This window comes from Festucalex cinctus, chromosome 2 (genome assembly GCF_051991245.1).
Source record: "Festucalex cinctus isolate MCC-2025b chromosome 2, RoL_Fcin_1.0, whole genome shotgun sequence".
In the NCBI taxonomy this organism is placed as follows: Eukaryota; Metazoa; Chordata; class Actinopteri; order Syngnathiformes; family Syngnathidae; genus Festucalex; species Festucalex cinctus.
Genome location: NC_135412.1, coordinates 26,708,635 through 26,780,723, shown reverse-complemented (window position 1 = coordinate 26,780,723; position 72,089 = coordinate 26,708,635). Strand labels below are relative to the sequence as shown.

At 39.3% G+C, this 72,089-nt stretch overlaps 1 protein-coding gene across 3 annotated transcripts; it reads left to right on the top strand.

Moving 5' to 3' along the window:
• The first annotated feature begins 19,781 nt into the window (after positions 1–19,781).
• Positions 19,782–31,594, top strand: LOC144015048 (neuropeptides B/W receptor type 2-like). 3 transcript variants are annotated; one of them, XM_077515364.1, is made up of 2 exons: positions 19,782–19,865; positions 27,652–31,594. In XM_077515364.1, exon 2 carries the CDS (start codon positions 28,007–28,009, stop codon positions 29,024–29,026), a length of 1,020 nt encoding a protein of 339 aa, XP_077371490.1. In that variant the 5' UTR covers positions 19,782–19,865; positions 27,652–28,006; the 3' UTR covers positions 29,027–31,594. The 3 variants fall into 3 exon arrangements, with proteins under 3 accessions (XP_077371490.1, XP_077371489.1, XP_077371488.1); XM_077515363.1 differs by lacking the exon at positions 19,782–19,865 and adding an exon at positions 22,060–22,153; XM_077515362.1 differs by lacking the exon at positions 19,782–19,865 and adding an exon at positions 26,567–27,570.
• The last annotated feature ends 40,495 nt before the right edge of the window (positions 31,595–72,089 follow it).

Sequence of the window (72,089 nt, the reverse complement as noted above, 5' to 3'; positions counted from 1 at the left end):
AATACTTTTCGTTTACTAGGTTAATTGATTTAGGAATGATTTCACATTACATGGGCTCGGAGTTGCCCTGGATGCGTGACTTTGCCAAGCTTAAGCTAACATGCTACGCTAACAGTTTAATGCTAGCGCGGTGTAAAAGCCACGTTGCGACCAAGCATCGACCTAAATAAATTTATATACAAAGATGTGCATGAGGCAATTCTGTCTTACCTTCGTGTGTTAGCAAGGCTGTTGGCAATGAATCCTCGCACACTGCCGTGTCCTTGCACATTGCTTCCAGCATGGTGATTGCAGAGTCCTCCTTTGTACTATTGGTGGTACAACCCATCCGGTGGCCGAGAATGTCGTCCAGTCTTTCATACATTTATTAATTTTGCGGTCATTTCCACTGTGGTTGTTGTGGTCCTTGAGTTTCCTTTAGTCCTGTTGGAGTTTCTTTAGTTTTTCCCTCACCTGCTTTTGTGTGTGTAATGTTAACTCTGCTAGCTTCGCGGTTATTATCGTTTCTTGTTGGACTTTCGAAGTGCCGTTGGGTCTCCTCGTCCCATGTTTGCTCAGGAGAGCCTGTACTTCCTCGTCCGTCCACCTCTCGGTTTTTTAATCCTTCCATTGCCGAAATGTTTGAAGAAAAAGTCGTAGCGCCCGATAGAGTATAGTAAAGAAGAAATGGCGGCTTTACCGCGGGAAAAAAAAAATCATCTAACCAAAACGACACACCTCCTCACCCAGTCAACCAATCATAACACACTAGACAACACGCCCCCACCTTGTGTAGTTCAGGGTACACCCAAATACCCTCCTCAGGCCTAGGAACTTAGGTAGTACCGTTTCGACCCCCCCAGACCCGGAACTGGTTTTGTGTGTGAACGCAAACTTTGGACAAACTCCCCCGGAACATAGGGAAGTTCCTTCATAAGTTCCTGCGGTGTGAAAGCGCCTATATATATATATATATATATATATATATATATATATATATATATATATATATATATATATATATATATATATATATATTTTTTTTTTTTATTATTATTATTTTTTTTTTGCATGCAATTCTGTGATGGTGAATGGACACTTTGGTATTTGTATAAAATTGAGGGATAATCAGATCAATCAATTATAAACAAAAATCATCTTTTCTATTTGGGTTGTTGCAAGATGCATAAAATCTGTAGACATTTTAGAATATATCAGTCCCACTGAGGGGAGGGATATAATCCAGCCCGTGAGGTCATTTTGCCAAGTTAAAAAAAAAAAAAAAAAAGTAATGTCAGACCAATTAATCAGCCGTCCAGAATCAAAACACATAAATTCCTAATTTCACAAGCAATCCTCAGATGAGCAATAAAACTTGTACATGGAATTGCTCTGGGTGTCATTATTTTACACACAACTTAGAGTGACGGTTTGTTCAAAAAACAAAACAAAACCAAAAAACAAAAAACAAAAAAACATTTAAAAACATAGAGCAACATTAATCAATGTATCCTGCCAACAATATATTTACAGTTGTGCCACGCAAATTAGGTCTGGCCCGCGTAGCATAAATCTGCGTATAATTGACAGCAATTGTTTTTAAGTTATATACCGTGATTTTACCAATCCGGCCCACTTAATATAATTGTAATTGTAATGTAATATATTTTCCTCCATATGGCCCCTGAGCTAATATGAATTTGACACCCCTGTTCTAGAACTAGTTGTAATTAATAACTTTTCTTTATTGAGGTGAAGTTGATTAGCAGGAAATGCAGGAAGTGTGATTTATTACTGTATTCAAACCTGATTTATCTCACTTGCTGTAGTAGAAACTGTTCTTTTTGACATGATGTTGTCTAGTTGTTCTTTTGCCTCATGTCAATGGTTTCTAAGCAGATGAGTCAGATTCATCTCATATACGTCTGTAAAATTTTATTTTGATTATTTTCCCATAAATGTTTCCTCAATTCCCTTTTCTAAGTTGTGTTCTTGATTTATATTGTAATAAGAGTATGATGTGAATCTCCCTGTGCTTACTTCGGGGATATGGTTGGGGAGTTGCTGAGATGCACAAAGTCTAGTGGTGAGACTTTTTTTTTTCTTTTCTTTTTTTTTCTTCCTGCTGTTTTCTTTGATTCTTTCAATTTTGATTTGTTTGGACTTTGTTGGCAATATCCTCAATTATTTGCTGCATTTGCAGTCTACAAGAAATTCCCAAAACAATAGTGTTACTAAACAGAAACCATCACATAAATTAATCTGCACCAAATGTTTTATATTTTATTAACTAACCGGTACCAAAAATGCACTCAGTCACAACATAGATAGCAACAATTATACATATAACAAGGACATGACCTGTACAACTAATTATACTTCATGAGTACCACTTCATAGTTATTTGTAATAAAATACAAATACAATTCTCCTTGATTAGTATGTTATTCCAGCAGTGGTCATCAAGTGTGGCTGCCTGTGGGCCATCTTGGTTTCCGAGGACATTTACTTATCGTTGCACAAACCAAACACTTAATTAAATTCAATGGATGAAAGCAGCAGAGAGCATTCTAAACCCTGATATTCAATTCCACCATAGGAATCAGTGCCTTTCGAAGAAAATGGTGTTTAAACAGATGTCCACTGTAGTAGCTGCCATGCACCAGATGGCGAAGGAAGCAAAGTCTGCAGGTTGCTTGAAAGTGAAATGATACATTCACTCAATGGACTAAGTGCAAAAAGAAACTGTGCACTGTGCATTAAAACATTAAATACAAGAGGGAAATTTCTGCATGGGAAGCCACATCAGAAAAAGACTATTGCATATATATTTTGCACTTTTTTAATTAAAATGGTCAACTTATGGTTGCTTTAACCATAATGCAGTGAACAGCTGGAACAGACTTATCCAATTCTGTGGTTATTATACCATTTATTGCCTCTGGTACCCTTCTGTGGTGGCATCACAGAAACACAAAAATATCTTTAAAAAACTGATTAATGTCAATCCAAATGCTCAATAATTGGCAATGTTCGAATATGTAGTTTACCGTATTTTTCGGATTATAAATCGCAGTTTTTTTTTCATAGTTTGGCCGGGGGTGCGACTTATACTCTGGTGCGACTTATGTGTGAAATTAACACATTATTATATTATTTCACATGTTATTTTCACACTAAACCGCAAGAGGGCGCTCTAGGCCTGTGTTGATAAGTTCAACATTGCTGGTAGAAGAGGAAGCGGCGCATCGTCTACCTCCCGAGTTGGGGGAGTTGTTTAAAAGTGACACCGAGGATGAAGATTTCATTGGATTTAATGATTTGGAGTGAAACTGATAGTTTGGTAAACTTGTTAGCATGTTCTTTATGCTAGAGTTATATGAATAACTAGTAGTGATGGGAACATAATTCACCCACGGAACGTTGGGACGGAGGGAGAGTTCCGGGTGGAAAGGTTTTGTTATGTGGAAAAGGGGAGTTAGCCTGTTAGCTTCCAGCTGAGTGGGGAGTTGCTGTTAAGACTTCAGAAGCTGATGTCAATAAAACGCCAGCCTTTGGCTCCGCTCTTCAACACTCCGCTTCCGACTCCCGTCACTGCTCACTACAAACTCTTAATATGTTACATCGTTACTGACATTACCAGGCATGTCATTCATGTAACGTTAGTATACCGTACACTTATTCAGCCTTTTGTTCTCTCTTTTATTTTTATTTTAAATTGCCTTTCAAGATGACATGCATGTTTTTGGTGTTGGATTTTATCAAATAAGTTTCCCCCAAAAATGCGACTTATACTCCAGTGTGAAATATATGTTTTTTCCTTCTTAATTATGCATTTCAAAAATGCATGTCAAAAATAAAACACTAATTGAATAAGCGGTCAAGAAAATGGATGGATGGATGGATGGACTTAATTTATGAGACCACCAAATAGTGACAAGGTGATCGATACACTCATTTATTTATTTATTTTTCTTTTTCTAAAAAGAGCTCACTATTGTTCATTCAGTAGTCTTACCGATTCAACGTCTTATCATCATTGCTCTTTTTGTGTGTGTGTGTGTGTGTGTGTATGTGTGCGTGCGTTTGCGTGTGTGCGTTTGCGTGCGTGTGCGTGCAAATACGTCTAAATTTATACTCATTAATTCACCTAAAACCTTATAAATATCCCATTACCCTTCGCCTTAACCAGGTACTTCAGAATCTTGCTAGAGTCGTGAGGTTCAAATGGTCAGGAGACCAGAGAAAAGGTCAGAAAAAAAATAAAGAGAAAAGAAAGATAAATCAAAGTGAAATCCAGCACCGACCAAACACTTCCTGCCTTCCCCATGATTACAAAATCAAAGTCTTACGCCAACCCCGGAAGCCTCTAAATTCCAGCAAATTTAGCGAGATCTCAAGAGACCAGAGGAAAAACTAAAGAGAGGAAGGAGGGAAGGATCGATGAGGCAGAGTGAGATCCATAGAAGCCAGTACATCCAATCCATCAAAGTGAAATCCAGCACCAACCAAACCCCTCCTGCGTGGTTACAAAACCAGAGTCTTATGCCAACCCCAGAAACCTCAAACTTCCAATAAATTGAGATCTCAAGTGACCAGAGGAAAAACTAAAGAGAGGAAGGAGGGAAGGATAGATAAAGCAAAGTGAGATCCACAGACACCAGCACCCACTGATTCAAGGGGCTGTGGGAGGGAGAGGCAAATTCTGTTTGAGTTTCAGTAGATGCTGGTGCGATGGATCTGGCATGCATAAGGACCACCACCAAAGAAAGAAGCCGTCGACCGCGGTCCAGCAAAGCGAGCACCGCCCCCCCCCAGGTTCCTGACTATATAAAAATAAAAACAATCAGATACAAAATACCAAATACAGAAGCAGCGAAAACAGAAGTTGTAACGATGTGGTGGCTCTCGTTAACAGGCAGAATCTAGGCAGGATTAAGTTGCCAAATTAAGATTAAAATATAGGCGATAATTGCCTGTGCTTGTGCGCGTGGATTGTATAGGACATACAAGCCTGCTGGCTGCAAACATGACTCCTGCGAGAGCCCGAGATACACTCATTTGACTTCAACTATTGCATCATTTATCAGCCACGATCATCATCAGTATCAAGCTCAAGAATGGACTTGTTTCCTCTTCTGGGCTTCGGCCCCGTCCTCGCCGCATGCGTTGACATTGCGATATTGCGAAGTGACAATAAAAGTAAAGTGTTGTTGTGGGAGCAGAGGCAGGGGGTGTCATTGCTGAAACAACCGCGAGACTCCCGTCAGGCAGCAGATGTTCGATGGACTTGTCGTCTCAGTGGATTGGTGAGCTACTAGCACTTTAAAGTAAGAATGTGCATGTCGTGCCTCTACAAAGTAAAGTATGCTTTATGTACAGTATAAAGCCAGTCTAATGAAAACCATGTATGTCAAATTATCATTTTCTTCTCTCCAATGTAGGATAATAACGACTTCCTAGATTAAAGTGATACTTACAGGATGAGTTGTTTTTATTCCCTGTCAGTTTGTGTAGCAAGGCACGGTCATAAAAATTGCATTTATGTTGAAATCAATATGATCCACATGTATTAATAAAAATAAACTGCATCTTGTTGTAAATCACCTGCTCAAAACATTTTACTCATCATCCAATGGGATTTTCACTTTGTTCAGAGAACAAAGAATACATGCACATTTGAAGGCAAATTTTTTTTGGTGTGAGGTATGTCATTGGTTGTTTAGCTACATACTTTTAACAGTACAATACATGCAAGAATAATGGACAATCCTGAAGCTAAAATATCAAAATCAAGCTGAGAGTATTCTCAGAAATGAACTTTACACACCCACAAAAAAGATTTGCCACATGGCACAGGCAAAAAAAAATATATATATATATATATATATATATACAGTGGCATGAAAAAGTATCTGAACCTTTTGGAATTTCTCACATTTCTGCCTAAAATCACCATCAAACGTGATCTGATCTTTGTCAAAATCACACAGATGAAACAACAGTGTCTGCTTTAACTAAAACCACCCAAACATTTACAGGTTTTCATATTTTAACAAGGATAGCATGCAAACAATGACAGAAGGGGGGAAGAATAAGTAACTGAACCATCACATTTAATATTTTGTGGCCCCCCTTTGGCAGCAATAACTTCAACCGGACGCTTCCTGTAGCTGCAGATCAGTCTGGCACATCGATCAGGACTGATCTTGGCCCATTCTTCTTTACAAAACTGCTGTAGTTCAGTCAGATTCCTGGGATGTCTGGCATGAATCGCTGTCTTGAGGTCATGCCACAGCATCTCAATGGGGTTCAAGTCTGGACTTTGACTTGGCCACTCCAGAACGTGTATTTTGTTCTTCTGAAACCATTTTGAAGTCGATTTGCTTCTGTGTTTTGGATCATTGTCTTGTTGCAGCATCCATCCTCTTTTTAGCTTCAACTGTCTGACAGACGGCCTCAGGTTTTCCTGCAAAACATCCTGATAAACTTTTGAATTCATTTTTCCATGAATGATTTCAAGTTGTCCAGGCCCTGAGGAAGCAAAACAGCCCCAAACCATGATGCACCCTCCACCATGCTTCGCGGTGGGGATGAGGTGTTGATGTTGGTGAGCTGTTCCATTTTTCCTCCACACATGACGTTGTGTGTTCCTCCCAAACAATTCAACTTTGGCTTCATCAGTCCACAAAATATTTTGCCAAAACTTCTGTAGAGTGCCCAAGTGCCTTTTTGCGAACATTAAACGAGCCACAATGTTTTTTTTAGACAGCAGTGGCTTCCTCCGTGGAGTCCTCCCATGAACACCATTCTTGGCCAATGTTTTACATATAGTTGATGCATGCACAGAGATATTGGACTGTGCCAGTGATCTCTGTAAGTCTTTAGCAGACACTCTAGGGTTATTTTTTACCTCTTTGAGTGGTCTGCGCTGAACTCTTGGCGTCATCTTTGGTGGGCGGCCACTCCTTGGGAGAGAAGTAACAGTGCCAAACTCTCTCCATTTGTACACAACTTCGCTGACTGTTGATTGATGAACATCCAGACTTTTAGAGATGGTTTTGTATCCTTTGCCAGTTTTATACAAACCAACAATTCTTGATAGCAGGTCTTCCGACAGCTCTTTTGAGCGAGTCATGGTGCACATCAGACAATGCTTCTCATCAAGACAATTCTAACCAGGTGTGTGTTTTATAGTGGGCAGGGAAGCTTTAAGCCACTCATCAGTGATTGGGCACACACCTGACTTAAATTGTTTGGTAAAAATTGGTTTCAATTGCTCTTTAAGTATCCTTAGGCAGAGGGTTCAATTACTTATTCCTCCCCCTTCTGTCATTGTTTGCATGCTATCCTTGTTAAAATATGAAAACCTGTAAATGTTTGGGTGGTTTTAGTTAAAGCAGACACTGTTGTTTCATCTGTGTGATTTTGACAAAGATCAGATCACGTTTGATGGTGATTTTAGGCAGAAATGTGAGAAATTCCAAAAGGTTCAGATACTTTTTCATGCCACTGTATATATATATATATATATATATATATATATATATATATATATATATATATATATATATATATATATATATATACACATATATATATATATATATATATATATATATATATATATATAAATGTACTTCTTTTCACCTTTGCTTTTTTTTCAATAATTCTTTCATGTTTTTCTTTTACTCATTCTCTATTGATTTCATGATAACTTTTTCTTGTAAACAACTTAGCAACTGTGTTGGAGTAATTGCTACATAAATAAAGTTTATTACTGTACTACTGTTATCGATTTTGAGCTATGTGACCGAAGGAGATGGTAGTCAAAACGATGTGATCTCGGGTTTTCTGAGTCAAAGCATATGAGCCAATATATTTTTAAATAGTATCAAACCAAAATGATATTAGTAATTGCGTTCCTCTCTTAACCACCATGATAAGGTGGATCAGGTATCCAAGGATCTTTTGTTTCTCCGTCTTCCGTGTGGATCATCTTAACAATTGGTTCTCGATCCCGTCAATCAATCTGCTGTAATGACATCGTGCATGCTCGTTCTTAGCTAAGCATGCGCACCCGCCCCCGGCCCCACCCCCGCGGACGAGCAGGAGAGCTGATAGGATGTCTGTCATGCACATTTTTTAAAAAGTGACAAACGGATGTTTGGCTTCTACTTTTTGAGAAGATCCTTGAATACACCTTTAACCCTCGTATGGTGTTCAGGTTAAAACTCCCCTTTATCTCCACCCGCAGTAACACGGTTGAAAGCAAGGAGTTAACGGGAATTCTCCAAGATGGTTTCAAGAAGGATTCGTTTAGGTTCTCAACGCTCCGTTTTAGAGCGTCAGTCCGGTCTTGCTTTAGATAAACCCTTATTGAGTAACCAATTTGAAACAAGGACGAAATTTGAACACGCTCTTTTTACAGCGTAAACTACAGAAACCGGATGCCTTGTTCCTTTTACTACTTGCTTAATTTGCTTAAATGTAATAGTAATAATAATAGTACTGATGTTTGAGTGTATCTAATACTACACCCACAAGAGAATTGTAATAATCATGTTTCAAATAAATTTACCAGATGAGAAAAAAATGTACGTATTGTTTCAAAACGGTCTAAAATAGGAAAAAAAAGTCCTGTCTTTGAAAGTTTATATGATGTAGAGCAGGGGTGTCAAACTCATATTAGCTCAGGGGCCACATGGAGAAAAATATATTCGCAAGTGGGCCGGATCGGTAAAATTGTACATAATTTTTAAAACATTGCCGTCAATTACATGCAGAGTTTTGCTATTTGTGGGCCAGCCCTAAATTGCGGGGCGCATCTGTACAAATATTGTCCCAAATTTTTTTTTGCATAAACCTGTATATTGTTCACTGATTGTGTGCCGGGTGCCGTTAATGAAGTTATAAGGACGTTAATCCTTATCTAATGTGTAGTTGAATGTGTGTCTTATTCAGCAAGTTAGTGTTTGATTCATGTTTTTATTTTTTAAACAAACTAACTTTAAATTGTGCTTAAAATAACGACATTCAGAGCAATTCCATGTTTAAGTTGCATTGCTCAACTGAGACTTACTTGTGTAATTATGACTTTATAAGCTTTGATTGTGGCCGGCTGATTAATTGGGCTGACATTACTTATTTTTTTATTTTTTTTATATTTTTTTTAACTTTACAAAACCATCTCGCGGGCCGGATTAAACCCCATTGCGGGCCTGATCCGGCCCCCGGGCCTTATGTTTGACACCCCTGATGTAGAGTTTAAATCTATCAAAAAGCAATAAACTCAAACTAACACTAAGAAAAGTATCAAAATGTACATAAAATTCTTAATTAAAAGCAAAAATTGAGATTTTACCAACAAACCTGCTCAACAATACAGACCGCCCACTTTTTTTTTTTTTTTAAACTTTTATTAACAGTTGCAGTTTTTGGTTCTGAATGGTGATAATGTGATGTGACTGTATTTAATTTCATGATGTTTTAGTTAAAAGAAGTTTCAAGGCTTCAAGTTCATTTTTTTAAATATCCTTTGTGCTGCATGATTTTTCTTTTGAAGCAAGAGAAAATAGTAAAGCCGTTTCAAAGTGTGGGATGCTGCCCTTTAAAGGACACCCTTTCACACAAATAGACACACTTTGTCGAAATTTATTTATTTTTTTACCACCTGCTGTGACATAAACACAAAAATTGCACCGTTAAAACTCACCACTGAAGTTCAAGGGTCAGCCTGTCACTGTCCTGGTAGTGTGTGCATCCAACATCCTTAAGCACCAACCATTCCAAACCCTAAACTCGTTTTCCATTATGTCCAACATTCCTAAGTTACGTCACAGGTCTCAAATGCAGCTCGAGGATCACCGTCCTGCATGCATGTTTTAGAGGTGTCCCTCCTCCAACACACCTGAATCAAATGATCATACAGGAACATTATCAGGTTTCTGCAGAGCTTGCTGATAAGCTGATCCTTTGAATCAGGTGTGTTGGAGGAGGGCTCCAGGTGGAGAAGTGGAACCGTCACTTGCCGTGGGTTCGCTTCCCCGCCTGGGAGACCAAGTAAGTTTGTGTACGTGTTTGTGTGAATGATTGGAAAAAAAAAAAAAAAAAGTGTGTTGGAGGAAGCTCTAAAACCTGCAGGATTCAAGGATCAGAGTTTGAGACCTATGACTTACGTGCTCCAATTGTCTAGATGTATTATTATTATTTTTAAATCTATTCTTTGATTCAATATCCACTCGTCCAGAAAACTGCAAACAAGTCCCTTCTCCAACTGTTTTTCTCTTCCCCTGTGGGTTCTCAATGAGAGTCTTGTCGGTGGTGCGAGATTTGATGATGGATAGTTTCCTCAACGACCGGACGTTCTTTAACGAGATTAAGTTCTTCAATGGCTTTTACATTTCAAGACATGACATCTTGCTCAGTGTGTCTCCTCAATTGCTCATTTGATTTGTTCTCCATATGCACATTTGTAGTTGTATTTATTTATTTATTTCTCTCTTATTCACATTGGGGTTTTTTGTCCTCGGTCTTGCCTTGCATCTACTTTCTTTTGATTATGAGTTTCTGCAAAAGCGAGATCATCTAGTTGTGTTTGCAGTGTCCGTTAAATCCCGTGTCTTTGTCGTGGTAGACCAGTCTTCACATTGAAGTTAATTGAGAGTTGACCAGCAACCTTGCATGAAATTTCACCTCCCAGTATGTCAAAGGCTTTTTCATACTCCAGGAGATCGATAAAGGTAGGCGCTCCACTCTCGATTGTTTTATTATGAGGAAGTAAAGGGTGACACCGGATCAATGCATGATGAATGGGTTAAAGGATCTTGCAGAGCACCGTGGCAAGATTCCTGTGAAGTCATTACAGTTTCAAAGGTCTCCTCTCTTGATCTTGAGCTCGATAAGTTTCCATCTTTCCGTGAGAATTTATACAGCAGGAGTAATAAAGTTAATCTGTGTGCCTGCCAGTTGGTCTGTGTGACAGTCTATTTTAATCGATAAATATTTATATATTTTTTAAATTGTTATTCGTGCTATTTGAGGTTGGTATAGTGACCTAGAAGTCTCCCTTTCAGGTTGCACAAACCGTTGTTTGGTTACAACCAAAAGTTCAGTTGAGCAGAAGACCGAAACAAGCACTTTTCCTTGGAGTTGCATTAAATCAAATCGAATGTGTTTTACGTGGACATTCGTGTCACGCAAAGCCTAATGTGTCAAATGAATTGTTCTACATGACTGCAAGCAATGGAAAGCAGAAAAGCTCAGTGAGACTTTGATAAGGAAGGAATCTCTTCGCACCACTGTAGCAGTGAGGATTTTTTAATTAGTCCCAAGCCTATGCTTCATTTTCATGAACGTCTTTCTCTCGCGTTCAAGTCGAGAAGTTAAAAAAAAAAAAAAAAAAAAAAAAAAAAAAAAAAAAGTTGGAAAACTGTCAGAGACAAGAAGACACATTTGCATACGTAATCCAATTCTGCCAAATCTGCCGATTCTGCCAATACAGAATCAAACAAACCCACACAGAGGTGGCCAACTTCCTGGATCTCATTTTGAAGATGTCACGATTCAGCCCGAAGGACAGCAGACAGGTGGCATTGCCACAGCACATTTAATATTTGCTCGATCAATAATTAAAGACCCCAAATCCTGTGCTACAGTCCAGTACACAGCTGACAGACGGCAATATAGAGACTAGTTCAAAAAAGAAAAGTAGTAAAACATGTTTTCTTTTCATGGGTTTGACATGTTTTCTTTTCATGGCTTTGATAAACACGCACACACATCTTTCCACGCTCTTCAGCCTTGCATCGTCTTGAATATTTCATGGCGGGGGAGAGGGAGAGGTAAAAAAAACCTCCCTGGTGTATCAGTAGAGTGTTTAGAAGAAACTTCTGGTCAAAATTCAGTTTGAGCCAGTTCCAGTTCACATTGTGGACCCCTAAAAAAATCGATTCGGCAATATATCGCGATACTACAGCTCGCAATTCTCGAATCGATTCAATAGGCAGCCGAATCGATTTTTAAACATCCAATTTTGATGGAAAAATATTCAACAAAACGTCTTACTTAGGGTTAGGATTCACACCTTTAGCATGGAAGAATGTTATATTAATGGAGCATTAAGCCTTAATATTTAATTTCAATGCTGTTCAAACATGAAACAGATTACAACATGTTTGTTAAATACAGTGGCTCACAATTTATAAGACTGAAGTTTCAGATAAATAAATGATACCTTTTCATACAAATCTTACAGTATACATGCACAAGATAACTGAATAGTATTTTCTAAAAGAAATCACAACAATCGACTTAAAAATTCGTATCGGGATTAATCGGTATCGAATTGAATCATAAACTATGACTCGTGATACGAATCGAATCGAATGGCACTAGGCAATTCACACCCCTAATATATATATATATATATATATATATATATATATATATATATATATATATATATATATATATATATATATATTTTATTTTATTTTTATTTTTTTTTTCTCGGCAGCAGCTTGTTAATGGATAATGATTGAATTGCGTCCAAACTATCCAGCATTTAAAATCCCTGATGTTGATGGTAAATGTTGCACGAAGTGTTGCTACTTCAAACAATTTTCTCCATTTATGTGTAGCTTGCCATTATGGCGGTAATGAAATTTCCTGTACAAGATTGAAGGCAAACAGTAGTTTTAGACCAGATTTGTTTTGCCTACAACCTTTTATAACCCAGTTAAATATTTATTTTTAAGTAATGCCAGCCACATGCGTAGCCTTGGGCAAACTTATATTAAGCTTATTTAGCGTGGGGACTAAGAGTAGGAGACAGCAGGGAAATATAACTAGCTTGATGAAGGTGTTATTGCAGCCGGTGAGCTGCTTTTACCTTTGTCGTTCCACATTCTGTTTCAACTCCTCTTCGTTTTGAAGTAGTGTTCCAACTCTACAAAAGTTACTAACTATCCAAGTTCAGAAATCTTGAGCAAAGAACTGAAGTAAGTTCAGCTTTACAGTTAGTGAGCTAACAAATGATTTCCATAAAGCAAGACCTCATCAAATTCTAGTGCAAATCATACAGAGAGACAATGTTCTTAGTTTCCCTTTACTTTTACTTTAATAGGACAAAAACAAGTATCCGTCATCAATGACTCTCTCTCTCTCTCTGAGCGAATCACAAATAATTAATATTTGCAATTTGTGTTCAACTCATGTGAAAAGGTTTGACACTTGAAGTCATCTAGCATCCGCCCACTTCAGCAAACTGGTTTCCCTCAGGTAAATCCCTAATAAAAGTCCTAGGCTGAGGAGGAGCAGATTCCATTGAACCAGAAACAGAGATGACTCTGGCTGCAAAGTAATTTTGCTTAATAGCTGCTTGGTGCCTATTTCACCTCAGGGAAGAGGAGTGTTTGTTTCCTGCTGAAGTTGTCTCCTGTCCTGTGAAAAGCTGACAGCTGGTGCAACATAAAATCTCGAAAACTATCATAAACAACAGCCCTAATTCAACAAAAAGCATACCATGCACTCCGGGCGGATGATCCAAGATGAAACAATGCTAACAATGTTTATGTTTTCAATTCTGGGACAGGGATGGCCTGTTATAAACAGAGTTGCTAAAAATTAATTGAATTTGAATTCATTTGGACAGGCTACTTCCTGGTTCATGGAGAATGGACAAAATGGTTGGACTAAAAAGCGGCATCTCACCATGTGCGCTGTCGGACGAAGATGAGATAGTTCCAGTGTGACTCAACAACAAATAAAAGAAAATTAGGACTTTTATCTATGTTTTTAATTCAGCTTCACAACCTGTAAATGAGTTCCTGAATGTAACATGTCACCTGTCACCCACAAGTGGGCGTGTCAATAAATTTTAACGATCCCTCAGTCATCAACGGCCAGGACACCCGCCTGTCATTATCAATTTGTCGTTATTTCAAGCCGAACCAAACTAATTGTCAATCAGTCATCGTTATTTTAACCGTGCTTTCGTTATCGCTAAATTACAGCCGCTATTTTAGGACTGTGAGTGAATTTCACCGGTCCGTCACGCTGTCATCATTAATATCGTGATGAATTGGTGAATACAACTACACAAACTTTATTAAAGTGACGTGACCAGCTCAAATTAAGTATTAAAAATGAGGTTTGTTTACCTTTCGCTGTTCTGGAGGAATTCTTCTTCTTTTTCTTCTTCTTCTTTTTCTTCTCTTCTTCTTCTTCTTCTTCTTCTTCTTCTTCTTCTTCTTCTTCTTCTTCTTCTTCTTCTTCTTCTTCTCTCTCTTCTTCTTCTTCTTCTTCTTCTTCTTCTTCTTCTTCTTCTTCTTCTTCTTCTTCTTCTTCTTCTTCTTCTTCTCTCTCTTCTTCTTCTTCTACTTATTCTCTTAGTTTATCTGCGGATGTTGGCAGTCCAGGTTGTTATTGCAGCAGTGCATAATTCATCAAGCCAAGTGGGCAAGCTAGCAAGAAACTCTTTAATTAGAACACAGAAATGACTGCTGTCAGCCCTAACCACGCCAAGACAACAACCATGCTAACCAGTGCATAGTTTACAATCTGTCTCCTCTTCCCTCACCACCGCCCTACAACTTCCTCCCCGGTGTCTTCATGACCACTCTGGACCATAGGAAACTACAGAACTTTTGAACCATATACAACGTTGCTACACTATGTCCACATAGGTTACAAATTCTTGTAGGTACACGGTGCGGAACATGTGGGCAATGTGGGTGCTGCGCAGAGAGGTGTTGTTGCTGATATGACGTAATTTTGCCGCGTTTAGTTGTGCGGACCTCACGTGTGCGTCTCCCTGCCCAATTAGGCATAATGGGGGTCCAGTAGTGTATATGGAGTGGGTTTTTGTAAACTTGTTGCTAATTCCCTTCTTTGTTGCATTTGTAATGTGTGAAGTTAAGTGCTATATAAATGAAAATTGGATTTGATTATGATTTGAAACAGAAACCTCCCTGATGTCATTAATAATCAATCAGTTATGGATGTGATTTTGAGTTTCATCTACTAACCTGACTGGAAAATAATCTCCATTTGCACATGTGGCATCCACAGCTGCCGCCGCCCCCAGACTTGTCACCCTGGTGGCTATCAAATTGAGTGATGTTGTTCCGCATTCTGTTTTCTCAACTTGGGAGAGGTGTCATCACATTTTTTCGTTTGCAACCGGCCCGCACATTCACAACAGATCCTGAGAGGTTGTTATGGTGGTGCACTTTGGCTCAGACACGCTGACGAAAGTGTTTGAAGTGTTGGGTCGCAGATTTGACCTAAGGGGGGGCTGTGAACAGATGATCACAGAGACAAAAAAAAAGAGGAAAAAAAGCCCTTGTTGCATCGAGGAAGAAAAATCCTGCTTGTCTTAAATGCTGGAACAGATAAGTGATGTGTAATCAGCTTTGTTTGAACCAAGCAATCAAATTAAAAGTGTAAATAAAACATCACAGGATTATTTGTCGCCATGGACTGATTCATGCCATTCTATCTCAGATCCTTCTTTTCACACCTGCAATCTCTTGTTTAATATTTGATTTGTGATAGTGGGCTTCCAATCCCTGCTTGCTAACCGTTACAAATATTAAATATGAATATGATCCAAGTCAAGTAAAACCGTGACCTCGGTGAGAGATATTTCCAGGTACCAAGCTGCAACACCTGTTATTTATTTATTTTTTCTTCTGAGGGGGAAATATGGGCACAACTTTGTAGTAAGGCAACTATTGGATGCCAAAAATGCTAAACATTTTAGCACAGTGTCCATCTCAGCAAAGTTTACAATTTGTGTCAATTTGGCATGTACAGTTTTTTTTTTTTTTTTTTTTTTTTTTTAATGTTATTTTTGTTATAATGACACACGACAATGCTGCCTTCCTGTCAAATTTGTAATTCAGAGGCCTAACAATCGAGCTGGCATTTGTAGATGTAGCTTTCAAAAGTGCGGATTCAAACAGATGTTGCGGCTTTGCAAATTCAGATAATTAGATGCTGGGATGACAACATTTGATTGGAACTCTTGTTACACCTCTGATGGCTCCCTCTGGGAAATTTATATGTCCAGCAGCATGAGAACAGATAATAACATAAAAAATAATTCAATCAATCAGTAACTAAAGTTATTACATCAGAGATTGAATTAATAATAATAATAACTCTGACAATACGGTTGGTTGGAAGCCGACCAATTTGCGCACATGAGGCACCCCAAACGTGACTAATGGTCAGCTTTGATGGCCATTGGGAAAGGCCGCCATAACTGGATGGCAGACATGGTCACGCCTACAACCCACAGATGGATATATGATGGACTCATCCTGCCGACTGAAAAGTGGACTCAACGATTTCTCAGAAAGTAGAAGCCAAATGTCCGTTTGTCACTGAAAAATGCGAATGCGGAAGACCATCCTACCAGCTCTCCTGCTCGTCCGTGGAAAACGCCTATCAAATGTCGGGAACGTGCGGGCCCATCATCATCTTTATCAGTCTCTGCAGCCGGCCTCACTTTATAGATGGATGTCCTCTTGCGGCTCTTCATTCATCCATCCATCCATCTTCTTGAACGCTTATTCCTTACAAGGGTCGTGCTGGAGCCTATCTCAGCTGGCTCTGGGCAGTAGGCAGGGTACACCCTGGACTGGTTGCCAGCCAATCGCAGGGCACACAGAGACGAACAAAGATCCACACTCACAAGCACACCTAGGGACAATTCGGAGCGCCCAATTAACCTGCAATGCATGTCTTTGGAATGTGGGAGGAGACCGGAGTACCCGGAGAAGACCCACGCGGGCACGGGGAGAACATTGCCATTGCCGATCAGCCCGGGTTACGTTGTCCTAAACCAACATTGAGGAATGTCCCCTTCCCTCTCTCTCTCTCCTCTCTGCGTGAACAGCCAGAGAGAGATGGTGCACCGTGCAATGCACTGCTGTCACGATCCCGGGATCGAGGTTGCGTTAGGTTAATACATGCTTTCCAAAAACGTTATTTGCGTCACGCAAACTGTGTGGCTATTTGCGCTGGCGTTAGTGAATTAGACGCTGTATATCAATGAGTCTCATTTGCATTGGGGTGGGCAGATTTTGCGTCACATGGTTGCAAATTACCTAATTTACATACGCACAAATAACACCGCCGCACCGTGGCGCAATCTGGTTGGCCGCACGCTTGATGACGGATTTCCCCATCTGTGCGTGTTTAGTGAATTAGGCGCTCCCGGATTGCTCCATTTTTAACGGTTAGCGCTGTGCAAAGGCGACGCAAACCTTTCGCGAATAGGCCCCATTGTCTCAAAAGTACACAACAGAATCCCCCCCACCCCACCCACAGCTTTGACAGTTTGTTTGTAAATGAGTTAGTAAATTAGTTTTCCTCCAAATGTTTATTAGTGCAACAATTACATATGGTGACTTAATTTGACAAGCGGCTGGTGTGTCGGACTCACATTAAAGGGGGATGCATCCGGGACCAACTTTACTGCCCTATACTACATTGTGTTCACACGGGTAAATGAGTCAGCCAAGCAATTTGCGATATGGACAATGATTTTGTTGTGTGATACCTACCCTCTGTGCATTCATTCAATAAGAACCAGACATGCACATTTTATCCATATTATATGTGACCTCACTGCTCCAAGTATCCCTGATAAGAAATTGTGCGCCCCCCCCCCCCATCATTTAGGTTGCCTATCCCTTGTTCTGTTCTTTGTCACTGTAAAGAAAAGATTTGGCCCCAGTGCACTTCATTTCCAGATATCTTCTCTGGTGTGTTGCCAAAATGATTAATACTACAAAAGAGAAGTGGATGATGTGGATCTTGATGTATGAGACAAAGAGTTGGTTTTATATAATCCACAGTAAAAATAGGCTTAGGAATCAACTGATGTCCTACCTCACAATAACTTATCAAGATTTATCAAGCAACCCTAAGAAAAACCGAAAACTGAAAAAGAAATTGATAAGAAAGCTGCAGACGTAGACAAATCTTGCATAAGCTCATAATGACAAGGCCAGGTCTGGCCTTCGGACACATCTCCACGGTAACATATGTGTCACTGCTTTTGTCAAATCGACTTGCGGCTGCAGTGAGTCAGGATATCCTTTTTCAAAGCAAACTCTCTTTTAAAGGGATTTGGGATTGTACAATAATAAAAATGATCTTTGTGGAGTAACTTAAGCTGTTGCGAAAGTATATTGTATATCTTGCAATTGAGGAAGTCATTCAGTTATTTTGATAAACTCCAAGGAATGGTTGCGGTTTCATACGTAGAGGCAGAAGATGACGAAAAGTAGTGTTTGCCTGCCTCCTAAAAGGTGCAGCCTCGCCTCAGCTACAATTACCGCCTGCTCCTCATACCTTTTCTGTAATATTGGACCTTGTCAGGCTCATTTAAAAAAAAAAAAAAAAAGCTGGGTCAGTGTGAACTTAGAAGAGACAGATGTGCGTTTTCCATTAGGGATTGAAACGCTGAAGGAATACAGTGCTGGTTCATGTGTGGCTGACACAAAGATAAAAAAAAATAAATCTGATTAGGTTGTATTGCCTTGAAACGTGATTATTGGCGGAACAATTACACCTCAAATTAACTTTAGGCCTCCTCCTCCGGGAAGGGGCTAATAATTACCTTGATTCCATTGTGGTGTATGAAAGCATTGCGTGTGCGGGGGTGTGCATGTGCGCTCATACACGCGTGTGATTGTGTTACATTATATTCTACTTTCTTGTGTGTCATTTGTGCATTTACACTCTCTAAATTAAGTGCAGTGAGCTTTTTTTTCCTCCATATCTAAACACCACTGAGTAAATCTATTCATAGACTGAATAATGCCACTCAACTTTATTTATAAAGCGCTTTAAGAACAGGCATTGCTGTATACAAAGTGCTGTACATAAACATACAACAGCATACTGTATTCAAAAGGATCTAGTCAAAGGAGCACAGTCAGCGTATTTCAATAATTGTACCTCAGCACAACCAGGATATTAAAAGAGCTAGCTTAAAAATGTATTGTATAATACACTCCATGTCCATTCATTAGTGTGTTGGTTGGTTTGAAAGAGATGTCACCATTAAACAAAAACATGCAGATTTCCTGAAAAATAATCTACAGCAAGTGCAATACTAATGCAAGAAGAATGTCCTGTCCACCGGTGATTGTTTGTGAATGTTTTCTGTTATATGTAAAATTAAATAAAAATAAATAAATAAATAAATTAAAAAAAAAATATTTTTACAACAGCGTATTAGGGCCACATATAAATATACATATTTTTAGAGGATATATATATATTTAGAGTGATTTTTTTCTCTCTCAAATTTGTGAGAAAAAACTGCTATAAAGTGGCAAATTTGCGAGGAAAAAAAAAACAGAATATTGCGAGAAATACATATGTAGCAGGCGGCACGGTAGTCGAGTGGTTAGCACGTCCGCTTCCCAGTTCTGAGGTCTCCGGTTCGAGTCCAGGCTCGGACCTTACTGGGTGGAGTTTGCATGTTCTCCCCGTGCCCGCGTGGGTCTTCTCCGGGTACTCCAGTCTCCTCCCACATTCCAAAGACATGCATGGCAGGTTAATTGGGTGCTCCGAATTGTCCCTAGGTGTGCTTGTGAGTGTGGTTGGTTGTTCGTCTCTGTGTGCCCTGCGATTGGCTGGCAACCGGTCCAGGGTGTCCCCCGCCTACTGCCCAGAGCCAGCTGAGATAGGCGCCAGCAGCCCCCGCGACCCTTGTGAGGAATAAGCGGTCAAGAAAATGGATGGATGGATGGACATATGTAGCATAGCATTAGTCTGGACGAGGTGCTGGCTTTTGTCCACCAGAAGCTAACGTGAGGATTCGTTGGTGGTTAATGGAACACTCTTTATAAAATAAAAAGGTAGGATGGAGACCGATTTCTTCCTAAACTTTACTCGTCATACACAGCAGATAGAGTGGCAACACTTCCTGACCCCTTATCAGCTGACTAACACTAACCAATTAGAAGCTAGCATACTTTAGGTAAATGCAAGTGAATGAGATCAGCAGATTCAACACATCAACTTAGCTACTTATACACGCAAAAAAAAAAAAAAAGCCAAAATTTATGAATGTGTAAATAATAATTCTGGAAATGTACAAGTATATAAACTTTTTAACAAATTAACTTAAATGCTCCTACTGCCCGACGCAGGCAAAAAAAAAAAGTATTGGCACAAACATCCAATTATGCTACGTGTATTTTGTGTAAGTTTCTGCATTTTTTTTCTTGCAAATTTGCCACTTTATAAAGTCGCAATTTTGCCACCTTATGAAGTCGCAAATTTGCGAGTTTATTTCTCATAAATCTGTGAGTTTTTTCTGCGAATATTATCCCCCTCTAAATATATATATATATATATATATATATATATATATATATATATATATATATATATATATATATATATATATATATATATATATATATATATATATATATATATTTAGTTTTTTTTTTTTTTCATTTCCAAAATGATTGCATGTGCAGGAAAGTTTCCCCTGACAATATCTGTCATATGCATGCACCTGCCTTTCAGACCTGCGTGCTATTTTAAGATGCAAAATCAGCAGATTTGTCTCCGCTTGAATCACATTTTGCTTCTAAATTCATTCATAAACTCATCTCACAACATGGAAAATGATGTGTGCTTCAATTTAGCCTTGTGTTGCGCTGATCTGCTAACAGGGCACAGTCTTGTTGGTGCTCGCAATCAAAAGTTATGGGACGAAGAATTGCACAATAAACGTTGGACTAGATGACTTTTGATATCCCTAAATCATAGCAAAGCACTTGTATGCTTCCAACTTTTTGGGCTGTGTGAAAAATGCTGACGAATCCTTCCAGTCTTCAAAGTGGGCCGATAAGTAGGAACAAAAACTTCACAAAGTGGTGAAGTACGATGCATAACAGGTGTGCCCACTCTCACGTTTATTGCTCTCATTTATCTGAATAAAAGTAGATTTGTGATTATTGGATGCTGGCAGAGTTGAAGAAATCGGATTGTGAGAGTGAGCCGGCCATGATCTGGTCTTCGATGGGCTCTGAAGTGAAAAAGCTAATGTGCTGGAATTGGACTCTAATGTGTGAGTTGGTAATTCTCTTTGTCACCAGCTTTAAGAAGCAGGGAGAACAGAGAGCCCATTTATACAGCCTGCTACATCTTAATGGACATTAAATCATGTCAGAGATGGGAAATTTAGCTTCAGAAAGTAAAAACCCTGCCACTGTTTGGCTTTAGCCACAGGTGCTTCTATTCAACTGGCAGGTAAAGGAGCTCGGGTGGTAGAAGCAGCTGTGGGTTGTGGCTACAGCCAATCTGTGGCAGACTTTTACTTTCTGGACTTTCCCATCTCTACAGATTGATAAATGTTCTACAGCACAATGGGATACTGGCAAATAAGCCAAATTACCAAGTAAACAAGTTATCTATGCTTTGTCTATTCTTAACTGAAAGTAGTAATTTTCAGCCTACTTTGTACTTCTACTCCTTACATTTTTATATAACTCCTAGCACTAAAACAAAAAATAACTAAAAACAGTCTTTGTCATGTCTGGGGTCACACCAGGGTTAAGTTTGAGTTCATGACCTGTTAAGTTTGGGTTCATGACTGTGATGTCAAGTGTCTGTTTTGAACTGATGTAACTCGCATCTAGTTTCAACTGGTTTTAGGCTATGTGATGTTATGTGATGTCAAGGGCTATGTGATGTCAAGAATCTTTCATCCCTTTACCTGGTCAACAGCCAATCAGATAATTCCATGTCCGTCCTGTTACCCACATGTCAAGCCACAACCAATCAGATCGATTCCTTGTCTATATAAGCCTCTTGAGAAGTGGGTGTCTTTGTTGGATTATTACTTCTGTTACCACTGTCCCTCTGTGCAACTCTCTTTGTTTCTGGTCTAGTCAAGTTTGTTCCACGCCTCTCGATGTGAATAAATAGCTCAAATTGTATTTGTGTCTGCGCTTTGGGATCCAACCTTCAGCTCATGACAGTCTCATTATATTTCATTTTGGTTTGGATTCCAGCTTGTCATTATTGTTGAAAACACCAATCTGGATACATTTTGCCAGGATAGATTGATTTTTCACTCTGGTTGAATGAGAAGTATAAACAACATAGACCATTCCAACACTATTAGAGGGTAAGCAATGCATCCCACCTTCATGTGACACAAATCAATGACAACTCACCACACTAAAGATGTCAAGATGTCCCAAATGAGTACCAGGAGGATCGGAGCCAGAAAAGGCAGCCAACCCTCACACATCTCTGGCCGTACTTACAGGAGTCAAAATAACTCATTTTGAATGCGCTAGTAACTTTGCTAACCGAAGTGGCACCAGCTAATGGCTTTCAAAAACTCGCTGTCAAACTTGAAAAAGCATACTCAGCGGAGTAAAGATGAAAGTTTATTGTTTTGATTATACTTCAGCCAAATTCTTTTGGTTTGATTTATTGGTACAGTTATATGAGTAGAGATGGCAAGCAAACGGGCTTTTTCTCAGGTGACAGCATCTCTTGACAAATGTTGAGATGTCAACATATTCTTCTTTCACTAGTATGCCCCAATATTTTGTTCACAGAGCATATCTAGTCATTTGGGATCACAGCCAATCATCAAAAATGAGCCCATCCGCATTGGGGGGCAATGTGGGGGGAGGTAATAAATGACTGACAATAAGTTTGGGAGAAAAAGCTCATGAAAACTGAATATTGATCCCATGCGATGTGTTAACCTTCAACAAGAACACTAAACTGTAGATAAATGTCTCTTCACTTTCCTTGGTAATTAATCTCCATCATTGTCAACATGTTTAACCTCCACATCTTTAACCAGTTCACACTTTGCTTTTTAATGTCTCCAAGTGTTTCCAAGGGTTGCTGCATAGTGGGGGGGAAATTCTCGCCTCGTACATGCCTTTCACCTCGAAATGTCTCTCAGCAGCAAGTCAATTACTCTGGGCTTTAATGGAGTCTGAACAAGCCATAGATAACACACACTTACATCTCAAGCCTGAAAGCCTGTGTCTTAAGTGCGTGCGTGCGTGCGTGTGCGTGTGTGCAAATGACAGACTTTGGACAGTAGGTGCCATCTTGAGCTGTCTCTCTTTCAAAATCAATTGGGTTCTATAAGTAAAGGACCATAATCCCGCTCAAAAGGGGAAAAAAAAAAAAAAAAAAAGATCAGTCAAAAAACCTGTGTTGGATGTAACCAGATACATCAGATACATTAGCCATCATTAAAAAAATAAAATATAAAACAATAAGGCTCTCGATTAAGTAAAGAACAGAGAACCCATCTTGAAAACTAATAACAAAAGAGAAAAAATTGTTGAAGGCAATCAGCTGAAAATTGGCGCTGGTGATCAGTCTCAAAAGGTTGTTGTCACCTCAATTAAGAATCAGAATCAATTATGAATCACTTCTTCCTCTCAAAAAGAAAACTAAATGGGAAATATGAGGTGAAATATGATTACCGTACGCTGCTTCTGGCACGATTAAAACCTTAGAATGATGAATCTTGACTTCAAAAGGTCGTGAATAAAGAAATTAGATGAGATTGTTTTTGTCTGACAATAGTGTGGCAGCTGTGCCTTTATCACAACCATTAAGTAGGTTGGTTGTGCAATCCTATTTTGGTAAAACTACATTTCTGTTGCGTTCCTTGGCCCTCATGCCATAATGAATCATGGGAAAGTAACACTTGGCTTAGTTACATTACAAGGACGTGTGCCTGACTAGGAACTGGCAGCATCAGTAAAGCACAGCATCTGCTGAAGGGCAAAATTATTCAGCAAGGTCTGCACACCCATGTTCAAATATCAGGGTTTGGTGATCTAAAAAAAAAAGGACAACAATAATTTCAAAACCTTTTCCACCATTATTATGCCCTGTAACTTGCACAACTCAATAAATAAAAAAAAAACACTGTTAGAGAGGGTAAGTCAAAATAAACGAAGATTTTAACATTAACATTTGATTGTGATTGGCTAATTCGCAACATAACCATATTCCCAGTTTTAAGACGGTGTGCACACTTGTGCAATCAGATGATCTCAGTTGTTTATTTTTACTTAACCTCTCTAAACAATTTCTTTTTTTGATCATAAAAAGCCGGCATTTGTACTGGGGTGTGTCGACTTACCCAATGTGCACATTTTGCAGGGAGAAGAACAAAGACTCAGCTAATGTGTTATTTTTAATGTCTCGATCCATTTGTTTCCCTGTAGTGATTTTATTGTTATATTACCACATGGGGAGGTGCAGAATAAAGATCTGTGCATGAGATCTCATCTTCACCAGGTATCACTATAGCACTGCTTGATATGGTGTCTGTTACTTCACTTTTTTGGCAAGAAAATAAACTGTGCAAGATCTGTCATCTTTAAATTTTTCATTTGTGTATTCCCTGTATTAGAACGTTTTATTTTGTTTTTTTAAATTCCACAACAGCCACTATTGGGGACTATTGGCTTTTAACTTCAATTCTGGTGGGCAGCTACTGATAGAGTACTTCACAGACGTTGTCATGGCATGTTGAGTGCTTTAGAGACGCTAGCGGGTTAAAGTCTGATTCATCATGGCAGCTTCACCTCTGAGCCGGTGTCAGGATGTTTGTGTTCCCGGGGAGTCTTTGCATGTGTTAATGGATGATCACAGGCGCTTTATGGTCTGATGTCAGAGAAGTCATCTTAATGCTGCCAACTTGATCCCTCTAACTGCTTTTAAATTCTCAAATCTGTCATCGTAAATGGTGCTGTTGGTTTCTAGAATTATTCGCAAACAGTATTTTAATGATGTGACCAGACAGTTTTATTTTGTGTTGTCATTTAATTGCTCAAGTTATTAGAAGACACTATTTCTTTATGGAATGTTGTAGATCATGGACTTTATTATCAGTTTTTGCAATAAGTCATGTGGTTTATGTAGTGACCCAGGAGATTGTGAAAACCAGTTTTCTGTGCTAGTATTGGTGGAGGTCTGCACTCTACTGAGTAGGCCTATAGTGTTAATTTTGTTAACGAAAACGAAAAAAAATAATAATAATTTTCATCAACACACATTTTTCACCGAACGCAGACTAGACTGAAACCCTCATTAATAAACAATAACTGGGACTAAATCAGTATGCATTTTCATCGAATAATGAAGATGAGATAAAAATGTACTTCACTTAATAAAAACTGGACTGAAATCTATGGACATTTTAGTTCATGAACAAAAACGAGTCGAAAATTATATGATTTTGTAAAATCCTCTCTGCCAATCTGTCATGTGACCCACAGTGACACACCCCCTTTCAAATCTGCAGCTAGCGAGTGCAACATGCACAAATACATGAGACAAACAGGAGATGGATTCACGGTGTTGTTTATTTTTTTATTTTTTTTAAAGTAAATTATAGTTACAACGTCACATTATAATCCAATGGCTATAACGTTCCAACAATAATGTTAAACCGACCGCTAACTCATACTGGCTAACTTACTAGCTTGTAGTATGGAGCCATAGCCACTATAATTGTGTGTGAAGTAAGTTGTTTTTCATCAAAAAGATGAGAGAAAATTTTATGTGTACTAGTTTTAGAACCCAAATGTTCAACATTATCTGCTGACAAAAAAAAAAACAGACTAGACTAAAACATTAACAGCTTTTGTTGACTAAAACGAGACAAGTACAATTATGTTCTCTTAGACTAAAATAAGACGAAAATGCTAGATTTATAGTTGACTAAAAGTTGGCTAAATAAAAACAGAACAAGGTTGACTAACTTTGATAAAAAAATAAATAATTAAAAACTAACAAGTGTGATTGAAACTGGACTAAAACTGAGACTACATTTAAAAATAGCGGATAAAATTAACACTAGGCCTAATATTCTAGCTTGTAGTGAAATGTCTTGATCTGGCTATAAAACCAGCCACCACCCAGCCATACTTAAAGCAATTTAGGACCTACAGATATAACGATATACTTGTGTTCAGCGTTAGAAATTCCGCTGTATTATACAAATACTCTGAACAGAAAGAGGCTTTGACAGTTTTACATATTTTAATGTATCAATTCAAAAAAAAAAAAAAAAATCCATGAAGATGAAAGTTGTGATCCATAGGGGTGTGAGGCAGAAAGTTGGAAATCTGGGCTCAATTCTACTGTGAATGGTTGGGTGGTTGATGTTTTTGATGAGACCAACAAAGAGCTGGTTGAAGCACACAAACAATATGGACTCGGCCCAGACGAGGGACCTGGAGATGTTTTTAACATAAAATATTCTGTTTATATTTTAGTTATTCGTTGAATTATATTCTCGGTCAAGAGGTTCCACTGGGCTTCGGTATTTTAAAATATTCAAAGAGGGAAAAGCTAGAAAGAAAATGAGCGGTGGTCAGTTGCTCTGAAAGATCTTTTAATTCCTTATTCCAGGTCCTTGCTGACTTCTAAAGTATTTTGTGAGTGCGCAGGCAGAGAAAGAAATCTCAATTGGGAGAGGCAACAAACTCTCTGGATGTTTCGTGACATGTTTCCATGACAACAGTGTTGCTAAAAACTGCAACCTCAGTTTGATGTCTGTTTTATAGCTACAAGTGTCTGGCAACTTCTCGATTTTGATCACACCTATGACATTTCCACAACTGCAAATGTGATTGAGATTTGTTTTTTGTTTTGTTTTTAAAGCAAGCCTGGAAGGAGTTAGATCAAAGAGAACAACTACAGGCAGGGGAAATGGTGCACCATCAAGACTGTGTATGGTGGCTATGGGGCATTGCTGAGCTGACCACGATTTCTACAATTCTCACATCCAATTGGGAAAACCAAGTCTTCTGTGTTTGCTCTCTTTACTCTTCACTCTGAAAAGAGTGACGGTCCCTCTCTAGGTTGGAGATGCAAATTTCACATTAATCTGACGTGGTGAAGAAAGATTTATCAGGTGACCAAAGAACACAATCATGGAACAAGCAGGTTAACTCATTCACTGCCATTGACGGCAAAATACGTCAAATGATATAGTTTTTTCTGGGCTGGCAGTGTGCCATTGACGGCAAAAGACGTCAAATGATGTAGTTTTTTTCTGGGCTGGCAGTGAATGTGTTAAGAAGCTCACAAAGTACTTTTGTTTCAGAGGAGCTTTGCGTGAGTGAATTGGGAATCTGGTTAGGATGCCTCCTGGTGAGGTGTTCTGGGCATGTGCAACTGGGATGAGGCCCTAAGGGACGACCAAGGCGAACTTGCTCATGACATCCTTGTGAGTGTCAGAATCAATTTGATCACTCCTGTTAGAGAGAGAGAGAGAGAGAGAGAGAGAGAGAGAGAGAGAGAGAGAGAGACATGCTGGCGCTTGAGCAGCTGAGGAGTCGAGGGAGGAGTGTAGAGGCTGCATGCTACGGTAGCTGATTTCTCTTCCATATTCAAACATTTCTTCAAAAGCATCTGACAGCTTTTTTTTTTTCTTTTTTTTTTTAAATATCACGGATGACATTTAGTTATTTCAAAAAAGAAATTTCAGCTGCTTTTCAAACCGTTTTTGTTCCTCTCTTCTGCTGGATCTCATTACTGAAGGTAAATTCTAATTTCTATTTGAAATACATGTCCTATACAATATTTTGCGCATGTTCCTCTCTGTCTCCATGGTGCACGAAGGAGGAGGAGTTAGCGGGGGCCACCCAGCAGAGGAGCACAGTACATCTTTTGGAGGGACACTTCCAGGAGACAGAAGAGATTCAGAGGAGAAAGAGCTTACGGACTTTGAAGAATAAAAGTGGATTCAAAACGACGGCATCTTTCTTTAGCCGAACTTTTTTGTTCATTCCTAAAGAAGTCAACTGTCAGGATTATTTTTAACATATTCATTGTAGCTGTATAATCAAGGATCTTACCCCACATCACTCAGACTTATTTGAGATTCATCTTTAACCTCAAGTCTGCCCGAAAACGTTCCATCTGGAATTTTCCTTCAGTATGAATCATTAGGGTCTCTTTGGTTCCTGTCCAAAACATGGAGAACGTGTCCGACCCCGACGTCTTTCCGCCGCCGCTGTGCGATGAAACCGTTGACTTCTACACCCTCGAATCGGGCAACCGCACCGGCCTGAACTGCACGCCTCCCTCCGAGTTGTACTTCTACGCTGACCTGTACGTCATCTTGCCCGTCATCTACTCTGTGATCTGCGCCGCGGGCCTGACCGGCAACACGGCCGTCATCTACGTCATCCTCAAAGCTCCCAAGATGAAAACGGTCACCAACATGTTCATCCTCAACCTGGCCATCGCCGACGACTTGTTCACGTTGGTGCTCCCGATCAGCATCGCCGAGCACCTGCTGCACTACTGGCCCTTCGGGGAGGTTTTGTGCAAAATCATCCTCAGCGTCGACCACTATAACATCTTCTCCAGCATCTACTTCCTGACTGTGATGAGCGTGGACCGCTACTTGGTGGTCCTGGCCACGGTGAGGTCCAAGCGCATGCCGTACCGCACCTACCGGGCGGCCAAAATCATCTCCTTGTGCGTGTGGCTGCTGGTCATCGTCATCGTGATGCCATTCAGCATTTTCGCCGGCGTCTTCGTCGAGCCCAGCGATGGCAGAAAGAGCTGCGTGCTCAGCTTCCCCGCACCGGAGAGCTCGTGGTTCAAAGCCAGTCGGATCTACACCCTCATCCTGGGCTTCGCCATCCCGGTCTCCACCATTTGCATCTTGTACACCATGATGCTCTACAAGCTGAGGAACATGCGCCTCAACAGTAATGCCAAAGCGCTGGACAAAGCCAAGAAGAAGGTCACCATCATGGTCTTCATCGTCTTGGCCGTCTGCTTGTTCTGCTGGACGCCGTTCCACCTCAGCACCATCGTGGCCCTGACCACCGACCTGAGGCCCACGCCCTTGCTCATTGGGATCTCCTACTTCATCACCAGCCTCAGCTACGCCAACTCCTGCCTCAATCCATTTCTCTATGCCTTCCTAGATGACAGTTTTAGGAAGGCCTTCAAGAAGATGCTGGAATGCAGACCAGCCTGAACGCGGTGCAGACACGTGCGGAGTAAAAAAAAAAAAATGTACATTTCGAGTTACACCAGTAAAAAAAAAAAAAAAAAGTGTATACATCTAAATGTTTTGTTTAGTGGCTTCTGCTAACAAAATTATGCCCACCATATTTCGTGTATCCAAGGACCTGAAAAAATCAGCAAAGACTCAAGCACTTATATCAACTAAATATTTAAAATGTGAATACTATGAGGATCATTTTATCAGCTTGTTTTAGCACGTGCAGTTTATTAACACCAAATATGTGTTATTGTAAATTTGTGTGGAAGAACAGTTCATAATTAAAGCAATTGTCCACCAAGATGTTTTAAAGAGATAATTGACTCATTGAGCTATTTTCAACAGTAAGAAGATAATATTTTGTCTATAATTGTGATAACTTCATTATTTTTGATGAACAAAAACACATTTCTCCACTTGCTGTCGACTGAAGATGATATCACCTGTGCTGAGGAAGCAGGTAACAACCAAACATGGCTCAGTTTGCTGACCAAACCCAGAAAGCAGGTCAGCCGTGATTGGTCGTTAACTATTTCCTCAGCACAGGTGATGTCATCTTCAGTCAACAGCAAAATATTAACTTTTTTACTACTAAAAATGGCTCAATGAGTCAAGTATCCCTTTAAAAGTGACGCATCATATTCAAATAAAAGTTCACTATCAAGTCTTTAGTAACCTAACAAGCACGTTCTTGGAATGTGACAGAAGACATTATTGTTTTAATGAGCACATTAAGACCCCCATTGCCCCTCCAAAAGCATTCATTTGCAAATCTACACATACAATACATAGGTACAAAGGTTAAAAATCATTAGAATCTTTGTCATCATTTTCGTGTTAATGCTGACTGTTGCTGACGTGTTGACTTGTGATGTGTGTTACTTTTGGTCGTTAACACAATGCGAATGGAGGGCTCCGGACTCGGTAATATCTACTTTATGTTTGTAAGCTTTTGTCGCCCCCTGGCAGATATAGAGACTCATTACAACAGTCACATCTTGATATAAAAAAAAAAGTTCACATTGCTACTTCATTTCGCTATGCGTAGCAGTTTGATTGTCATTAAAAAAAAAATACCATTATCGCATATACACTGTATTTAGTTCAACATTAACAGTAACTTATTGCCTTAAACGAAAACAGAAACACCAATTATGTTGAACTAGTTAGTGTACATTCATTTTACATTTGTTTAATAATATGCTATTTTGTTGTTCAAACTTTATTTAAAAAAACAAAAACAAAAAGACATTTGCTGCATTTCACCTGCTAGATGCAGATAATACTCTCTAATACACATTTTAACATATTTCACATCCAAATTGGGGAATAGCAAATGTTACATTTGAGCAAACAAACATTTTAAAACATTTCATTCCCTCTATTTCCATTAACAACCTTTATTCCAGACCATATTTTTTTTAGAACGTAATCCTCAAAATCTTAATTGGTTCCACTTGTGAAAAGTGCCTAATTTACATTTCATTATTCTAAGCAGGTCAAACCCTTTCCATATGATTTTTTTTTTTTTTTTTTTTAAATGTGTGTTTAGTTTCTCTCTTTTTAGCCACGTAATCTTTATTCTGAACATCTCTGTCCATCTTAACCAATAAATGTAGGCAATACTGTATGTACAGTACTGTTTGTTTTTTTATTTGAAGTTGAATCTTGTCTTTTTCTTTTGTTGGTGTCGCTAAGGCCGAAATATGAAGATAAAAATAAATAAATGAATAAAAAAAAATAAATAAATAAATAAAAAAAATAATTCTAAAGGCTTGTTTCATGCATGTTTGCCACTGAAAAAGAAGTGTAATGAATCAAAGTCTCTGTGATGTTTCAAATGAAAAATTCTTTGCTGGTTAACTTTGTGAGTCAATGCCGGAGAGTTTGAATTCATCAAGGTTACTGGATAATTCTCACTTTTTTTTTTTTTTTTTTTTTTTTTTTTTTAACTTGATGTCAATACAAAGATTCTCCTTTGTAAAGATTTAAGCCTGGTACAATTTCACCTTGCCTGTAAATGTGACCTTTCATTAGTTGTATAGATGCATTGAATGTGATTTGGGTCCACTGTTGTGTAATTGCACATGACTGCTTCATTGTTATTTCATTTGTATTTCATTGTTTGGAGAGCGTTTGCATTTAGGCCTGCTGTATGCTGATGTGTTGATGGACATTAGACTACTGGTGCAGACATTTAATCACCTGCACGCATGCCGTTGTTTGGCATTTGGTGGAAAAAGAAAGAGAGGCCATGTTCAAAATAGAAGCTTGGGTCAGTCCCAAGGTCATGTCAATCAGCACTGAGCCAAACAGCAGCAGAATGAATTAGTGACCCACCGGCAAAAGGTTGCAGTTTCAATCTCAACGACTGCTGCTTCCTCTCATTATGAATGCATCACACATGGGGAAAAAAAAAAGTACTTGTTCTTTATTTCACTGACTTTGTAATTGTAACGTGTTTGTGTTCTTCTGCACACAGCAAACAATTAAATAAAGGGAATGTGTGACTTCACAAATAAATATATCAATAAAGCTCAATGTGATGGAGTGAAATCCTTGAAATGAAATAAAGCAATGCAATGAGAAGATTGTTCTGTTGACAGACAGGCAGACAGACAGACAGATAGATAGATAGATAGATAGATAGATAGATAGATAGATAGATAGATAGATAGATAGATAGATAGATAGATAGATAGATAGATAGATAGATAGAAAGAATGCACTTTGACCACTGAGGGGCGCTAACGGCACATGATTCGGTCTGCTGGGCGTAAGCATGGTTGACTGCTGCATTCGGCATGATTGAGTCCAGTGAACTAAATTAACATATATTTTCAATAATCCTTAATGCAATATTTGTGGCCAATTTAGTCTTGAAATACTTTTTTTTTAGAAGCTAAATGAAAAATGTAACATGGACTTGAATTGGGACATTGTGTAATGTAAATAATTTAACAGACTGAAAAATAAGCAAGAGAGTATATATTTATTAAACATGAACATTTGTTAACACAATAGTATTTTTTCAAACAAAGTAATTTTGGTGTAATGAAGACACCAAGAAATGTAAACATCATTTTGCAGTTATATACCATTACTACTTAATTGCAAATGTGCATGATAAAAAGAGTGATTGCTGCTTTGGTCTGTTGGCTGCCCCACTAATTAGTAGCAGTTAAACTGCTGATGCTACGTTTGGAGGCGAGGCTGTGCAGACTCCACTCCCATGGTCACGCTTTCCACATAATCACTTGTGAGGTAGTACTTCTTCAAATGATTAAACAGGGTTGTTATGTTGCCTGTTTTTGAAGGCACCCGTTGCCAACAGAAATTGTTTTTGCTCCCCGTTGCTTCGGAGGAATCATCACACGCAGCTGAATCCTCTCGGCTGGAGCTCATCAGTGGACTGACGCAACGCAGAAAAGGGTGCTGTGTTCTGACAAGTTCATATTTCAAATTGTTTTTGATAAGTCATCGATATTGTGTCCACTGGGCCAAAGATAAAAAGGATCATTCAGATTGTTATAGTGTTGAGTTCAAAGTTCACATCTGTGAACCCAGCATTAATATAGATGCTGAAAATGAGAACGCAACTGCCATCTACTGTGCTCTTGTAGTAGTGCAATTATAGGCCTACTTACCTAGTACAGTATACTATATGGCAAAAACAACAACAACTGTAAATGCCCGTTAAAGTGCATTTGATATTCTGCAGTTTTTCATTTGTTTGCGTGCATGGACAATATGTTGTCCTACAGTAGCACCTGGTGGCGTTTATGCGTTTGCTGAAATGCGCACTACAACTTCCTGTTTGTCACGTCAGGTTTTCGGTTCGCTTCTCTTCAGATCGTGTCTTCCCCTGTATACTTGTACTGTTAAATTTGGTTAATAAAGAAGAAGAAGGAGAAAAAAAAAAGATCGTGTCTTCCCCTGCCTTCATGTGCTATGGGAAAGATCGACGTTACCACTCGGAAACTCCTAATTACGACCGAATTCTGTCCATGTGATTTTGTTGTTATAGCAAAATTGTGTATGCTACGTAGTTGTGTAGATTCTAAAACAGCCTGCTGTGCTAGCGGACGTTAACACCTTTATAAGTGTTAATATTTCTTGCCATTCACAAATCCTTGTGTGCTCTCCGCCATGTTGAAACTTGAAAAGTTCATTCAAATTGGAAACTCGGGTATCAAAATAAATTCCCAGTTCTCCAGTAGAAAATACAACATGAGGGGGTGTTCATGTTCAATTTTCTACACATTTTATTTACCGTAATTACGATACCACATGAAGACAGCATTCGTATGTCGACAGAGAAACGGTAAAATATTATACAAGTAAAGTCGTAAAGAACATTCTTTATTTGTTTTTTTTTTATTTTTAGGATAGAATGTGCATTGTGATTCACCTCGTTGTTTTGTATTGTTCTTAGCTCCAAATTGAGACGCGTATACTAAGCTAAGGCAAGCTAGCTGATGGTGGAACTTTTAACTAGTGCCCTTGGAGAGCGGAATAAGGTATGGAAATACAAAGTCTATTGTTATTTTGATGACATGTTTAAAATAGAGGAATGTCTTTCTTTTTGTATATGAGTCAAACTCCATGTTATTAGAATGAAAGAAATATTTTCTTTGTATGGGTTCGGGCAGAATATCTTCAGAAACATTTTTTGGTCATATTTATTGGTGGAGTGGAAGAACATTGCTGCTCCAGTAAATTTAAATGTATAGTCCTTTGCAATCACAATATTACAGGGGAAACCTGTTCAATGATGGCTCATTAATTAATTTCATTTTCCTCACAAGGGTCGCGGGGGGTGCTGGAGCCTATCTCAGCTGGCTTTGGGAAGTAGGCGGGGTACACCCTGGACTGGTTGCCAGCCAATCGCAGAACATGAAATATAAAAACATTATTCAAACAGGTATCAGAAAAAAAATAGGGCGCAATACTGCTCCGATGTGAGCGCATATGACTACGTCTGGTAATGTTGCAAATGTAAGGACGGATTACGTTGTGCATGTAAGATGATGGACTGTGATGTGAAACGCGGTACCGCTCAAAAAGGCGGAAATGCCAGATATACGTGGTCCGATAACATTCTCGCAATAATTAATTCCCTGCGCAATATGGGGTATATGCCACGGAAGAGGCGGGACTGTTTTTGCACATCAGTTTGTTTCCGGTTCGGTTTGCGACGTGTGGGCTGCGTCAAAAATACTTGTGCTTCCGACTTTGTGCCCCTCGGTTACGCGTTTGCAACCCGGACCGGAAATAAACTGATGTGCAAAATCACGACCCGCCTCTTCCGTGCATATACCCCATAGTGGCACCTTCATCAATAGGTTCAATGTCTAAATGACATGCCATGTTCGTGACAGAAGTGGACTTTACGCTATAGACTACAGGCGTATTTACGCAAAAAGTCACCGCAGCGGACTGAATGAATGAGGAAATGAATGGTCGTGTGTGGCTGAAAGGAGGCGGGTACAAAACTCGAGGTTCAGTGTGACAAACCTGCTAGCGACCAGGTTAGGTTGATGGACTATTTTACTATGGTAACTGACCGAGAGCTTAAATGACCTCTTTTTATGAAACAGGCTAGAGTTCCCTCTTATCCTCTGGTTTCAGTTACCTCCCTTTCTGAAACGAGTTTCCCACTTTTCAGGGTTTCTTTACCCAGGTTTCTCACTAAACCTGCTTTGTGAAATACACCCCATGTTACTACGGTAACTGACCGAGAGCTTAAATGACCTCTTTTTATTAATAAACAGACTGAGTTTCCCACATTTTTGGGTTTCTTAACCAAGGTTCTCACTAAACCTGCTTTGTGAAATACACCCCTGGACACGTCGCCAGACAAGCCCAAGGCATCATCAATATTTTCTATGAAAAGCATCAAAATTTTTACTTAAGTGGAAATGTAAATATGTTCTCTCAAGTCTTACCAATCAATCTTACAAATGATGTACTGAGCAATCAGGACACAGATGCATGTAATACTTCAGTAGGCTGCAATACATCCAATATGGACATCATCACATTATCAACAACACTCAAAGGATACAGTGAGATAGCACAAAAAAAACAAAAAACTCTTGTACAGTTGAATTTTCATTCGAGAAACTGAGTTAAGAAGAGAATTTGTGTCTTTTAGAGTGTGACTCCCAAATGTTTCTTTAATGTGATTTAAGGGCCACTTCTTTTTCATCTATCATTTCAATATGTGGTCGTTCTTCAGCGTTATTTGTACGAGGATCGGCTCACATTTGCGTGTCCTCTCTGCTGCTAAGAGGCCGCCGTCTGAGCGATGAAGAGATTAAACCGTTATCAGGTAAATGAGTTTGACCCACGCTTTGTTGATCACCCGAAGCCAAAATGGCGCCTGGCAGTCTCGTCTGTGTTCCCTCCACCCTACACTTCGTCACAAGTGACTTTCACAGATGATAATTAGTATGCATGACAGCAGTTCTCGTTAAAGCTTCCTGGCCACACTGAGGTCACACGGAAAAATGTAAATATGAAGCGAATGAATCCAAATATATCAACTAGAATCCCATTGCACGTCTGTGGTTTAGTCTCGACATGAGGGGTGTTTTTTAATTATTTTTTTTTAAATAAAATAAATAAATGAAATGGGGGGCTTCTCCAAATCTATTCATATTTTTTTTCTGCCTTAAGTCAACAAGATCTCAATCAATCATCACAATCTCAATCATAGTTGGATTTTTTTTGATGATGTCATGATGTCATCTGTGGATTTTGAAAAAAAAAAAAAAAGTACAATGCCTATTTTTTAATTTATTATACTCAGAAACTGTCACTCTCTCCTACATCCTGCTGATGCTACTTAATCTCTTAGTTGTTATTTGCATGATGCAGCAAGATTGGTGTACTTTAAGTGCGATTGAATGTCAATTACTCAGGGAAAGGAAAGTGTATAAAAAGCTGAATGTAAACATGGGTGGCATGGCTCAGTGGTAGAGTGGTCATCTCCCAACCCGAAGGGTTGCCGCAAAATGCTGGCAACACTGCTACCAGTACTTTATGGCAAAAAAAAAAAAAAAAAACTACAGCAATCTACTGTAAAGTTGCTAAGAGTTCGTGGACTGTAAAATAGTAACAACCTGGCAACCCAGCTGCCAGTATGTTACTGTTATTTTACACTACAAGATTTTACAGTGCAGATGACCCCTCCCACTTTTTCATGCAGCAATCAATTCAACAATTCAGAAGCTAAATTCACTTAAAGAGGTGCACATTCCGTCAATATTGAGGGAAGGCCTGTCAATCACTCAATGTTGGATGCCCGTTTTCTTGACAATTTAAGAAGTGATGGGAAACTTTGGAAAAATTACACTTGTGAATTCACCCCCACAAAAGTCAGCAAATATTCAAATATTATTATCAGAAGCTTGTGCTGGGCACACTGTTAGTCAGTGCTAATCTGCCCTGCAGTCTGCTTACCTTCTGGCTTTGTATGATAGCACTTCAGCCGCCGCTTCAGTGTTTTTTTCTCCCTCTGAAATTTCAGCCAGCCTAGCTGATTGTGTCATTGTTTGACAAATGTGAGGTGAGTTATTATGTTAATTATTTCCCCTCTTTCATGACAATGCTGCAGAAGCTCAAAATTGTTCACTCACAGACACTTTCAGAAATAGGCAGATACTTAGTTGTTGAATTTTACACTTGATTGGTGGCAGTAGACTGAAGTGATGTGGCTGTTACCTGCCTTCTGAACTGATGACGACTGCGAGAGATGGGCCAGACCAAACCAACCAAAATACTGTGTAAAATTTAAAGGGGACATATTGTGAAGAATGGACTAGTTTTGAATGTTTGCTTTTATATGGTCAATGATGCAACGGAGCCCTAAGGAGACATGGAAGAAAGAAAAAAACAAAAAGTTTGCAATCCCCCACAAAGATTTGTTTTAAATTATTGCAATATTTTTTTTCTTCCCCATATCACCTTCGGTGCTCCATATGACGCTTACCTGAATTGGGCTCCACAAGACAAAACAATCAAAATTGTGTCAATCGAACCGTGTAATGGGAAATCAAGAAGGGGTTACATAGGCAGACTAAATACAAAGAAAACAGCAGCATAACTAGAGAAAGAAAATATCACACAGGAGGTTGAGAGTCGAGATTTGAATCCATAACTTCTTGAATGTGAGGTTTTGCTCACCACTCTGCCTCATTTACTTTATTTACTTGACTTCCTTTACTTAAAAATCAGTCTTAAGATGCCGTTTGAGTTCCAAGGATATCTTGTCACAACACGACAGTCCATTGAAAAGCATCTTTCATTTTTGTTGCTGTTTTTATGCCAATGTAAAGTACGTGTTGCGTTTTAGATAACAAGAAAAACACACAATTTGGAGCTAGTGAATGGACAACTCATGTATTATTTATGATTTTTTTGTTTATTTATTGTTATAGTGACTGAAGCAAGCTAATTTGACTGCACAACATTCATAATACTATGTGCCTAATTGAAGGTCACCAACATTATGACATAAAATGACATCTTAGGTGTGGTCAAGAGAGTAGAAGAGAATCAAGTAGAGCGCATCAGAGAGAGAAAGCCAGAGGACTTGAGAGACAGATTTTCAGAGATGGGACACAGCGGGAAAGAAGTAGATGAAGATCTGAGTGTGAGGAGGCTGAGTGTGAGATGCAAGACAGACACAGACAGAGAATATATAGTTACTGTATGTGCAGCCACAAGTACTGGACCATCAGGTTGGTGATGTGGAAAAAAAAACCATTTGCCTGCTTAATAATGTGTTTTTTAATATTTTAAGGACATTGAAATAAACATGAAGTTCTCTCGCTTTTTTTTTCTTTTTTAATAAAGGGAAGTAAAAAAAATTAAAAAAAATATTATTGACAATAATATGTTCTATGCAGGTCCACTAGTCTAAATATGGAATTCTGGTTCATATTGTTAGTGGAATATGTGTAAAGCAGGAAAATCGATCAGTTTTTTTTTTTTTTTTTTTTTTTTTTTTTTAAACAATTGGATCATAAGGTGGCTATTTTGCTACTTGCTGTCAAGTGAAAATGACATCACAGTTGCTCAGGTCTCAAGTAACTATCAACCTCAGCTCAGCCTCAGAAAACAGGTGAGCTGTGATTGGTTGTTGCCTGAGCAACTGTGATGTCATCTTCAGTCGACAGCAAGTGGCAAAATGGTCGACCCCTGAGATGGATAAAACGGCATTTGAATGGGAGTTTGCCGGGAAGAAAAAGGTCGTCTTCGATCCCAAATACTGCAGCCAATTCTGGGGCAAAAACGTGCATAGTACACGACATGTAGAGTAAAAGTCTGGCAGAGTAAAAGTCACATGGATGTTTACCGTCCAGTTTAGGGATCATCCACAACTTACATTTCCAGACTGACCAATGTCAATGGTGACCAGACTGGTAATTTGAGCCTCTGTAACATGCAACTTAAATACGTCCTCCTTATCGAGCCACAGTTTCAACTTCGCTTTCAACTGGACACAAACCTTTGGCGAGCCCACAGTGGCTGTACTGCTTTTGAAGAAGTGCTTCTTTGCTATAGGACATAATTCCACCTTTGATGTCCGCCGTGGGACGCAATAATTCCTCGTGAGCCTCTATGTAGTCATAGGCAGCCATGCTATTCTTTGACGCAATACGTCACAATGATCACGTGACTGTGCAAACATGGCTGATACTGTACTTAACTCATTCACTCCCAGTTGTTTTACTGGATTTTGACTGATTTTGCAAAGGCCCACAGAATATCGTGTTCTATTTGTTGTAAAAAAAAACATGGAAACTACCAAAAGAAGGTGTAGCATCTCTTCTTTCATTAGGAAAAAAAAAATATTTTTACGTTTCCGTTTTGCAGCAATTAGCATTGGAATATAGCTAAGTTCAATCATTATTCACAAATCTGTTTAAAAAAGTGGGGAAAAGAGTTTTTTGCAACATGGCCCCGGTTGATCTCTTATACTCTGCTGCCACCTGCTGGCCGTTTTTGTGATAACTACTTTTGATTCAAGCGTTCTCTTCAGTTCAGAGGCAGCATGAAAGCCTTTTGTATGCTCTAGCATAAAAAATACAAAAAACGTATAAATACGTCTTTGGGAGCAAATGAGTTAATGGTAAAATATTCATAAAAAGTACTATAAAATCATAATCGTTCAACATAAATTGACATTTTTTTTCAGGGAAGAGTTGAAATTAACCATTTCATAGAATAGCTGGATAGTTGCATTCCTTTAGATTGCAGATTTTTAATTATCCCAAGTGGCCATTTAATGGTGATAATTTTATGTGCATAAATCTTTATTAATAATTAAGTTCAAGAGAGACTATTATACAAAATTATGTTCCAAAATTTAATAAGTCAGACATTAAGTTTTTTCTTTTAGTTTTTTGTTTTTCAACCAAAATTGCTTTGTGCTGATTAGGGGGTACTTGGATGAAAAAAATAGTTCACAGGGGGTTGATCACTGACAAAAGGATGAGTCATCTCACACAGCAGATCCAGACCCAGGCCAGTTTTATATTCCTTCCATTTGGAGGTGTGACAAGGAATTAAGTAATTCCGATGCAGGAGCATCGTCTTTTCAGTACATTTTCAAAATGAACTCTTTTAATACTGCTGTATTGTGCACCCACATTGAACAGAATTCAAGCAGTCATTGAAGATATGAAGTACAGCGGTATTGGTTGGAACCTCACATTAGTCAGGCTGCAGCTCAATTGTACAGTAGGGATGTGCAGGCACATGATTATTCAATGTACCAGAAAAAGATTACTGATATAGTGAAAATATATCAAAGTATTTTGTCGCTGTCCAATGACACCCAAGAATATCCCATTTATTTTTATTGCAAGGAGCACAATGTTTTAGTAGGTCATAAAAACACAGCAGAAACGACTCCATCTTAAGCATCATTTCTCATCCATTCCTGCATGTCGTACGGCTAATGTTTTGAAATGTTTTTTGCAATGATGAACAGCAAGTTAAGAGTTGGGATTCTACAGTTCATGTCCCTCTCAGCTAGAAGAAAAGTTAAAACTAAATAAATAAATAAATAAATAAATAAATAAAATACATGTTTACAATAAGTAGATGATTCAAATGATTCTGCACCTATCAAATATTATACTAAATGCAAGTGATGACATTTTTCTGTATTATGTTACATATATGAAGTGTGTTAACTGCAGCAGCTCCACCATAGCCACAAACTGGATAATAAAAATAGGAAGACCAGACAGGTATCGATAATCACCTTGATGACAACCCTAATTGTCAATTACTGTAAATGAAATGGTTTTTATGCTAGCCAGAATTAGTTTAAGCTTGTGGCCTTTTACCTCTCATAGGTTAGCCTCGCAGCTCGCAGAGTTTCTCTCCCTTTCACAGCACAACAAATGGTTAAGAGAGTTATTTACATTTTTCATACTCACCACACTACATCTACTAGATGCTGAAGTTGGGAGCTTCATTTAGACCAAAAAATTGCTTTGTCACCCATGATTTGGCATCAATAGGCAGCAATATACTCCGCTTACTACATTGATTTCACGAATGACATATGTACTGTATGTATACTCCTATTTCCTGCCTGTTTTGATTTGCTTGTTCATTCAGACAAGAAAATTACATGATAAAAACTCCTGGGAGAAAATTGCAGAGCGTTACTGACAGCTGCTAAATGTCAACAGTCCTACAAGATGTTTTGCGAACATTGAAGAGAATAATTATCTTAATTGGAGGATGTGTTCAAGCAGCTGCTACTGAACCCAGAAAGCTAAACTAATAGTCATAACATTCACCTCCAATAAGCTAAATGCTCATATTTGGCGTTTCCATGATTACAAATGCCTATTCATTAGCACCCACATCCCACAATTCAGTCCAGATGCTCTCATGGACAAGTTGACTAAAGTGGTTCTGTCTGTGACCCAGGAAGACAGCGTGCTTCACTTGTTTCTAACTCAATAAACTTGAGGGGGAGCAGGTGTGCAAGCTGGCAGGAGCATGGCGGGGAGCATGAAGGCGCCAATCGCCTCCTCAAAGCCAATAGTTATACCAGTTTTCCATTTCCTTTGACTTTTTAATGGGATATGCTACAACCATCATTTTAGAATGCTATGCCAAGGAAGCATGAAAGCAGCGTACTGACATAACTTTCAAAATGGCTGCCGACGCCAGTTATGTCGCACAGCCAGGATCTCAATTCAAACCAATACAGCTCTCAGTCCTATCAATACATTAGGAATGAAGAGGAAGAATTGAAAACACAGTGACTTGCCAAGGAACATGAAACATATTTTGATGCCAGCTACCATCTGGTGTTATATTGTATGTTCACAATCAGCATTCGTATCTTGTATAGGAAAACAAGTGGGCAGAAGAGAATCAGTAGAAAGCTGCCTGAACTAAAACATATTGTTTCACATTCATGTCCTAAAAATCTGTACAGGACTTGAGTATTTGGTCTTGTTGAACTACAAAAATGTACCAATGTACAGTAGCCTCTGACCCCAACTACTGTAGCATTTTGGATATTCAAAAACAATAAAGAACCCAAGGCACAAGGCTGAGAAATATCAAGAAGGTAAACAACAGCGGTACTCTGGAAACTTGGACATAAATAATATAATACATGTAAAAAAAAACTAAAAAAAAACAAAACAAAAAAAAAACAATCTGAAGTAATAATCCAGCACCTTTCGTCTTGGCGTCTTCTGTCACAGAGTTTAAATAGCATGTCAATAATTGCCAACAAGTGCGACCAGGAAACTCCGCCCACAAACTCTTCCAAAGGTGCCCGAAGAGAAGCAAAAATGAACAAGAGGCAGGAAAAACTGGAACAGAACAAACTTGAACAAAAATATGCATGGATGAAACTTTTTTTTTTTTTGTACATCATTTATTTATTTGAACTTTCACATTAGACAGATTGGTTGCCCATTTTATTTTATTTAACAAAAAGATTGTCATTTATCCCATCAGATTATCCACTAGTTAGGTGGCCAGCCAATCACGGGCCGCATATAGGGACCGACAACTAGTCACACTCTCATTTACGCCATGTTACACTGAGTGGGGATATTACTCAAATGCTGCCTGCAAGTTAAACGAGTGAATCACAACACTGTCAATTACGTATTCAAAATCAGTTTGTTGGATATCATCTTGGAAAGTCTTGATGCAAGCACTCAAGCGAAGTGTTTTTGTTAATGGCACACTTACCCTGATTGTTACCCTTATCATTTACCTAATTATTGTTTTGCATTTTGTACCATTTTACTCATGGGAAAACAATGACAGCATTTGACAGGCAATGGACAGTATAAATCATCCAAGAGATTGTGGTGTTATCCAGCACTGATTAGAATCATCTGGAGTACTTTGGAATCAGGAGATGAACTATGCAAAAGCATGCAAGATGTGGCAAAGCCATACAGAGCTTCTGCCTGATGAATAAGTGCCACCAGATATTTCAAGTGTGGTTAAAAGAAAGAAAGAAAGAAAGAAAGAAAGAAAGAAAGAAAGAAAGAAAGAAAGAAAGAAAGAAAGAAAGAAAGAAAGAAAGAAAGAAAGAAAGAAAGAAAGAAAAGACATGGCTGCTAGATGTATGAAAAGTATTGGGCTCTTACAAAATAATTCACAAGAAGTGAACATCACAATAACACACTGATGAAAATGCAGTTAAATCTTCAGTTCAACAGATTACCGAACCTTGTCAAAGGATGATTGGAGACGTGATGGATGAATTCATAGCATAAACAATGGATGGTGGATGGTGATGTCCAAAGACTTTCTTTCTACTTTGATCATGTTGGGATGTCCAATATAGCCAATGTGTTGCTTCAGCAGCGCTGTAATGATCATATGTAATTAAAATGTGATTCTGTAGAGCACAGCACTCCGCTTAAGTTGAACTGTTAAAAACGTTACGCAAAAAGAATTCCATATTTGAGGAAGAGATGGACCGTAACATAAATTAGACATTATGTCATTTAACCACCAATACAAACTCTACTTTACTACCTAGATACCTGAACTATAATTTTGCAGGGATGGTCCCCTCTTTCATGAAATTAATCCACAATATATTACTGCTTATCGGACTGTGTACCACCCCAAGGTTATTTTAGTTAACTAAAACCTATGGAAAAACTAAAACTCAGAAAACAATTTTGTTAACGAAATAAAAACAAAAATGCTTTTTAAAAAACAAAAACTAACTGAAACTACATTTTATGTATACAAAACTAACTAATTATAGCAAAAAATTTCCTTAGTTTTAGTCCTTGGTAATTCATTTTGTCATGACTCGAGTCATGCAGGAGTAATGTTGGGGTCTTGTCTCATGTCTGGGGTCACGCCTGGGTTAGGTTTGAGTTCATGACCTGTTAATCTAGTTCCAACTATTTTTAGGCTGTGTGATGTTATATGATGTTTGGAACTCTCTGTAAGAACTATGTTATGTCAGGAATCTTTAATTGCCTTACTGAAGAATCTTTTATGCTATATGATGTTTGTTGATGTCAGGAACTATCTGTAATTATTGGGTTAACAGCCAATCAGAGTTTTCCATCTCAGTACTGGTACTCACATGTCTAGCCACAACCAATGAGATTGATTGACTGTCTATATAAGGTTCTGAGAATTGTGTGTTTTGCCGGATTATTACTCGCTGTTCTCTGTCTCATGATTCTCGATGCATTCTTGTTGTTTTTTGTTTAGTCAAGTTATGTGAATAAATAGTAAAAACCTTATTTGTGTCTGCGCTTTGGGATCCAACCTCTCAGCACGACAATAATGCATGAGCCTTCGGGGATGAAAACTACAGTAATTAAAACTAACTAAATTTAAAAAACAAAACCCAAAACGAAATTAAAACTAACTAAAATGAAAAATTCCAAAACTATAAAACCCTGCTGTGTACAGCTGTTAGCACTGTTCTTTTATTATTATTATTATTATTATTATTATTATTATTATTGTTATTATTATTATTATTATTATTGTTATTATTATTATTATTATTATTATTATTATTATTGTTATTATTATTATTATTAGTTTATTTATTTATTTATAGTAACCATGACAGAGTACAAGACTAAGCATAATGGTTCAAACAGCATGGCTGGCATTTTAGCGGCACATTTTTCCTTCCTATGTTTTATTGTTAAATGCTGCTCTGAAATAATTTAATTTATTTATTTTACCTGATTTATTTTTTCTTTCTTTCAGCATCTTCAAATAAATTGCTCCAACTGGGACAAAAAAGGTTGTTTAAATTGGAGGCATGCACAAACACCTTTGAAAATTGGGGAAACTAATGAGCTCTTTGCATATAAAAGTATCAACAGTCAGACCCACTCCTGACTCTGTTGCCATCCCATTTTGCACTTGGCAGCTTATCTAAGGACGCAGAGGGCTTCACACTGTTGCATTGTGGGTCAGAGTGCAGCCAGTTAGAGCCTAACATGTTCTGACAGGGCCAAAATTGAGTCCACTTGTGTTTTATTGCTCAATATTCCAAGCACTCATTCACGCGATAAGAGAGAAACCTGCAAATCTAGTTTATATGAATCAATATCCAGGTGTGCTGAATAAAGATGTGACTTTTGCGGTGACGCGGCAGAATTCTTGCAACATTTGCAACAATGCATCTGTGGAAGTTAAACACAGATTTAACTTATTAAAATTGTGGGGGCAATACACAAATCAAACAAGAATCCAAATGAAGGCAAAGGCATGATGGGGAAAGTAGAAGTTTGATTAAAAACATTAAAGTGTGCGAATGTGAAAGTTCACCTTTAATACAATTTAGACCCACTCAAACATGATTTCTCACAAAATTCTGTAACATCGCATGGAATTATCAGCTGTGTAGCACGCACACATACACACTTGCACTCAGTGACAGCGTGAATGTGAGTGCAAAATGGTTGTCTGTCTCTATAAGTGCCTTGCGACTGACTGGCGACGAGTTTACGCTGTCGTCCACCCAGGAATAACTCAATTAATGAGGCTCTCTCAAGTGGCATAACAGTAACGACATCTTGAGTGAAAAATGTGGACGTTTTCGTAAAATAACTGCCTCAAGAAGAACTCTTAAGGTACTAAGATGCATTTGAGAAGGCATATTCGGCAATAGGAGAAAAACAAAAAAACAAAAAAAAAACAATATGTCCAAAAATGGAAATCTTCAGAAAACATGTTGCAAATCATGACATTTCATTTGGGACACATAAGAGCAAAGTCATTTTGGTAATAATTGTTTGAAATATATAAATTGGGGGTGGGTGAGGGTACTGGCAATTTTTGCAGGCAATGTAAAAAAGGCTGATGGTTGACTAATTAAAGAGGCGAGGTACAGCTGGAAAAATAAGAGGGTAAGTAGTTCGGCGCCTTTCAGAAGTAATGTTAGCACAATGCTGCACAGTAAATTCTGTAGTTTGACTCTATTTAGATAGGGACCAAATAGTCTCAGTTTTAGAGGAAACTAAGATTCACAATAGGAAGGGAGCAACAAAAATAAATAAATAAAATAAAACTCACTCAAGGGTCGAGGTACAAACTCACAACCTTCAACTTGTGAGACTGCCAAACTACCACCTGAGCTATGCCCCTTCTACTGTTTGCTTTTCTCCAAGACACCAATAACATCGTTTTTGGTCTCTTGAAGAAGATTCCATGCAATCATGGATTCAGCTACAACGGATATGAGCAATATACAAGCAGAACACAGGAGCTGCGTGGCTCAGGAAGAAGATTGGCTGTTTTTTCCAATTCTTTATTTTACTCTCTTCCAAGTGTAAATATTACTCTAAAACTGAGTCTATTTGGTCCCACGGTAAATAGAGTCAAATTTACTCGACAGTATTGACTGTGTAGTGTTCCACACAAGATGAGACTGACAGACACTCAGTTCTCTTTATTACAAGTTAGTGTTGCTTGCACATCATTTTCAAGCTGCTATTTCAACACCCATAACAACAAAGTGTTGCTTAAGAAGCTGCCCGCAATACATCAAGGAGGAGAATCGAGTCTGCTGCTGTTGCGCCTTTGTATTTTGATTCCAGATCCTCTTGGCTGTGATGAGAGCCCCTACAGTCCACAACAAAGAACAAAAGAGGCTCTCCATGCTGACTGAATGCACAGATGTTATTGTCTCACTGTGCATGCTGTAGGCCGTAATCAATGTGGAGAGATGGATGTCATGACGAGTGGTGCTCGTGCAACCTCTGCGCAAACATGAGCATGCTTGACTGAGAGGGTTGCTGCTGGGGGTTCATACAGTACAACACTGCTGCTCAAATAATGTAGCTGCTTGTTTGCCGAACCTTTCAAAATATGGTCCACTCACACAATAGTGGAAAGACAAAACTAAAATGTGTAGCATGTGATGGAAAGCAAAAGTATCGAAATCTGGAAATTTTATAGGGGAATAAATGAAAACCGTGTAAACACCAGCATTTCGAAATTTCCTCAGCCAATCATCCCATAAGGGTTTTCCAAATTGTACTCCTATATTCTGGTTGGACAAGAGCCGTCATGCAATAATGCACACAACACATTAGGTCCACAACTATAGACTGTTATAGAGTGTGGTAGATTAATTTTTATAACGATCACATGGGCTGGTAGAGACGGTGGAATCAGTGACAGAAAATGAGGAGGAGAACCGGAGGATGGAGATGGAGAGGGGATGACGGGGTGAATGAAGCACAAAAGGGAGAAAAAGGAAAGACAGTTGCATCAAGAAAGGTGTGACAGGGTGAGTTTAGTGGAGAATATGTGTGGATGCGGGCTGGGAAGAAATCTGCGAAGCAGAAAATGAAGGGAAGGAAAGCAACAAATGCAAATGAGGAGGTTTAGCTGATGAGAGCAGTGGGAAATAAATTGAAGGAGTTGAACGACATGGAGTTTGAGGCTGGGAATGGCGAGGGCACACATTAAATGCTGCTTCTCAGCTGTCAAAAATCATGACATCTGGAAGGCGTTCCTGTAAGAACAGAATGCACTTTAAAGACCCTTTTTTCCATCCCCAGTGCAAGTCTGGCACAAAGGGCAGTCTTAACTCTGCGCATGGGTGGAGTTTTCTTTCTTTTGGTACTTTCATAGACAGTGCAGGTAAGAATTGGGCGGACAGGGATGTTTGCGCCGTTGTGGGATCGAAAGTAGCCGAGTCCCGGGCAGTCATAGCGGTGTGTGTGCTATTTGCGAGTCGTGCCAATTTAATTAATGTGCGTGCAAACACATTGTTAGGATTAGACATAGTCTGTTTTCACCTTAAAGGGCCCATAGTATGAAAATGCACTTTAGTGGGGTTTTCTGTCAATAATATGCATCCCCGGCCTGTCTAGAAATCCAACCAGGTATGGAAAATATCCATACGCAATGTCTTTAGCTTTCTCCTCCTTTCGAAAATGTGTGCTTAAAACGGGCAGATTAAACTTCCGTGACATCAGTAAGACACAGACGTGCACTCGACCCAACCCCCTCGGGTTAGTGGCACCGCCTCTGGTCACACCCACTGAAGCTGAGCAGCAAAAATATTAGATCCAAAGTTAATTTTAAAGAATGCATGTCACAGAAATATCTTTTACACGTTTGACAACTATTTTAGTAGGCAATGTGGAAAAGTTGAATAATATGGGACCTTTAATATTTTATTCCTAGTGATTTATGTGGCGGGTGGTTGTATAAACGCAGATTAATCACACTATTAATTTTGACCGCAGATGATTCTTTAGCTTGACAGCAGAAGGTTGGTTGTGTTTGAGCAACATAAACATAACTACATGCATTAAAATAAAGCATGTATGAAATTCAGAATATTTGTTGATGTCAAAATATTGGGGCCATTTTTTTTTTTTTTTCATTTTAAATTATGGGCACGGTGAATGACTGGTTAGCAAGTCCGCCTCCCAGTTCTGAGGACTCGGGTTCGAGTCCAGGCTCCGGCCTTCCTGGGTGTAGTTTGCATGTTCTCCCCGTGCCCGCGTGGGTCTTCTCCGGGTACTCCAGTCTCCTCCCACATTCCAAAGACATGCATGGCAGGTTAATTGGGCACTCTGAATTGTCCCGAGGTGTGCGTGTGAGTGTGGGTGGTTGTTCGTCTCTGTGTACCCTGTGATTGGCTGGCGACCAGTTCAGGGTGTCCCCCGAGTACTGCCCAAAGATGGTTGAGATAGGCTCCAGCACTCCCCTTGTGAAGAATAAGCCGTCAAGAAAATGGATGGATGGATGGATGGATGGATGGATGGATGGATGGATGGCTTTATGTGGCCTTTTTTTTAACATATGTGCCACTGAACCTGCGTAGCAATAACACCAGTCCTCAGTATAGAGGACCGGAAGTGGTGTGAATTTGTTTCAAATAAGAGTGCTTACAGGAAGTGCTGTGATAGCTGCCTAAATGTTGCTAACTTATCACCGTTTGGTAAATCTGCCTTGTTAAAGTTTTAAGTTTCTTATCTCAAGTTCTGTACTGTTTCTAAAAATCAGTTCAAATCAGGCAAGTGCAAAGGGCCAATAGACTGTTTGATAAATAACATTGGCATGTGTAAATATCATTTACATGCATTTACTCCTTCTAGTGTTTTGTGTGTTTGTATTTTGCCCGTTTGACATATGCAATATGGTACATACATATAGTACATAACCATCCATTCATGTTTGTGCCCATTTTTGACTGTGTAAACCTCTAAGCCTGTATCCCACTGAGGGGTGAACGTTTACAAAGCTAGCGAATGTTGATTTCTCGTCAGGGTTAGTTCAAGGTCACAACATTCACTAAACGTTCGCCTACAGTTTCAATAGTTTTTCTTGTCACCGAAAAAATTTGAAACTGTTTAAAAGTTTAGTGGATGTTTGTGAATCTTATACGAAATCTGATGGGAGGCCCTCAGTGGGATACGGGCTTATTAAATCAGACCTGTATGGGATAAGAGCTAAAAGCCATGTCACTCAATGTACTTTCTTAATCTAGTTGTGTATTGTGTCCAGCAAAGGACTTTTAATTTGGTGGAGGCATTGTGGGAAATAAGGCCCAATCAGGCACTGTTGAGCTGCGGAAACAACATAGTTTTCTTATCTCTTAGGAAAATGAAGGCATGTTCAAAAAATCAAGTTGTTATGCGCAGAGTGAGCCAATCATTTGCACTTTCTGTCACACTGTGAAGCAAATTACTGACATAATACATCAACCTGTGTCTGCTTCACTCATTAGCACTACTGAGGTGAGAAAGACGATCCAGACGACGAGAAAGAACAGTCGCAAACAATTATGAAAAGATTCCAGAATGTATTCACGTGCACAAATTGGTTTGACCTTTGCTGTAAGGGATGCTTATGACAAAATGTGATCAGTGTGCGTGCATATGCGTGTGTGCTGGGCCATTGTTATCATTTCAGACGCGTGGGAAAAGGGCAGACAGTTCAGTATTAATCCAACTTTTATGAACAAATGATTATCAACTTGCAGTTTTGCTCCCTCTCTCCATATTAGCAAAAGAACTAAATAACCAAATCTTTCAAACACTTGTTAAGGTAAAACACAATGATAGTAAAGCATGCAATAGCTACACAATTGAATGCATGGGGGGTGATGTCAATGTCCCCGTCAGTCCTTCCCTCATCTACATACCTGTGTGTGTGCATGCGAGTGTTGATATTCCACATATTGGCAGACCTTCCTTCCTTACGCTGACAAGAAGTGACACTCACATGCTCAGCTGTCCGATTGTTCGCCGAGATGAGGTCAACGTGCACACGGTCTTGCCCTCCAGCTCAATGTTTTGACAAGGAGGATCGGCCGCAGGTGACCCGTGCGCACCCACGCGCTCCGTTGACAGATGTACGTGAGTGTCAAACAATCCCTGGAAAATATTCAGTCTCCACTTCCTTTTGAATTCATTTGATTTGACACGCTATATTGTGTGGCTGAGTGTTTTCATTTCTGAGAATGCAGATAAGACAGTCAAGTGTCAAAACTGTAGGCCTTACTGACACATATACAGTCAAACCTCGGTTTTCGAACATAATCCATTCCAGAAGGCTGTTCCAAAAGCCAATTGTTCGAAATCCGAAACAATTTTTCCCTTTATAATTAATGTAAATAATTTTAATCCTTTCCAAGTCTAAAAAAAAAAACGTTTTCCAAGTTTTTGTTGTTGTTGTTGCTATTTTACACCATAAACTGCACTGTATACTGTTTACCATGAATAGAAAAGGGTAGAAATAGACACTGTTTTATTTTAATAGAAGATGTCCTATCTAAAATTATGAAAAAAAACAAAAACAAAATGCACTTCCAGTATTTCTTCAATCTTCATACATATGTTCATTGTTTGCAGCTTTTGGTTTAAGTTGTTTGTGTCTGTATGGGTGTGTGAGTGAGAGTGTGTGGTTTCCTAAAGAAAGACAGAAAATAGGCCAATAAGTAAATATATAAACATAAGTTAAGGCACTCACATGAATAAACAAAGCAAATTAAATTAGCGCAGTTAAGCTAGCGACATTTAGAACATGACTTCCGTTACACGCTCTTATTGTGAAACTAAATGGTGACACTTCCGGTTTCGGGCTTAGCAGCGCAACATCAACGAGTGCTATGTGGTAACGTGCGGATGAGAAAACACCGCCCAAACATTCATAACAAACATTTTAGAAGGAACAAGCTATAGCTGATTCTGGCAAGAAGGTTACAGACAAGAAATGAGGACAACAGGACCCACCAGTCATAGACTCACACCACTGGACAAACTCACAACACGGCACACACGCTAGCGCCAGACTTCCTGCTGCTATCACTGCTGGCGAAGACTGATTCTGTTCAAGCGGCCACACGCACGAACGCGAGGGTAAGTTGTGTCATGTGAACTCGCTTTCCAATGAACCGACTACAAATTATGCAAATTAGGATTCATCTCAGTTATGCAGTTAACAAAGTTGAACATATCAGACTTAAGGAATAGACAGCTTTGTAGCCTTTTCTACACTCGGCTTTTTCTTCCGAGTGAGTCGCGTTCAGGTACGCTCGGCTTTTTTTCAGTTTGGTCGAGAGACGATTTTTTTGGACGAGTTCTGAGACTTAAAATTCTCGAATTTTCTGGTCGAAAACCGATTTGGTCGAGAACAGAAGCGTTCAAAAACCGAGGTTTGACTGTACATCCATATTCAATACCACTTCATGCTGCTCACAAGAGTGGAGCCGATTCCAGCAAACTTTGTGTGAAAGGCCGGTGACTGATTACCTGCCAATCACATGACTGACAGAGACACATGAGCTTTCATGACCACAAGATTTCTTCATAAGCCAACTGTATGTATTGAAGACAATTTGAAATCTTTAATGAACATAACTAAAGGTATGCTGTAGTGGCACATGAAAAACATCAGTTTGTTACATACCTTGGTGTTTATGTCATGGTTTGATTCACAATAAGGCAAGGAACCAATTTTATGTCATTTTTAGTAATATTACAACATCTAGGGCAGAGGCAACATGCCGCTCTGGAGCCATATGTGGATTTTTGTGTGTGAACTTTTATTTTGAAAGGTATCCATCCTGTTGGAGCCCTTACTTTCAGTTTTACTGTTCCAGCGGTTACCATACATAGACGTCACCTTGCTAAGAGATTGGCTACAACACACATTGGATGCTTGCTATATATCACTAAAGAAGATTGAAGAAGACGATTTATTCTCCATTATATAGCACGTAGTCAACGAGGTATTTATTATTTGTTTACTTGTGTATTTATTTCTTTTCTTGACATTTATGCTGCGCCTGACTTCATGTCTTTGTTCCATGTGTGTATTTTTTAGTTTTCATCTTAGGCAGCTGGCTAAGGTAAAAAATCTCCTATCTCAGCAGCACTTACAAATGGAAATCCATGCCTTTGGCTGGATTACTGTATTGCACTTTATTTTGGAATCAGCCAGTCCTCCCTCCAGCGTCTCCATCTTGTCCAAAATGCTGCTGCTCATCTCCTTACTGGTGCCCGTAAGAGGGAACACATAACCCCTATCCTGGCCTCTCTTCACTGGCTGCCCGTGAAATTTAGAGTCCACTTTAAGATTCTTCTATTTGTTTTCAAATCTCTAAATGGTCTTGCCCCACCTTATCTCGCTGAGCTCTTGCACCCATACACACCTGCCCGGTGTCTCAGGTCAGACCAGACTCAATTGGGGGTACCAAGGACAAAAGACCAGACTCAATTGGGGGTACCAAGGACAAAGCGGAGGCATAGAGGGGATCGAGCCTTTGCAGTTGCTGGTCCCTCCCTTTGGGACGACCTTCCACTAAATATTAGGCAATCGCCCTCTTTATCCTCTTTTAAAAGACGTCTTAAAACACATCTGTATTCTTTGGCATTTGGCGCAACATGAGACTTGTTCTTGATGTTTTGTGGTGTGTATGCGTTTGATGTTTAGTCCACTTATTTATGCATTTATTTATTTATTAATTTACTGATGTAAAATTTATTTACTTGTAAAAAAACAAAACAAAAACAAACAAACTTGTATACCCACTTCAAAATGTTTTCTTTATTCTTGTTTTGTTACCTTATTCTTTACTGCACAACCAATATTTATGTTTATGTACAGCACTTTGTATGCAGCAATACCTGTTCTTAAAGCGCTTTATAAATAAAGTTGAGTTGAGTTGAGTGGTGATGGCAGATTACTTGGCCTAAAATGGCTCTTTTGACAGGAAAGGTTGCTGACACAACTTTTCTGCAGCTATTGCTGCTCTACTCTTCTTCAGGTGCCCCCCCACAGCTTGTTTGGTTCTTTTTAAATGGTCACAGGATCTTCACGTGTTGTTCAAGGCAAGACTTGTTTAACATCACAACAGTCCGTTACGCTTCGCAAAACTTCAACGCTCACCTCTCATGTCGCGCTCAATTAGTCTCCCTGAATATTTTTACCTTCGTCTCTGTGGGCCGTGTTTAGAAAACAAATAAGAATTTGCATGCTGGCATTTGTTAATTGGGTCACCCTCAGGAGCAGGAGCAGCATGTGGTCGAGTGGAGGTGTGATGATGAGGCTTTGGAGATACACAAACACAAATTGGATCTTATCAGTGGATGACATCCATTCCACAGCTTTATCTCTGGTAAATTCAAATATTCAACAACAACAGTCCTTGCAAGTACTTGTAGGCCAACGCAGAGCCCGGTAAAACTGTTGTTACAAACACCCTAGATCAGGGGTCAGCAACCTTTCCTGTCAAAAGAGCCATTTTAGGCCAAATCACCATCACCACCGTGAAAATTAAATATTACATGTGCAGCATAAATGTCAAAATTACACGCACGTGTTATTGTTCTGGATTAATAACCTTCATATCTATGCTCATAACTGCACTGGAGAAACCGTTCGTGTCATAAATGTCTTATATTTCCCTTCTGGTCTTCCTCACAATGTCTGAACTCGAGCGTATACAGTATACACTCGCTCACCACAGCGAGCTTCTTGACAAGCAATTGCATAGGCTTACTGATCAAAGGCTGTATTTAGTCACACTAACGCCCAGTTCACACCGACTGCGGAACGGACGCGGTGCGTTTTTATACCCGCAAGGATAGAACGCATTCAGGTCTACATGTCAATTCACACCAGCTTGCGGTGCGGTCTGTCTGCGGTGCGGAAGGGATGCGGCGATGCGGAAGGTTAACGCAAGCATGAAGCTGAAGAAATCACACGAGCCAGACAGGAAGTCGGGCTTCTCGCAACAAGGAAAATCCGGTATATTTCAAAATAAAACTGTTTACAAACTCATTTTTGGGGGAGGGAAGCTTGCTAGCTACAAAGCATGACATGAGTCGGACATTTAAGACGAAAAATAGGCTCAGAATAAATTAAACATGACAAAATAACACTATTTAAACACAAAATGTACTTACCCATGGTAGAAGCCATGGTAGAAGTCCCAGAAATAATGTCCAAAAAGCATATCAATGTGACAACAGGCAAGCGTGGCTATTGTTTACAAAATGGGACTCTATACACGGTTGTTATTGGGTGAACTCAACTCTCCAGCGTGAACCCCACGTGATCTTCTGGTCTGTCGGGAGCAGATTTCCGGACACGCAACGCACGCGGTGTGAATTGCAGTCCTTTCTGAAGCCGTGCGGAAGCCATGCGGAAAGCGCACTGCGTCCGTTCCGCAGTCAGTGTGAATTGATTCTTCATTAGTAATGTGTCGGTCACGAACGAATCCAGTCTTTTGAACGGCTCTTCAATGTGAACGATGGGAACCGAGTCTTTATCTAGAGCCGTTCATCCCCCTACAACCCGCCCCCCGCCCACGCCAACCACGCGCACCGACCGTTCGCTTTTGGAGGGAGCGTCAACTTCGCATATTAGCGTCAATCAAACAATTAACTTGTAATTGGGTCGTTAAACTCTGAAACAAACAACAAAAAGAGAGAGAGTACACCGCTCACTGTGCATGCCTGCTTTACACCATGGCAGACTTTAGAACGTCACGAAGAGACGGATTGAAGAGGAGAAGAGGCGTACAGCATCAGTGCGGGAGAAAAACTGGGCCAGGGGGGTGACGGGGGAGGAGGAGCTGTCGAAGGACTCACGACCTAGTAGAAGTGAGGGGCTAAAAGGTAGATTTGATAGATGTGACAGCTAGTGTGACAGCTAGACAGACACTCTACTGCCTGGCTGTCACTAGACATTCAAAATATCGCTGGTGCATTCTACACATGCACGTGCTGGTCAATTTATGTAAAGTGTTTTATGTACACTACACAATTATATTTTCTTAAGTTCCAAGAGAATAAAACTTCATTGAATGTTATTTTTTAGACTATTCCATATGTCATTTTTTTTTTTAATGGCATTGCTATTTTCAAAAATGCTAAAAAATAATAATAATAAAAAAAAATAAAATTAAATTAAAAAAACACCCACATGAGAGCCAGTCTTTTGAACGGTTCTTTTACGTGAACGGCTCCCGAATGAACGGCTCCCCTGAAGGAGCCAAAAGTCCCATCACTATTCTTCATAACCAACTGGAAACATCTACATTTAAATATCCCACATACCTAAATTTGGCCATCACTATTTTCATTTCAAGGCATGTGAGAGATGCCTGTTGCTTTGTAAAACATCTCAGTCACTGCGTCCATGCAGACAATGCTTTCAGAAGCAAAAATAATTAATGAAATGTAACAATATTTGTATGAGTCGAAGGGCAGGCCTCCATCCGCATTGTGGCTGCACAACAACAACTTTGGACACCTCTGATAATGTACACATGCATTTGTATTGATGTTCATCATGAGCATGTCTCGTTAGAAATGCACCCATGGGGTTTAATGGCTTGGTGCTGGGGCTTGTCTCTAATTGCCGTATACAGACAGCCCTTGTGATCCCTTTATCTTCCCAGATTGAGCTCTCTATGCACTCATCCTTTACAGAGATGATTGGCATCGCATAGCACACATTAATAGCTTTGGCTGGCTTATTGCTCCTGTCCTGTCCTGTCATGCGCTCTAGCAATCCTATTTTAGACCTGCCCCATTCCTTTCACACAAGCCAGCAAAGTGTTCCCAGTCCACATTCAAATACAATCCAACTCCGTTGTTAATGCTACGTGGCTTAGCTGCTAAACAGGTTTAAAAAGAAAAAAAAAAAAAAAAAAAAAAGGAAAAAGAAAACCGTCCAGCGAGTATGGAGTCTGCTCATGATGTAACAAATCTTGCTGCAGGACATGGTAAATATTGGTCAATAGAGTGCACTTATATGACAGTTTTAACTACACCATGTGGTGCCCTAAGCCCCATTCACCTGTAAATTGATATCTTGATGGGCGGCTGCTGACACACGAAGAGATGCCAGGCCAACTGAGAGCAAATTAGGGTTCCGTGTCTTGCCCAAGGACACTTTGACAGCGAGCAGTAGGATCTGGTATTCAAACCAGTGATTCTTTGGGTATTGATCGAACTGCTGAGCCATAGCTGCACTATGTCAGAAAGGGAAATGATTATGTCACCACCTGCACAATGAATTAACTCATTAATATAGGTTACATATTTATGTGTTTGTGTGTACAGTATTTGTGCACGCTGTATTTGGTGAACTACAGTATTATTCCTTTCCCACTGAATCCCTCAATATGGCAAATAAAGTGTCTAAATTATGTCTCCTCTCTAAAAAGAAGCTGTGTTATGTTTGTGCGTATGTGTGTGTGTTTATGCAGCCTTTGGATTTTATAGCTAATTTCTGTGAAAGGTGCTTGGTCACGTGATGAAGCATGCAGTAAATTGTGCTCCGGCGTGTTGCTGTTTTTTTTTTTTTTTTTTTTTTTTGTGTGCACTATATCGACCTGAATATTGCATGAGGGCAATTTAAAGTAAACACACGCACGCACACACTCATGGTTGAATGACAAGCATGGAAAATGCAAGTGTGCTGCCCAGTAAGTCACATTGATGGATGAGTAATCAACTAATGATGCTCGCAAGGAAGCACAATCGTAAAACAGGAGACAAGGAAACAAGAATGATGGAAGAAATACAGGAAAGAAGGACAAAAGGTGAGCCTAAAAGTGATACCGTATTTTCCGGACTACAAGTCGCACTTTTTTTCATAGTTTGGCCAGGGGGGCGACTTATACTCCAGATAGACTTATATGTGTTTTTTTTTTTTTTTTTTTTTACACAAAATTATATTTGTTGTAATAATAACGAACATAATTACATGTTATTTTCACACTGACAACCACAAGAGGGCACTGTAGGCGTAATAATTGAAACTGATGCCGAGTCTGACGTCAGCCACGCAGAAGAGGAAGTGGCGCTTCGTCTACCTCCGGGGTTAGCAGAGTTGTTCAGAGGATGACGAGTTTAATGGATTGAGTGATATGGAGTGAGATGGAGAGTCTGGTAAACCTGTTAGCATCTTCTTTATGCTATAGTTATCTAAATGACTGTTCATATGTTACGTTAACATACCAGACACGTATTCAGTTTACATCAATGTGTTACGTTAGCATACCGTACACCTGTAATGTTTGTTCTTGGTCCCGATTTTTATTAAATAAATGCGACTTATGTTTTTTTATTATGCATTTTTTGGCTAATTCGACTTATACTCCGGTGCGACTTATAGTCTGGAAAATACGGTACATGTTCAAGAAAATGGTCTCTTGTTGAGATTTTTCTGTGTCACGCGAATTGTTTTTAAAGTATTCTACATATGAAGTTGATTTTGTTTTGTTTTTTTGTAACTGTAATGGCACACAGTAACCTTTCTATTGTATCCTGCGTAACACAGACCCGATATTAACTCATTCACTCCCAGCTATTTTCACTGAAGCAACCCCCTTCACTCCCGGCTGTTTTACTGGATTTTGACTGATTTTGCAAGGCCCACAGAATATTGCGTCTATTGCTATAAAAAAAAAACATGGAACCTACCAAAAGAAAGAATAAAGTCTCTTCTGTCATGAGGGATTAAAAAAAAAAAAAAAAAAAAAAAAAAGGATATTTCTATCTGTTTCCGTTTTGCAGCAATTAGCATTGGAATATAGCTAAGTTTCATCATTATTCACAAATCTATTTCGAATTGTGGGTAATTGAGCGGCGGCACGGTGATCTAGTGGTTATGCATATCCGCCTCCCAGTTCTGAGGAGTCCAGGCTCCGGCCTTCCTGGGTGGAGTTTGCATTTTCTCCCCGTGCCTCCGTGGGTCTTCTCCGGGTACTCCGGTCTCCTCCCACATTCCAAAGACATGCATGGCAGGTTAATTGGGCACTCCAAATTGTCCCTACGTGTGCTTGTGAGTGTGGATGGTTGTTTGTCTCTGTGTGCCCTGCGATTGGCTGGCAACCATTTCAGGGTGAACCCCACCTACTGCCCAGAGCCAGCTAAGATAGGCTCCAGCACCCCCTGCGACCCTTGTGAGGAGCAAGCGGTTATGAAAATGGATGGATGGATGGGTAATTGAGCTTTTTTCTTCAACATGACCCTGGTTGATCTCCTTTACTCTGCTGCCATATGCTGGCCGGTTGTGTAATGACTAGCATTTCTTCAACCGTTCTTTGCAGTTGAGAGGCTGCATCAAAGTCCTCTGTATGCTCTAGCATAAAATAACATAAAAAACGTATAAACACGTCTTTGGGAGACTTAAAACATTTAAAATAGAACGTATTTATACGTTTTTGGGAGCAAATGACTTAAAGACCCTGATGTATATTAAAAATGTTTAACAAGGATACTATATCTATTCTTAAGACAGAGTGAGTGTATATGTGCTCACTCAAGCAGGTTTTTAGAGAGGGTCGATAGATGAACTGCCGTATTAGGATCTCATGTAATGCGAGAAGACTGTTTGTTCTGGGAAGCCATGTAAGTTTACGCTTCTGGGGGACAATTCAACTGGGAATGTATGGTGCATATCATATGCTGCAAATTTCTAAAAAGCCCCTCAGGCGTCTAGGTGCCTGATGACAGGCGTCCAGTTGAAACCTTTAGAAGACAGGGAGCCACCCCCAGTCGGCATGCTGGTGTCCTCTTTTGCATTTGAGAAAAACCTCCTGATGACATCAGCTGATCAAGAACAAAATCTTTTCCCGACCAATTTGAAGGCGTCTCGGAGTTTCCTTTCATCACGAACCAGTTGATACGGTGACCTATTCATGAGAGCCACTTGACTCTGTAACAGGAATCTTTCAGACAAATATACCGTAACACGAACCTAATATAAAACTTTTTTTTTTTTTTTAACCACAACACGAATATAAAAGAGTTTAAAAAAAAAAAAAAGTATTGTAAATTTGGCTCAGTTGGAGAACCAGAGGAATCAGTAAAGTTATCTAAAATATAAAATAATAGCTCTCCGCTATCGATCTGCACAGCCCTACTGGCAGCCACGCTTTGATCAGTCTGCCCCAGGCCAGCTGTGTACACATATGTAGTTTTCCGCCACCAGAGTGCGAATGTGTGAGTGCATGAATAATGTATACATTATGAAGCATGTCCTGAAACGTGCTATATAAATCTGATGCATTATTATTATTAAAGAAGAAAGCAGCAAGTCTTTGCCCGGAGTCAGTGTGGAGGAATTAACACCATACAGATTCACAGGCATGTGATAAACATACATTGCAGAAGCACAAACAGTTTAAAAACAAATTCAAAGGGCAGAGCTTTATTTTTCAAGATGCAACATTTGTTAGTTTGGTCTGAATTTGTTTGCAGTTAAGCGATAAATCTCTTACCTTTCTGAAAGTTTCAGCTTTCACTTCAGTCTTTGTCAGAGCTGTCACTGCTCCTTTGTGTGATGTGTCGAAAAGAAGCTGATTTGGTCGCAAAGTTTCAAAATAAAGTTCCAGACCAGAACAAGTATGTGCTTCACCCACCCGCCGCCACTGAAAGATGGTGGTGATGTTGCGTATCGGGGAACATTATTTTGAAGGTTTCCTCACCAAATCAACTGTTTATTCATGTCTATGAGTCTATTGACCAGCTGCACTGGTAAAAATAGATTTTTATTAGTATTATTAATGAATATATCAATATTAAAATGTAATTAAATATATTCACAAAAATGTATACTGATATATACTTTAATGAAAAAAAAATGGCCTGTTGTTTTGGGACCTTGACCTTGAGCCTTAACTTGAAAACTAATAAAAGGCCCAGTCCGATTTGGTCATGCACGTCTGTTTGTTTATTGCAGAGCTTCTAAATTTCTTCCGCTCCTTCCCTTTCTCAACGTCCTTTATGTGATGCATTGCTAACCGGAAAGACAAAGCACACGCATTCACAATCAGCTGTGACCTTTACTGATGTGTTGGAAGATGGCCCAAGCCTTCATTTCCTTCCGTCGCGGCTAGGTGCTTCTCCTTTAATGGTAAGGCAAATATGCGCGGGCCGGAACATGGGCTGGACTTCAATCTCCTCTCGATTAGTCTCTTTCACCAAATGCATCAAGTCATTTTAAAGAAATAATCACATAATAGCTGATGCTCAAAGTGATTGCTACATGCCTTATACAACTACATGCAACTCATCTCTCAAGTATGCTGCCAAGCCTGCCATACGCCGAGATGTGCATTTTTCTCAGTCCAGCATGCCCACTCGAAAGGGTCGCAACTGATATATATATATATATATATATATATATATATATATATATATATATATATATATATATATATATATATATATATATATACACACACACTGTGTGTTGTTTTTAACAAGCTAGAAAATTATATCGTATGTATATCAGAGGTGTCAAACATAAGGCCCGCGGGCCGGATCAGGCCAGCAAAGGGGTTTAATCCGGCCTGCGAGATGATTTTGTAAAGATTTTGGATTGCATTTTGGGAACAATATATATGCAAAACAGGTCGATTTAACATGTCCTGGACTCAGTGTTGCCGCGTTCCATTTACATTTGTATTATTTTTTGGAACATTATGAGTACAGTTGAGTTCCGTAATTTAGGGCTGGCACACAAATATCGAAAATCTGCGTATAATTGAGGCAATTGTTTTTAAGTTATATACCGTTATTTTAACAATGCGGCCCACTTGGTAATATATTTTCCTCCATGCGGCCCCTGAGTTAACATGAGTTTGACACCCATGATGTATATAAACCATATAGTTTAAAAATAATAATTAAACAAAAATACAGCCCCCCCCCATTTGATTAGAAAATGGTTTGATCCATGATTTGATTTTACTATTACAGTCCTTTTCTCCTTTACATAAAATGTATTAGATTTGGTTTACTCACTGACTTCCCACACAATTATTGGAGTAGAAAGTACCCCAAAACCACATCAAACTACATCCCCAAATCCACCCCCCATCTGCCCCCGTCTTTGTAGTAACCAAGCACCTCTAAACATCTTTATAACACCCCTAAACCTCTGATCCTAAAATTGTCTCTGGAGGTCTCTAACCTGTTTCTTGTTGTCTTTATCTCTCTCCCCTGCAGCTGGTGCTCACTACTTCTGGAGGTACGCTTTCACATATATCTTCTTGTTATCGGCAGCTGTAAGGTTTGGGACGGTGCTGCTTGGAGTGGATCAGTATCATCGTTGCTGTCTTCATGTGGCTGCTACTGTTGGTGATGTGTTTGGGATTGTGCCCCGTTGTTCTCTTGTCACTCCCCCGATCGCTTAACACCTTTTATCCTGTTATCGCACGCTATCTACCTTATGTATCACAAGCTTTCCTCCAATGCTTTCCGTGTGGGGTTTCGATTGTTTTTCTTTCATGTACAAAGCGTCGGGTACTTGACCTGCTCAATCTGTGCAATGCCTTGAGAGAACTAATGCTGTAAATAAATTCATTGATATATTCAAATGAAGGATGGTATAAATGAATAAAGGACATTGGTAAATACTTTTAGTCATATAATTACATTTTTTTGAGAATGTAAAACTGGTTTGTGCTCATCTTTTAAGAGGTAAAAAATTCCCAAGGATGTTGTTCATACTTGAAGGGAAACGAAGCGTGGCGAATATTTCTTTTTGCGTGGGAATTTCACTTTTGTTCTTCTGATATGATTGGTTGCTCCCAGCTTCACTGTAAATGAATATGTTGGAGGGATTCTGGGATACATTGTTCATTTTGTTGCAACATTTATAGGATGAAATGTTATTTAATTTCAAATTGGAACAGAGATATTTGCTCATTATAATCCAAAACTGACTCATATTTTGAATTGATGATAACAAACAATGACAATAAGCACTACTCCATGAAAAGTCAATGATAAGACATCATTTTGTGAAGTGTTTATTACTTTGAGTCCTCTCTGCTGCAAAATAACTATTTGTATTATTTCGCTAAATCCCCAAATTACTTTTTTTTTTTTTTTTTTTTTTTTACTGATAGCTAAATTAAGTGTCAGAATGCAACACTTACAACTTGATTAAAAAATCTCAGCCCACAATAATTTAGAAAAACAACAATGCTCCCATCATTGAATCCGCTTTAATTATTAATGTAATAATTACTTGCAGTGGATCAGCACCTCCAAATCCGAGACCATGGTCCTCAGTCGGAAAAGGGTGGAGTGTCGTCTTCAGGTCGGGGATGAGATCCTGCCCCAAGTGGAGGAGTTCAAGTATCTTGGGGTCTTGTTCACGAGTGAGGGTGGGATGGAGCGGGAGATGGACAGGCGGATCGGTGCAGCGTCTGCAGTGATGCGGACTCTGTATCGGTCCGTCGTGGTGAAGAAAGAGCTGAGCCAAAAGGCGAAGCTCTCGATTTACCGGTCGATCTACGTTCCAACCCTCACCTATGGTCACGAGCTGTGGGTCGTGACCGAAAGAACGAGATCCCGGATACAAGCGGCCGAAATGAGCTTCCTCCGCAGGGTGTCCGGGCTCTCCCTTAGAGATAGGGTGAGAAGCTCGGTCATCCGGGAGGGACTCAGAGTCGAGCCGCTGCTCCTCCGCGTTGAGAGGAGCCAGCTGAGGTGGCTCGGGCATCTGGTTCGGATGCCTCCTGGACGCCTCCCTGGGGAGGTGTTCGGGGCATGTCCCACTGGCGGGAGGCCCCGGGGACGACCCAGGACACGCTGGAGAGACTATGTCTCTCGGCTGGCCTGGGAACGCCTCGGGATCCCGCCGGAGGAGCTGGTTGAAGTGGCTGGGGAGAGGGAAGTCTGGGTTTCCCTCCTGAAGCTGCTGCCCCCGCGACCCGACCCCGGATAAGCGGAAGAAGATGGATGGATGGATGGATGGATTTTCCTCAATCCCATAAATGTTTAAGGTATCACATTACAATAAGGCTAGTCGTATGAAGGATTTATGAAGTAGTTATTAATAAGGATGTCAAATCTTGATTAGAACTTATTAGGCTGCTTTAGCATATACGAAAAATGTAAAAGGACTTACGGCTTGCCAAATGCTTGTTTCTTTGTCCATTAATAGTAATAGCGTCTCAATAATCGTTACTGAAAAGCATACAGCAGCAACAAGCTAAACTTTGATCACACACTTATTGTTGAGAACTGTTATTTATGATCGATCTTTACTCTTTACCTATTTACATATGATTTATAAACCCTTAATATGATAATAATGTTGAAAAGTGTCATCAAAAAGGAAAAGTTGCCAATAGAGCATGAAATGGAATCACATCCTTGTTCTGGCTCCATATGGCTAGTTGACAATAATAATAAAAGATGACAAATGGACAGCCAGTCTCTCTCAAGGTGTTCTACTTTGTTTGTTGACATATTTTTTAACTGTATGAACTCAAGAATTATTGTGTTAACCAGTGTCCCTGAATGTATTGTGTTTAACCTTTAATATTATAGTGTACAGTCACTTATCTTTTTTTTTTGTTTGGCTCTATGATGAAAAAACAAACAAACATTTTTTTCCCTGTACTTTTTCTTCCATTTTTATTGTATGCCTAATGCTAGTGGATGATGACACTCGTTAGTGCTGTGATGGAAATGACCGAAATGTCTCACACATACAAACAGTCACAACAGTGTGATGCTCTCTGTCTCATAAGTCAGTCTAAATGTGTCCCTTGATGCTTTTTATCCTTGATGACGTGCAAATTTACACTGACGCAAACAACACGACAAAAGAAAATGTCAAAAAGTGCACTAAGCGTGAGAGTCATTTGTCATCACTTACAAAGAATGACACGCCAGATGGTTTGCTTGACAAATGCATCTAGCTGATAGAAAGTGTTTACAAAAGGACAGGACACTTTCAAATGCACGCAGGAGCAGAAATGAGCACTTTAGACATTCCTTGGTGTACACCAACATCATAATTTACATCAGATAAATCTGTTTTTCATCTTCACCCTTGCCATTTTAGCCTAACTTTAACCTAACATTTTTGTTCATTCCATGTGTTTCATTCTTTTTAGCTTTTCACTAATCTGCTGTGTGCTACTTTACTATACGCGCACTGTATGGTGAGCAAAACTTATATATTTAATGCCCATAGAATCCAACACACTGTGGCAGTTGTTTTGATATTTTCAGAGGTTGAAGTTGACATGAGGAGAGATGCGCATGTGAATTTTGGTGACGATTCATCACATTTTTGAGTCATTAAGCTACCTTTACCTCTTGTACATTTACAGTTGTGCTCATTTACATACCCCAATGGTATGTAAATTTTCAAGCACAACTGTATCTCTGTGCACAACTATAATACTTCACAATATTCACTTTGCTATTGAAGCAAAAATAGACCCTCGTCCTCCTCTTTTGTTTTTTTTCTGGCTTGTTTTATGTATTTCTTCCCTGATAAGCATCGACTTCATTCGTTGTGTATAATAAGAGAATACAATTATCACTCTTATCAACAGGTGGTTAGCTCACATTTATACTCATATGAATATTAACGTGTTAAGTCAAATGCAAACAGTTTTATTTTGGTAACATTGAATTAGGCTTGTCATTGTACGCTACTGGATTTATTTTGATAGAAGAACAGCTTGGTTGTCAGCCTTTGAAAGTTTCGCAAAAGAAATGTAATTTGAAGGACAATCATCGAAGGTTTACTTGGCAGTGTGCCGTCAATTCCCACTCGGAGATTGTGTGAAAATGAATGAGAATGCCTCTCTGCCTCTATATGTTCCTTCTGCTCCACTGGAACAAGTCTGGTATAGTTTGCTTTTTTTTTTTTTACCTAGTCAGCTGCAACCCTAAACAAGAAGAGAAGATAAATGGACAGATGAAAAGATTGTGCATGAAACTTGAAATCTGTTGGTTCATTGGGGCAAGATGCTTTTGTTCCGAACAATGTAGTGTTCATCTTTTTTTCTTTTTTTTTTTTTGCGTTTGTGCTCATTTTGAATAACAGAGAAAATAGAACGAGCTGCAGATCCGTATCGATGACTGTAACACCTTGAAATAATACGGAATATTGGCTGCCACACACACAAACTCACCTTATTAGAGACACGACAGATGTCCGACCCTCCTCCAGTCGTTTCCGTGTCTACACACACCGCCTCCTCCTGTCTTGTCATCCATCCTTCTGAAATCTCCTCTTGTCTTCCTCCTGCTCACGACACGTGTCGAATGTGACAGAAAAAAATTTGTTTTTGTCATATTCTCACCTGACATCTTACACAAACGGCACTGAGTCAATAAAAACACTGCATCGACCCCTATCACACTTCCTCACTGTTGCATTGCAACCTCCAAGGTTGAATTATATTTGTTTACATTTTGAGCCAATTTCAAATAATAGAATTGCAAATATGGGTCAAACAGTCACCATAAAACCGTTATTAATTGTACAGACATTTTTTTTGTTCAGTAACGTTGAAACATTTTTTCCTCATACAAGTACACTCATAGGTTGACCTCTATTATTAATTAACCACTAAAACTAAATGTTATATCTGGGTCATGCCAGGGTTAAGTTTGGGTTCATTGACCGTGAGGTCAAGTGTCTGTTTTGAACTGATGTAGCAGAATCTAGTTTCAACTGGTATTAAGCTATGTGATGTCAGGAGTTATGTAATGTCAAGAATCTTTAATCCTTTACCTGGTCATTTGAACCGAGGTCAAGTGTCTGTTTGGAATTAATGTCACAGCATCTAGTTTCAACTGGTTTTAATTTATGTGACATCTATGTGATGTCAGGAGCTTTGTGATGTTAATCTCTAATCCTTTACTTAGTCACAACCAATCAGATCGATTCACTGTCTGTAGTAGCTGTCTGAGAAGTGTGTGTGTTTTTGTCGGATTATTACCACTGTCTCTCTGTGCAACTCTCTTTGTTTCTCGTCTAGTCAAGTTTGTTCCACGCCTCTCGATGTGAATAAATACTTAAAATCTTATTTGTGTCTGCGCTTTGGGATCCAACCTCAGAACGTAACACTAAAGATGTTTTATACAACTACTGATACCACAACTAATTTTGATGTATAAGTCAGCCCCCCCCATACTGTACATTACTTTTAAAGAAAGATCTGCGTCCCAAGGTTAAAATTGCATAAAATGTAATGACGATTTTCTATTCTTCTCATTTCTAACTTGTAGATTCTGATCATAAAATGGCTGATCCTGGTATCGGCTGCCGACGTGAGTACGAATACCTTGAAATAAGGCTTAGAATCGTTTTATACTGATACCTGATATCGGTACTCGCCCATCCCTTATTAAAACAATAAAGACCTCACAAAAGGTGTCATTGTCATAATTGTCCCGTATTGTCATTCCAAGATTTGCTAAGTACTGTATGGGCATAATACATACTGTAGGTGCAATGTGAGGGTGAACGATTGTTTACCTGCATGTGCCATGGATACCACTTGAGGGAGTAACCTGCCTTATGCTCAAAGTCAGCTGGGATGGGCTGCTTTTCACACGCAATATAGAAAATTGATGCATTATATAATTATAAAAACGTTTGAGTTCTAGTATCACAAATAAATTGACTTGTTCTAAACATGATTAAAATCTGAAAAAATTGTAACTCTCCAGCTGAGGTCCATTAAAGTAGTAGTCTTACAATTTGTCATTAAGTTCAGTTTTCATTAAGCATATAAATTAGTTTTTAGTTATTAAATAAATATTTAAACCTGGGTAATGAGTCAAAGACAAATGAGACAAAGTGCAATGCTCTAATCTGGGTTTAGCTGCCCATCTCTCTAACTCGGATCATTGTCTCTGGTAGTGGTTGTTGCCATAGCAACATACGACCCCCATGTGACAATGGCAGTTAGCAGTAAATTGACAACACACACACACACACACACCCACACACACACACACACACACACACACACACACATACACAACTAAAGTGCTTCTGCAGTAGCCTACCATCCCAATTTTATGATTTTTTTGTTTTTGTTTTGTTTTGTTTGTCATTTTTTAAACTAACCTGACACAAATGGTTTGTTTGACAAATCCATGTGGGACAAAAGTTACAAATTTGCAAGTGATTGATGTCACATGAGCGGCACGGTAGTCGAGTGGTTAGCACGTCCGCTTCCCAGTTCTGCGGTCTCCGGTTCGAGTCCAGGCTCGGACCTTCCTGGGTGGAGTTTGCATGTTCTCCCCGTGCCCGCGTGGGTCTTCTCCGGGTACTCCGGTCTCCTCCCACATTCCAAAGACATGCATGGCAGGTTAATTGGGCGCTCCGAATTGTCCCTAGGTGTGCTTGTGAGCGTGGATGGTTGTTCGTCTCTGTGTGCCCTGCGATTGGTTGGCAACCAGTCCAGGGTGTCCCCCGCCTACTGCCCAGAGCCACCTGAGATAGGCGCAAGCAGCCCCCGCGACCCTTGTGAGGAATAAGCGGTCAAGAAAATGGATGGATGGATGATGTCACATGATTCTGGGAGGGAACTGAGAACTTTTGTCCCCTCTAGTACCGTATTTGTTGCAAAGTAAATGTAAAATAATAATCATCATCATCATCACCATCATCATCATAATAAATGTGTGCATATTTAGATGTCCATGGTTATCATTGCATGGCTAAGGTTCTGTGCTGAGAAGACCAAATTTACCCAGCGACATCTATTAGAGATACACAGTAATTTTTACTCTGAAAAAGACTATATTTGGTCCCAGTCTTAACTGAGTAAACTTTACACTTACCTCAGCTGTTGAGGAACAAACCCAGAACCTTCAGGTTGGGAAAACAGCCAACCTAACCACTGACCCATGCCACTCCTACTCGGTGTCAATACGTTGCAGGTGTCATGTAGAATTCTTGTATAACTCCATTTTTGGTCTCCTTTGGGACATATCAGCATAGCTCAAGTAGTAGAGTGGCTGTCTTCCATGTTGAAGATTGTGGAATCGTTCCTCAACCCTCGCATGTTTCATTGTTGTTGTTGTTGTTTTTAGTATTTTACTCTCTTCCAGGTGTAAAAGTTTACTCTGTTTAGAGTGGGACCAAATATAGTCTTTTTAGAGTAAAATTTTCTCTACAAAATTTACTGTGTAGCCATTTGCCCTGCAATCTGTGTCACACAAACGTGTGTGCGTGTATGCGTGTGTATGAGCGATGTGAGTTGAGCGGGAAGTCACTGCACCTTTACGGGATATCTGGCGTGGGAGCTAATTTATTACCCCCGCATGAGCTTGCATTTATGTGTCTCACTTTGCGTTTTGTTTTGTGTCACAAAAGCCTTCGCAGAGAACTCTAAAGTGGGTTTTCAAAACAACAGTGCTTATCAAGTATTCTAACAAACAAAATGCATCCCGTGCTGACGTTCCCTGCTGTCCTGCTTAATGAGGCCGAGTATAATGTAGGCCATATTTCCTCAAATAACTAAACGCATTCCTAAAATCCAAGCGCCCCTGCTATTGTGATGTAGCTAAGGTGTCTGATTGATGCTGGGTTTTTCTTTGCTTCTTTAAGGCCCCCCCACATGGAAGTAGCAGGTTCAAACCACACCCACTGGCCCAATTATAGTAAATAGTAAAAAGTAGTGAAGAGATTCCATCTTCTTAGGTCTTTATTTTGAATTAATTCAAACCAGAACTAGAGATGGTAGTCAGTGAAGTGCATACCTGCACCGTGCCACAATACAGATGCACGAGTTATTCAACATTTTCTTGTGGACAGACGAGTCTCAAGATTTGAAGATCCCGCAATCAAGATTTGAAAATCCCGTATTCATTCTAAAGTGGAAAAACTTGCAAGAACGGAATTTCCTGGTTTTCCTGGGTTCGATCGAACACCGGGGGTTTGGTGAGTCAATCTCAGGGGTTCGCTGGAGATAAAGACACACACCCAAATCAAATGATTTGTCATGATACCCTGTCATGTCTGCGGTCACGCCTGGGTTAAGTTTGAGTTTGAGTTCATGACCTGTTAAGTTTGAGGTCACGTGTCGGATTTGAACTGATGTAACCATCATCTAGTTTCAACTAGTTTTAGGCTATGTGATGTAAATCTTTAATCCTTTAGGTTATGTCTGGACCTATGTAATGTCGTTCTTTAGTCCTTTACTTGCTCCAACCAATCAGATCGATTCACTGTCTGTAGGGTAAGTCTGAGAATTGTGCGTGTTTTGCCGGATTATTGCTTTCTGTCCCTCTGTGCAACTCTCTTTGTTTCTCGTCTAGTCAAGTTTGTTCTACGCCTCTCGATGTGAATAAATAGTTAAAACCTTCGTGTTCGTATTCGTGTCTCCGCTTTGGGATCCAACCTTCAACACGACATAGCTTGATGCTACAGTGCTTGGCAATTTGGTGCTTGGCAATTTGGTGCGCTCAGTAGTTTGTCTGTTGTGATAGTATGTTGTGTGATTCCTTTTATTATTTTAACCCATTCATACTATAATGAGAAAAAAAAAAGACTGTGGCTGGATGAATATGTGCAATATGAATATACATGTATCACGGAATGTATGGTGTACAACAGGGTTCAATTCTGAGGTCTCTGTTGTTTTTATCACCCCTGCGTTCCATCTTAAGTAAACAGCGGTGGTTGGTTTAACTTTCATGCACAACTGTATATACAGGTAGCACAGAGAGGGCTCAACTCCTTTAGCATCTGCTTTGATAAGACATCTCTTAATGGAGGTAACGAGGTGAGAAAGGACTAGCTAGCGGATGTTAATTGAAAATGCAGTCAGCTAGGAAGCACATCAGCGACCAGGGAGGAAGCAGTGGAATTTTATTTCTACATTGCTGATCTCTATAGCGCAAAAAATGTGACATCAGAGATTTGGCTCACCATGGAAACACATCTGCTGATACTACCATCAGGTCCTTGTGATTATCCAATCCTCAGTCACTCATTGAAATGCAAATGAAAAACACTAAAACATGATTATAGGCAGAGGGATAGCGACAGGGCCGGAATTCTAAACACAAAATGAACACGGTTATAGATATGCAGTATATTTGTTAGGGATGGGTACCTTTCACATTCGAACCGATACTGTTCCGATACTCGGTACCTGGGAATCGATACCGGTACTCAACGGTACCAAATTTCGGTACATTGGTGTTCTTGTTTTCGTTTTCTTTTTTTTTTTCCTTTTTTTTTTTTTTTCAATTTGATATATTTATTTGGATGTAATAAATGTTCATTGTTATGTAAGAGTATTTTTTTTCTAATGAATTTAACATTTACTTTTAAATATATAAACTTTGACAAATAACAAAAATGTAAAACAAATGAGCCAGAGAGCAATAGTAAAAAAATAAATGTATAACAGTAAATATATAAATTAATAATTGATGTTTCCGTTTTTTTTTTTTTTGTGCAGTTGTTTTTCCAGAACATAAAGACTGCCACACGCCGTGCAATGAGTTTGAAGTTCCAACCCATTTTGCACTCAATATAGTAAAAAAACAAACAAACAGTTGGACGGGGACATAATGTGAACAAAGAGAATAATTGTGTTCAAATTAATCATTTGACTGCACCTGACGTGGTCTGTAATGCTCGCTACATTTTGGCCACAAGCTTTCGCGATTGTAAATATAGTCAAGAGTAGTAGCCTGCCGTACATCCACATTACAATGTCTATATACCTTAACGATGGTGAAGCCGTTTACCTTTTGTCATGATTCTATTCGGTGGGGTCGCTCCCAGCCGTGCGCTGATTCCGGGGAAGCGAACATTTCCAGCTTCCGCCAGTGCGGAGGCTTTCCTCCTCCTTGATAAACTGAATGTATTTGTTTGGCTTGTCGAGCGGCCTAAAAGTCTCGCTTGTTCCCAAACCCGGAAATGTTGGAGTCCCTCCGCCGGCTGAGTGAATGCTGCGTTGTGGACCGAGGAAGAAGCAAAGAAAATTCAAAGTCTTGAACATCCCTAACCTACATGTTTAAACGGCCATTAAAGGCAATTTAGAGCAAGAACCTAGGAATATCAAAAATGATAGTGTTTGTTGAAGCTCTTAAACATGTTTTTATTAGACATCAACAATAAGTCAGACTTCAGCTCGCCAAATGTACATAATTTAGTAAATCTCATATAATTTAGAGTCTTGAATTACTATGATTCAGTTTTTTTTAGTAAGGAAGTACAATTCATTTTCTAATGAACTGAATGTGTTTTTAAATTTTTATTTTTTTTTAATTTTATTTTTTTTACTATGGGAGAAAGCCATATTAGATGCTGACCGTAAAACAGAAAAGCACAAGGCTTTGAACCTGGAGTCTTCTCAATGGCAGAACTCAATCACTAAAACCTCTTCCACTCCATCACACATAATGGCTACATTACCACAGCGCTTGCCTGTGTGAAGAGCATCTTCACATCTCCCATCTGTCTTCCAATTTTGTCCTTGTTTCTTGGCACTACACTGGATTACAACCTCCACACCTCCCGCCAGTCATCACTAACTCATCTTGTGTGGACCCTTGTCTTGACAAATCTGTCTTCCATTTTGACTTTTCTCATTTTCTTGATCTTTCTCCTGATCATCGTCTCTTTCATCCCCCACCCCCTCTAGCTTACAGTCTTCCACTGTAAACCTTCTCTATGTAAAATTTGATTAGGGGAGAAGACCCCAGCAGGTAGGTACTCTATGTGTTGTTAGGTTACGTGCTTCTAGGTGCACATATGCCATTGTGTTTGTGTATTTATGCAAATGATGTGTGTGCTTCCACACACAATTGGTCCTCTCAATGTAGTTACTATAATTACAGCCTTCTTCCCGAGTGTTTTGTCTCAAGAGAGTCCTGCTGATACCCCTGAAGTTATGAGCTCAACAACAACAAACCTATCTGGATACATATATCTTCCTGTGACTTTTTACATGAGACCAATAGTCCCAAAACCCATGAGAAAATAGGTTAATCGACTTGTTGTTGAACTCCCAACATAGGGTTAATGATGATGGCAAACCCTGGAATGCCCAGCAGCCTCCTTCTCCTCCGAGGTGTCCTAAAGGTGGGTCTGTTGCATTGGCATCTCAAAATTGAAAATTGGAAACCAAGGACTGGAAAACAATTGTCAAGACTTATTGTCAAGCCAAGTCAAGTTTAATGTTGTGGTTTGGGTTTGGTTAGTTTTGATGTCTTTTGTCTATCATAATCTGTGGTTTGTTTGGTTA

Excerpts from the sequence above, each read along its gene's own strand:
- LOC144015048 (XM_077515364.1), top strand. The coding sequence starts at position 28,007 with ATGGAGAACGTGTCCGACCCCGACGTCTTTCCGCCGCCGCTGTGCGAT.